This window comes from Primulina tabacum, chromosome 14, assembly GCF_025594145.1.
Source record: "Primulina tabacum isolate GXHZ01 chromosome 14, ASM2559414v2, whole genome shotgun sequence".
NCBI lineage: Eukaryota > Viridiplantae > Streptophyta > Magnoliopsida > Lamiales > Gesneriaceae > Primulina > Primulina tabacum.
The window spans coordinates 1,049,412-1,121,500 of NC_134563.1; the positions used below are offsets into that span (position 1 = coordinate 1,049,412).

At 34.0% G+C, this 72,089-nt stretch overlaps 2 protein-coding genes, 1 long non-coding RNA gene, 1 other non-coding gene and 2 pseudogenes across 11 annotated transcripts; 4 read left to right on the forward strand and 2 right to left on the reverse strand.

Annotated features, from left to right (window-relative positions):
* The first annotated feature begins 2,621 nt into the window (after positions 1 to 2,621).
* TRNAK-UUU (transfer RNA lysine (anticodon UUU)) lies at positions 2,622 to 2,694 on the forward strand. The gene has a single exon. It is a non-coding gene; the product is annotated as a tRNA-Lys (tRNA).
* Positions 2,695 to 3,262: 568 nt separating this feature from the next.
* On the forward strand, positions 3,263 to 7,486 carry LOC142524487 (uncharacterized). 6 transcript variants are annotated; one of them, XM_075628506.1, is made up of 8 exons: positions 3,263 to 3,473; positions 4,426 to 4,551; positions 5,420 to 6,267; positions 6,330 to 6,429; positions 6,515 to 6,574; positions 6,785 to 6,871; positions 6,986 to 7,093; positions 7,170 to 7,337. In XM_075628506.1, the coding sequence occupies exons 1-8, from the start codon at positions 3,405 to 3,407 to the stop codon at positions 7,179 to 7,181; spliced, it is 1,410 nt and encodes a 469-aa protein (XP_075484621.1). In that variant the 5' UTR covers positions 3,263 to 3,404; the 3' UTR covers positions 7,182 to 7,337. The 6 variants fall into 6 exon arrangements, with proteins under 6 accessions (XP_075484621.1, XP_075484620.1, XP_075484619.1 ...); XM_075628504.1 differs by having other exon boundaries at positions 3,264 to 3,473; positions 7,178 to 7,486; XM_075628503.1 differs by having other exon boundaries at positions 3,264 to 3,473; positions 5,420 to 5,750; positions 5,844 to 6,267; positions 6,785 to 7,093; positions 7,178 to 7,486.
* LOC142524488 (uncharacterized) lies at positions 4,333 to 6,660 on the reverse strand. Of its 3 annotated transcripts, none has more exons than XR_012814901.1 (3): positions 6,370 to 6,660; positions 6,023 to 6,275; positions 4,333 to 4,555 (listed from the first exon to the last, which is right to left on the reverse strand). It is a non-coding gene; the product is annotated as an uncharacterized LOC142524488 (long non-coding RNA). The 3 variants fall into 3 exon arrangements; XR_012814902.1 differs by lacking the exon at positions 4,333 to 4,555 and adding an exon at positions 5,503 to 5,641; XR_012814903.1 differs by lacking the exon at positions 4,333 to 4,555 and adding an exon at positions 5,545 to 5,678.
* Positions 7,487 to 8,090: 604 nt separating the features above from the next.
* Positions 8,091 to 23,287, reverse strand: LOC142524486 (AP3-complex subunit beta-A). The gene is given in 12 exon segments (XM_075628499.1): positions 8,091 to 8,448; positions 12,612 to 12,881; positions 13,458 to 14,446; positions 14,845 to 15,045; positions 17,300 to 17,409; positions 17,518 to 17,644; positions 18,084 to 18,257; positions 19,075 to 19,689; positions 22,367 to 22,616; positions 22,737 to 22,813; positions 22,944 to 22,957; positions 22,960 to 23,287. Coding segments are annotated over 12 exon segments (3,384 nt in total). The 5' UTR covers positions 23,159 to 23,287.
* A 26,124-nt stretch (positions 23,288 to 49,411) lies between these two features.
* On the forward strand, positions 49,412 to 55,465 carry LOC142524233 (telomere repeat-binding protein 4-like; annotated as a pseudogene).
* Positions 55,466 to 56,830: 1,365 nt separating this feature from the next.
* LOC142524292 (scarecrow-like protein 14) lies at positions 56,831 to 60,107 on the forward strand (annotated as a pseudogene).
* Positions 60,108 to 72,089: the final 11,982 nt, after the last annotated feature.

Consider the following 72,089-nt stretch of genomic DNA (forward strand, 5'->3'; position numbering starts at 1 on the left):
CCTAGTCCACATTGCCTCAAATCAAAACAGTCTGGTTTTGGGAAACATTTGTAGCTGATCCAACCGATTAGGAAAGCCAAGGTTAATGAGGATTGGGCGATGATCTGAACGGTTTACATCTATATGTCGGGTACAACATTCTCCATTCAAATGAGCTTGCATATCTATCAAGTCTCTCGAAAATCAATCCATTGATGTGGCGCCAGTTTACCCAAGCGAATAACTCTTCCTCACAATTTAGGTTTTTCATATTATATTCATACAACACATTCTGAAAGGCTGCTGTCTAGCTAGTTGGACGCAGATTGCTTCCAATTTTCTCACTATCATAGATTATCTCATTAAAATCACCCCCAATAATCCAGAGGATATCCCTAAATTCATGAAGTCATGTCAATCTTCTAATAAGATTCCAAGAAGCATGCCTAAGGCTTATTTCCAGATTTCGATAGAACCTAGTAAAGCGTCTGTCTTTATCAACATGTTTCACCAAGCAATCAATGTGTCCTGTCAAAAGAAGTGATTTTTACAACGAATAGATCCTTAAAAAATAAATATAAACCACCACAACGCCCTCGAATGTCCACTGCAAAACATCCTTTAAATCCAAGCATAGACAAATACTGAGAGTTATTGATATCTCTTTTTTCGTGTTTCACAAAAGAATAAGATAGAGGCCTGCTTGTCTGGGATTAGTCATTTCTATACCTGGAATGCTCATTGGTTCCCAAGCCCATGAACATTCCAAACAATACAACTCATTGTTGTTAGTGGGATTGCAGAGCAATCCTTGCCATTGTTGGTAGATTAGGTGAACCCTCCATACGAAGATTAGCATGTCTCTTCTTCCAATCTTAACATTGTATCAGAGCTCAGGTTCTACAGTTGTGTGTTGGATTGCCCATAGTTGGGACACTCGTTCTGCTCATAATTGGGTCATTTGTAAACTTCACGCTCCAGATGTTCATTCATGGGTGTGAGAGGGGTGTGTTAGTTATCTCACATGGGTTAGATAAAATCCATGAGAGTTGCATATATGGATTTGGACAATCATCCCCTCTTGAGCTAGCTTTTGGGGTTGAGTTAGGTCAAAGTTCCAATATTAACAATTTTTCCATTATAGCCGTCATCCAAGCACCAAATTCTAACTTGGAACTATCTGACGTCACCCCACAATCACGAAACGAGAGACCAATGACTCCACTCTTATAGCAGAAATCAGGAAGTCGTTCATAAGATAGTATTATGATAACATTGTCTTCCCCGCCATCAACGCCCCGCTAACGAATTTTTTCAATGATTGTGTAATATTTATGTAGATTCTAATTCAAACAAAGTACGATTCAATCTCTCCTTCATCCACTTCATCAACCACTCCAATCTGATTGCCAATTTCCTCGAGGATGATTTTGTCCAGGAAAGTGATCGGAACATTATGGCACTATGTCCGAATCGAAATCTCATCATACAATATGGATCGTGGATTTTACAATCCATGGGTTCTTATATCACAGTCAAGTCTCGAAAGAAGCTCCAAGGGCCTTCCATGAGTGCTCTTTTCAGGTCGACTTTAGAGGTAAAATCCATTATGAATATCTATCTCCAACGAACTCGATATCAACTTTCCGCTTTAGTTGCATGATACGTGGAATATGCACACGAAATATCTCTCTATTCACAACCTTAGAGGAAATAAGGTGAGTTACCAAACAATTGGCTACTTGTGATTCCCCTATATCAATTCCTCCGCGTTTAGGGTAAGTTTGTGATCATCTGCACTAGATTTTTTATTTCATTGACGAGCCTAGCAATAGCATCCGGATCCATGATGAAGACATTGAATACGTTGCTCCCAGATCAAAACAGAAGGTTGATCGCACAAGAAAACCTACAACAACGTAGGAGTAGTACTTGCGCTAGGGTTCCGACAGAAACCCTAGAAGAGAATTTTTATTATGATAACATCTCTACTTTCTATATTACAAAGAATGGAGGTCTTAAAATAATTATTTCTGGTGTTATGTTACATTTTTTAAGTACCAAAAATTCTTTGATCATCAAATTACAAAATACTCAATTTTTATTTAATAAAAATATATTTAGTAAAATAGTAAATTATATATTACTAACATATTTTATCTCCATTAAAAAAATCTTTTAAATTTCTAAGAATTTTTATTTATATTTATCTCTATCATGATTTTCTAGATGACTAGCTATCACTTAATGAAAAATCATTAATTTGAAAATAACAAATTATCATGTTAGAATTATTCCAACAATATAAATAATGATGTAAATGAACACTAGTATAGATTAGCCTCTGGATTAGGAAATCAGAAAGGTTATAAATCTGTTATGACAAATCCTGTTACTTTTTGTTTCTGATACTAAGGTGCTCAGTTATAGGTTCGGTCGACCCTATCCCTGCGGGCACTGCCTGCAGGGGTCGATCCAACGGCTCGGATTTTTTCGAGCCAATTTTTTTTTTTTTTTTTACAGGGAGGTGGGCCCGGATCACTCATGTGGAGTGATCCGGGCCGTTCATTGCCTGCACGGGTAGGTTGAAACAAACCCTTAGTTATAGATATAAATATTATAAGGACGCGTGGAGTCAACATGCCGTCTTAGCTCAGCTGGTAGAGCGCGTGGCTTTTAACCACGTGGTCGTGGGTTCGATTCCCACAGACGGCGCAACTTATTTGTTTTTGGTATCATATCATCATCAAGAATTTAACCGGGTTACCGCACCGGGACTAAGGGAGCCGAGTTGATTGGTCAATTTTTTTTTCCTTTGTTGTTAGTGCAGACAATTATTTAAGCAAGTTGCATCCTAAAATTTTGTTTTTATCACAAAATAACATTGTACAAACTCTCACATTTTACACCCTTAGCTTCTTCTCTTGCTTTTACAGATTTACACAGTCAATGTTTTGAATTAACTGTTATATTCAAACAAATAACAATTAGAAAAGTTTTTAGGATATGAATTTTTTCGGTGTGTATTTTCTAGTAAACTTCTTATTAATGGGTGTTTTTAGATATTTATTTGTATTTCTTTTCAGAACTATTTACCAATGAAAAATGAAATCCGTGACAAATTTTTTAAAAAAATAAAAAAAGAGAAAAAAGTTGGTTGACCGTTGTTTTTATTCCACAAAACGGTTGAATGAATGCTTGTATGTATTGATGGAGTTCACGTCTTACCACCTCTCCTTGGTCATTCATTCATTTGTGTTCAATTTAAAGGTGTGAACTCACGTTCACTCCATATATACATACATATATACACACACATATATACACACACACACACATATATTAAAACCAAAAAACCCTACAGAGCTGATCTTGATGTGGGTTTCCACGAATTCACAAGGGTTGAGTTTGGAGTACTTCCAATTATGAAATTCGAAGATTTTTTGATGCAGCCTGGTGAAGATAAACAAACGAAGCACCAACTCCAAGAGGAGGTGGGGGTTTTCACTTCTCTCTCTTCTTCTTTTTTATCGTTTTTTCTCGAATTCGTTATGAAGCTCGGAATATCCATGGATGATATGAGAGATTATATGGACAAAAATAACAGTATTTAATCTTTTGTTTAATCTCAGCATTTTTTGTAATCGTGAATAGAAAAAGGTAGGAATATGTAAGGTGGTGAAATCTTGAACTATCTATGTTGAAGTTTTCTTTCTTCTTCGTTTATATGTAGCTATGGATATATGTTATGCATGCATAAGTAATCTTATATATATACTTCTTATAAGTTATATATGTGTGTGTTTTATTGTTCTGGGATAATCAAAAGATCAGTTGTTTTTGTACTTTTAGACCGACAATTCGATTCAATTTGGGAGTTAATTAAGAGCACTAAAAAACTAAAAGCAGGTCTAGACGGTCTCACGAATCATTATCTGTGAGACGGGTCAACTTCTACCGATATTCACAATAAAAAATAATACTCTTAGCATAAAAATTAATATTTTTTCATGGATGACTCAAATAAGATATATGTTTCACAAAATACGACCTATGAGACCGTCTCACACAAGTTTTTGTCAAAAACTAAAGAGAACAAAAAGTACTTTCTTGGTCATTGAATAACGAACGAGCAAAAACATTTCATCCACAAAGCAATTATTTATATCCTTTCCTTTTAAACAGAGATTAAATTATTTTCTGTTTTATACGTTTTGTAGTCAAAGGTATTTAATACGATGACTTGTCACCAAATACAATTTAATGTGGAGGATAAAAGAATTGTAGTTTGAATTCTACAATAATTGAAGTAAAAAGTTATTCTTTTTATCTACATATCTTTCAATTTATTATCCTCGATCTATACATTCTTCATTTTCTCCCCCGACGTAACCTAAATCTACCAATTTACAAGTCAAATGTTTATGATTTTCTCAACTCTGGCAGGTGGAGAAATTGCACCAAGAGTTGGATGGAGAGTTGCAACTGAACAGGGTTTTGCAATGCGCTGTGCAAGGAACAATTGCCTGGTGTGAATCACGTTCCTGCCAATCCTCACTACTCCCCTTCCAGGTTCCTTCATTAATTTAATTATATCCATTATTATTTTTTCTCGACGAAAGACGATTTTGTTATAATTAAATCTTATCCCACCTCAAGGTTTGAGACCTGATTTTAGATAAGTTACAAGCTATCGTCATTATATCCACTAATTTAATTAAACCCTTGTCTATCATACTTGCCTCTCCATTTTTAAATTTATATTTTCGCCCCGTAGTGCAATTAGAAAAAACTGCTAGAGAGTTTATCATGTAATATAAAATAAATGGAAAATATGGTATTTTATTTTATTCAATTTAAAGAAACCAAATAATGCTTCCTCTTTTTTTTTTTAACAAAATTAAGTAATGTTCTTATGTAGGCAAAAATTTGTGTGAGACGGTCTCACGGATTGTATTTTATGAGACAGATATCTTATTTGGGTTATCAATGAAAAATATTACTTTTTATGCTAAGAGTAATACTTTTTATCGTGAATATCAGTATGATTGACCCGTCTCACAGATAAAGATTCGTGAGATCGTCTCACAAGAGACCTACTCTTATATGTAAGATGATAAACTGTTCATGGTGGGCGTTATCTGTGTTTCATGTTTGTAGATGATAAATATATTTCCGAATTTTTTTTTTTTTAAAGAATTATAACATACAAAAAAGTTCATTTATATTTACTCAAAATATAAAGTTAACATCATCTTGACGTAGAAAATCGAGAAAGCAATATTATCGTGTAATTCTGATGGTGAAAAACTTGTGCTTCATGATCCCATATGAGAATTAAAAAAAGTAACAATTATTTGAAAACAATGACCAAAATATTTTTTTGCAATATCAATCAATCGGATGCATGTCTAGTGCACTTAACATCGAGTCTGTGCAGGTTCAAGTTCTGCTGACAGAACTAGGAGTGGTAGAAGAAGAGATCGATTGGCTCGAAAGAAAGATTAGCGAACTCAAGTTGGATATCTTCCATGAGAAGGTGCAGATTAAAGAACGTCAAGTACTGAAGTTAAAAGAATTACAACGGCAACCCGAGCAACGACAATTAAAGAAGTTGCCTTCTAGAAGACCGAACCAGATAGATAACAGGAATTGTGAAACCCTAGCAACATCACAGAATGATTATAGAAGAAACAGAACTGCAAGAGAAAGAAGAGCCTCTTTAGGTTCCTCTACGGAACTTCAAAGTTTAACTTTCCGAGGAACGAACGGTGAAAAAATTGATACTTCGTCATTTTGTTCAAAACAAGTGTTTATACATAGACATAATTTTGAGAAAATGTTTGGTATTTTAGCCGTTGCAGCAACAGAGGAGGAATATGGGAATTCAGCACACTCAAAAAGTCGTACAGTGAACAACCGACAAGACACAGAGAGTGAAATTGAAAACCCGACTAAGTTATCAGTAGAACTGGTCAAGTGTTTGATAGGAATATTTCTCAATCTAAATAAAGCAACATTGAGGAGAAAAGGATCAGCTAACCTTCCGAAGAATTCTGTGACCTGTGTAAACTCGAAAGCGCTGGTGTCAAAAGCCACATTCAGCTGCAGCACAAACGTGTTTCCATTCAGCCCCAATGTATCTCATCTTGATCCTTATGAGGTATTGCATGAACCTGATTTCGTAATCAGAGATGTTGGACCATATAAGAATTTCATTCAAATCACAAAACGTTCAGTGGATCCAAGTCGACTTTCTGAATGTCTTCCAGCCATGAGAAGACTCAGGTAAGTACCTGTAATCAACAAATCGCTTATCAAAGAGCCTTTCTAAGCGTTTACCTTTGCAGGATTTTGATGCAAAAACTCGGCAAAGTAAACATAACTTACTTAACCCACAAGCAGAAGCTGGCATTCTGGATTAATGTTTATAACGTCTGCGTAATGCATGTAGTACTGCGACACATTTTAAGTCATTTTTTTCTCTATGTCAACGAACCGCAACTTTCTAAATGATTTTTTTACCCTGTTTCAGGCATTTTTGCAACACGGACTTCCTTCAACACAGGAGAAGCTACTAGCACTGATAAATGAGGTAAATCAGCCAAGATTTGGCTTCTTGTTCCACTGGTATTCAGTTATTGAAGACGGCCGATAGAGCAGAAAAGTCTAGGTGGTAGGTTTGAATCTATAGTAACCATATACACAAACTCAAGTATAAAAAATTCATTAACATGTCGAATTTAGATGGAATCTTCAAAATTATTTTTGCAAAATCAATATGGTGATGATATGTTCTCATCAGGCTGCAATTAATGTCGGTGGTTTGGTACTTCATGCTTTCACTATTGAACATTTCATCCTCCGGCGGCAAGCAGAAACCACCAAACATGTGAGTAAAGTAAAAACGAAAACTAAGTTTCAGGCTTTCAGCTCAGTCTTTGAACAATCCAATCAATATCGGAGACAAGATCTCGGTTCATATGACAATCGTATTGTACTTCAGGAGCTAACAGATGAGAAAGCAATGCTTCTAAGGCATGCCTGTGGCCTTGCTTATCCAGAACCTAACATCACATTTGCTCTCTGCCAAGGCAGCTGGTCATCGCCAGCAGTAAGCCCAATATCACAGCATTAAGTTTTCGCATTTACCAAGTTTCAGTAACCATAACCATACAACTAACATTTAGGTTTGCAGTTAAGGTTTTATACACCAGACGAAGTCATGAATGAGCTAGAGAAAGCAAAAATAGAGTATTTGGAGGCTTCAGTTGGAATTACAAGCAAGAAAAAGATTTCAGTGCCAAAGCTCTTGCACTGGCAAATGAAAGACTTTGCTGATGACATGGAATCACTTCTAGAATGGATCTACAGCCAACTACCGCAGACAAGCTCATTGAAACGACAGATAATGGAGAGTCTAGATGGAGAAACGCAATCTCCAACACAAAAACTAACAGAAATTCAACCTTATGTCTCTGAATTCCGCTACTTGCTCCCAGTATAGCAAACTATCACATCATGTATAACTTCTCAGAAGTTTAAATATGAATATACATTATATTATATTATATTATGTATGTATATGTGTACGAATGTTTGCACCCATATATCTGTAAATTAAGATATAAACATCCAACAAATTAAGACAATGAAACATTCAAAATTCTTAAGTGTCATTTCGTAATGAAAATTTTTGTGGCAAAAAACATTTGATTTTTCTGAGAGGAGGTAATGAGCTCCAACAAGTTTAATTCTCTGACATAGGAACAACATTATAATGATAAACAAAAATGGATTTAAAGAATAGCAAACCGTCAAGGAGTAAAATGATGTTTTTTCCTTCATCCTATTTCTCATAAAAAAAGATGGGTGACAAATGGAGAAACCAAAAAAACTATATGCCATTGAGGGAGACAAACTCCAGTCGTGATTTCTGATTGCTCTATAACGGTTATCACAAAATAATTTTCTGCAAAATTTCACACAAAACTGAACTAATGTTGAAGAACACCATCAGCATTACAAAAAGAAAAACAAACTATAGAAAGAAAAGTTTTGAGGACAAACACCCATGGCTTACTACAATAAACTTTCTCCACGAGAAATCTTCACGAAGTGGGATCAGCTAAAAAATTTACAATCCTGTTTAGAAGATTTAAACCAAATACAGTTTCCTCACAGTTTATTTTCACTGACACTTCAAGTGGTTCAGAGCAAGTACCTTTGATGGTGAGTGTGATTAAACAGGGAATCAAGTTGCTTAGGATCTCGCCACTAAATCGTAAGCATAAACCAGACAAGTCATCGAGGTTAGTGGCAACTGGCATGTCCACGGTTACAAGAAATAAATTTGCATTGCTAAGCATCTTAAAAGCTATTTTTTCACATACAGTAAGAACTTTGTCTTTCATAAATGAGGGATCATCTTTGTCATTCAGCTGGCCAATGTGATCAGCGAAGTTACACCTGTAGCATACAGAAGAAAAAGAGAAATGGGAGATTACTGCACAATTGTAAGATTGATTCAACAATTCTAAGTTCCATCATGTAAAAGTTACTCCCTGTACAACCTAGTTCCCAATATCTAAGGCTGTAAGTGAGAAAACTCTTGGAGCGACAGCACCAAAGAGAAAAAATAATGCAAAATAGTTATACTACATAAATCTACTACGCTATTCTTGTAAAATGGATTTAAGGTGCTTATTTACGTAAATCTAGGAGAAGAATTTCCCTTTCAGATTCTGAAAGCCAACTTCCATTCATAACAGACAGGAGATGAAATCAGAAGGAACTTTCTCAATTTTGAAGAACACAACTTCAGGAAGGGAGGTCCTCAGCACTAAATTCAGGTAATAAAAATAGACAAAACACTTTCACTTCTTTACTGGTAAATAGGTAAACCTGGAACTCATTGACAAGCTTGACTAACTATTACCTCACAAGAAACTTATCAATTTTTTGGATGGACTGGCCATTGGAACCTTAAGGACAATAAGAAATAAGCAAAACAAAAACTATTACTTGAACCCAAAGATCACAAAATAAGCCAACTAAAAACTGACTTTTTGATAATATTAAAATATGTCATCTACAATCTTCCAAAAAAATCTTTGAATATTATTTTATTGCCAAAAACAAATTTATTCATGTACAATGTTCAGAAGAATTTCCCTTTCAGATTCTGAAAAGCCAACTCCCAGTCATAACAGACTGAAGTCAGAAGGAATCTTTCTCAATTTTAAAGAACACAACTTCAGGAAGGGAGGTCCTCAATACTAAATTCAGGTAATAAAAATAGACAAAACACTTTCACTTCTTTACTGGTAAATGGTGAACATGAAACTCATTGACAAGCTCGACAAACTATTACCTCACAAGAAACTTATCAATTTCTTGGATAGACTGGCCACTAAAACCTTAAAGACAACAAGAAATAAGTGAACCAAAAACTATTACTTGAACCTAAAGACAACACAAAATAAGCCAACTAAAAACTGACTTTTTGATAATATCAAGATGTGTCATCTACAATCTTAAAACAAATCTTTGATTAATATTTTATTGCTAAAAACAATTTTTCATGAGACTAAAACTGTCGTCATTTACAATGTTCAGAAAAATCTCCAGGAATGGTTTAATTGTAAGGATGTTATCCCACATTAGAGTTTTGCAACACAATATTTTTTTCTCTCAAAGCCTTACTGGCACAACAATCTATCTCCGTCATATACCAGAGCATAAAAAACAGCCCATTGTGTTAAAATCATAGACTCATAGTAATAGCCACAAGCTGAACAAAGGCCAACGCTGACATTTTGAAAATAACATCGGTATGCCAGCAGACATCCAACAACAACAAAATACATCAAATAATTAACTAATAGAGCATGTTTGACTTTGTTCATCAATACAACTATGTAGGCTTTCATACATGATGCAGGTGGAAATAGGATAATAACATTGTTGCCTTTTGGCATAAAGTTAGGCCCCCAAGACCAACCAAAGATGATGCCTAAATCTTCTTTTAGAGAGAGAATGGAGGCAGTCCATAACTCCTTGAAGGATCTCAACCACTTTAGGAACATCTTTTGTTTAACAGGTTCTTTTATGTACGGCGATGTCAAAATGTTCGAGCTTTTCAATTTCTAATCGAATGTTCAAGCTTTTCAATTTCTAATCGAATGAAAGCATCGATAAATGTTTTGGTCAACAGATTTTGCTTGCTTCTCACTAAAATAAGCAACATAAAGCTAAAAACTATAAGCAACTTCTATTAAGATTTTCCAGCAATCATTTAGATTACAGTATCCCAACTGAAGCATCTGAAATACATTAATCATAATTTTGATGAACCAAACACTATATCTTAGATGACAAGACACCAAAAAAGACCAAAAATAGTTATTTTAATATTCCCCCCTTGAGATAACATTACACATATCTGATGAGTGACAATCAAAACTCATAAAAACTATATTTGATGGCAAAAATTCACTCGGAGCTTATATATCTATGATGGCAACATTCCAGGCACAAAGACTTGACTCCAAATGAGGGTAATTGTTGCCTCATCCTCGTAAACATAATCACATGACAAACCTAGAAGATATATCAATATCAGCTTCTTTTAGCAATTTGAGCAAATAATCTCAAGTCTAATGACACCAGTTTTCTAGATTCAACTTGAATGCATGTGTAATCCAATCTCCACATGTTAGATTTTAGCATACACCAGACTCCATGCCATTCCTTCAACATGAGGCACTAAGATCCAATATTTTTTATCAAGAAATTATAGGATGGTTAATAGGTTTCAAAATCTCCCATAGTCATCCAGTTGGTTTTTTATCCTAGCAATAGCACACTCATTGAGACTTGATGTAGTGGAACAGACAACCTAAATTATTACCATCATATGCTGTTGACAATGTGATCCGTATTCACGTTATCAGCTGAATTAAGACATGTACAACATATCAATAAATTAAAGAAAATAGCCCACAATGATTTGCTGTAGGTTTCAGTTTCTCCAGAGGTGGAGAATATTATGATTCCCATGATTTATCAAGCACCTGGGCTATGGTTACTAGCCTTGAGAAGACCCCCACTTAAAAGGCTAGTATTTTGGGCTAGACTCTCATGTTGGGTTCATGACCTACATGAGCCCTCACTACTTCAATGAGGGCCAGTGTTCCAAAATGCAGCCTAGGCGCTAGGCGGAGGGCCTCCGATAAGGGGGCAGGCGACCAATTTGGGCGCTAGGCGGGCCTGGGCGCACCTAGGCGGGCCTATTTAAAAAAATTGGGCTTTTTAAAATTTTAAGATCCGTTAACAAGCCCATTTTAACTAGGTCTGCTTGCTGGCTTTCTTTCGTTCATTTTTTTCTATCTCTCGTTCGTTCCAGAGACTCTTTCCGTCTCTCGTTCGTTCCGCGATCCTTCTCCTCAGTTCTGCAATCATTCCAATCTGAAGTTCACGCCATTCCTACAGCGTTCAGGTCCATCTCTATTTTTAAGCTTTTTGGTTGAAGTTCAAGCGATTTCCTTCTCACGCCTTCTCAGAAAATGTGTGCGCTTGGGGCGTTAGTCATTCATCAATCTCGCAATAGATGTTGGATGATGATCTGTTGCTCGTGAAAGTGTTTTGCGTGAGTGTTAAGCTATTAGGTAAACTACGGCACTGCAACATGTGGATTACGTGTCTTCCAAAGTGAAAACTAGGTAGGGCAGTGTAAGAATGAGGCATGTGAAGGACATGATATATTTGCATTACTGCTGGAAGGATTTCTGATTTAGAATCCGATTAGTGGCGCCTAGTCCCCCGTGCCCGACTAACGCCTAGTGAATTTTAGAACCTTGAGGGCAATGGTTCGCCATAGGTTTCAGTTTCTCAACAGGTGGAGAATATTATGATTCCCACGATTTACCAAGCACATGAACTATTGTTACTATCCTTGAAAAGATCCCCACTTAAAAGGCTAGAATTTTGGGCTAGACTCTCATGTTTGGTTCGTGACCTACATGAGCCCTCATTATTTTAATGTATTTGCAGATTGTTTGATAACAGTAAAGGGGCCATATGTTTCATGGGCTAAAATCTACCATAGAGATTGATCTAACCCTGAAGCATATCAGTCTTGGAAATCCAATTCCTGTAGTTATAGAGAATTGTTTTTGCTCTTCTCAAAATTGTTGTGCCTATTCGCATAGGCATGACTCATCTGTGTTCTCATTTTTTTAGCATGTATTGTCACACAAGTGGTCTACATTCGAACAATGCAACTTATATTATTTTCTAGAGCTAAGACCAATCACCCTCTATGTTCTTGTGCTTCAGTTAGATTTACAAGTCGGGGTCTAGCATAACTCCAAGTTGTAGCTAAGTGGTTTTCCGAAAAAGGAAAAACTCAAAGTAAACAAAAAATGCACAAGAGAGGTGATGCAGGTTACTCTTTCATAACGTTATTTTCATGCTCTAGTTATCCGTATAGATATGTAATATAAAATCTACAACCGCCCTCTCCTCTCTAAATAGGAGTTCTATGATGAAATCTTGAGGAGCGAAAAAAAACGAACAGGAAAGAAAGACCAAGAATCCCATAAAGATAATTAAATGTTCAAGGAACTAACCCTTTAATGTATTCGAACATCCCACGAAGTTGTGATTCCTTGATTAAAAAAGCTTCAATGTCCATTGGAAGAGGTTTAATGAAGTTACCAATATTTGGTCGTAACTTCACCAGGTGCTTTTCACCATTGCACAATAAAACCAACTTCACAGGCACCAGGTGATGTCTGAAGCAAACCTGGAGGGCTCTGTTTGTTGTCTGACAGGGTTCAAGAGTAACTATTTCTTCCATAGGGAGCAGAGTTGGTACTTCAACACGAGACACCAAGGATCTGTAGATTAAGATTAACAATTAAATAATTGCAGTAGAGACCAATACAACATGAGAGGTGAAAATAGGCAAAGATGTGATACTTGATGCAAAAATTAAAGGTAAATGACATTAATCTAAACCAATTAGAAACATGTATTTAAGAGCAAAGTCCTCCAAATGCAGACATAGAATCAAACTATGTCGGCATTTAGAGTATGCATCTCCAGTTAAATGAAAGAGAGAAGATAGCAAGAAATTATAAAAAAGATATGGTGATATTGAGACTTGACCATAGAAGGATAGATCAGGATAACAGCGGAAAGGGACAGTGGAAAGTCCTATGAATTATGGATTGTGATAATCAAGAACAAGAAAGATCCACGGGTAGGTATTTGAACATCGATTTGTGCTTTCTCAATAAAATACAGGGGGTTTGTCGATTGGGCTCTTTACAGAATTATTTCACGGGAATTCATCTTTGCTTCCAATGACTCGGAAATATGTGCACATCAAACACAAACAGCTTAACAGCAGGCCACAAAACAATCAAATAAGGTAAAATCCTAGTCAAAATTAAAGGACTGGCTCAAACCACCTTTCACTTTCAGACATTGGGGGGTCTAAAGAATCTAGACTTTTATCAGATTCCTCTTCAGAAAGTAATATATTTGACATAGGTTCTGTTGAATAGTTCCTGAAGGAGACCTGCAAACATACAAGTTGTGGAGATGTACTTGACACCTCAGATGAAAATACGTAATCCACACTTAATCCACTTCCATTAGCAGGATCTAGAAGTGTGTATGTCTTGGGTTTGATCAGGTGACCGATATCCTTGATTGAGATTCTAGCAAATGATCTCTGAACCAGACTTAGATTAGGCTTCTCGTTCTGGCTCAAACTAGGCTTTTCATTCAACCATGATTCAAGATCCCTTTTGGACATTAATTCACCAAAGTCACTCAAGCCAGATGCATGAATCTTTTCCGAGCCCTCAATCTGATCTCTACTAGTTATAGTACCATCCGAAACATGAATTAGTGGGTCAGCTTCTTCGCTATCATTGCCAACAGATGTATTATCATAGTTACCATCACCATCGCTTGAACAAGGGACAGAAACTTGAGAACTGTAATCAGATGTGTTTTCTTCATCTAGAGACCCTAATTCAGTATCAGAATTATAGATATCATTGGGTTCAATACCAGCAGTACCCATTCCTGTGGTGTTTGTTGCTTGCACCTGATTATCCATTAAACTACACGGCTTGGGGAGAGGTTCATATCCTGGAGCTGCATGCAGGACAATCTGTGAAAGAGATCCAGGAAGATAAAACCGATAGTTTAATGGTTCTGGATAAAGCAGTTTTGTTTGTCTCCCAAACACGCATTCAGCAATAAATTGAAACCTCTGCTCCTTTACTTCTTCCATATTAGGAAATCCCATACTGGATGATAGAAATCTCTTCACAACACGAGCACGATCTCGAACATCATAATTCAAGTCAAATTTGGATAGCTCCAGTATATATTCTACAGTACTTCTTAGAGCAGTTATATCTTCTCCTTTGGCATGTAATATGACCTAGAAAAAAGTGACAGAATAGTTATTAATGAATCATGAAAATTCAGTGATATGCACCACAATTCATCAATTTTAGAACCTGAGCAATCATAATCCACTGTTTCCAACAAAGTATAAAGACGAATATAAGAAAATAACAGATACAAGCATTTCAATATTTTGTTAGGTGAAGAAAATCATTTCTGAAGTTTACCTTGCCTGATTTAAGCAATATGGTGCTTATCCAAGAAATATTGCTGAGCCTTTCAAATTATGTCAACTATGGTTATCTTTTATTAAACCAAAAGAGCAACTAAGAATATATTTCTTCCACAAATGAAGGAGCTTAACTTATATCTAACTCGTACACAGGTTACTTGCAACAAGATCAAGAAAAAAGAACTACTATTATTAACTACCTTAATGCAAGAATTAATAATCTGGAGCTTTGGTTCAACCTCTTCCAACTTAAAACGCCAAGCAAGATACTTGTAAACTGTTGGCACCATCTTTGAAATATGGCTCCCAATGTTGTTGTACTCACCCAACATCCATATAACCATTGCACGTGCAGCTGGTGCCCATATTGAATCCAAGCTTCGCACCAAATTGACAATCACCTTCAAAACAATGGTGAGTTTTATTATTCCATAACTAGGTATTTACTTAGGAGTGCAGGTAATAAAGATCATGTTCTTTCAAAGGAATACGAGAATACAAGGTAGATACAGTATGATCATGAAGTAGGGCGCAAATAATGTTGTGGTAGGATTAACCGAACAAATTTGAAATATATATATATGTGTGTGTGTGTGTGTGTGTGTGTGTGTGTGTGTGTGTATATCATTCTGTTACCAAAAAACCACAAGGAGTTATTCTGTGTAGAATTTTCAATTGAATCGAATGGGCCGCCTGTGGAATAGAAGTGGTACCATCAGATACCTCTGGAATTTTTTTCCTTTTCTTATTCTTTTTATTTTAAAACTTAACATAATATGTGTGTATGTCAAGTATTAAAGAAGGATACAAAGTTATCGTACTATTAATGTTAAATAAATAAAATTTTATACATTTCATTTATTAATCCCCACAGACCACATTAGGAGTGCAAATGAGTCAAGCTAATTGTGAGTAGCTCGTGAGCGGCTCAATCAAAACTCGACTCGAGCTTGATTTGACCGAGTTCGAGCTCGAATAGCGCGCACTCAAGTCGAATTCGAGTTTTAATTGTTTCTACTCGAGTAGCTCGCTATATATTATTATTTTGTAATATTTTTTTAAATTTAAGGGTATTTTAGTCTGTATAAATACAAAATTTAAATCCTAAAATTATGCTACAAACACTATTGAGCTTTTCGAGCAAGAGTAACTCGATATTTTTACTAGTCGAGCTCGAGCTTGAAAAATGAATACTCGATAGAGTTCGAGTCAAGCTTGAGCTTACAAAATTTAAATCGAGTCGAGCGTTCACAGCCCCAGGCCACAGTAGCAGACATGAATAGTAAGTAAAATTGTCTACCAAACTACCACCATGGCTTCTTAAACACATTTTCATATTTTTTTAAATGAATCTTTCTTTATTTTGAAATAATTTTTGGAAGAGGTCACATCTAGGAAACAAGTGGACACATTATAAAATTTTACTTAAAAGGAATTTAAAAATCGGATAGGCAGATAAAATTTCAATTTTAAATTCCAATATATCTAAGTCACATTTCAAACTGAATATCAAATCATTTGAATTGAAAATAATCAGTGATAAAGCTGAAATTGGAAACTTTTTAAATTGAAAGAAAGCCAAAAAAAATTACACCAAATCAGCAATTGATGTTAAACACTGTTCAAACTAGACACTCTTGTATGTTGTGTATGACATTTATCAGAGAAGAGCTTCATTATTTGATGATAATACGATTATTCATTATTCATTATCCAACTCCCTAACTAACCAAATTTACAGTATTGAGTATCGTATTACATTGTGCAATAAAATGGCAGGCTGGAGGCTCTATGGGTCCTTGGCCAAAAAGACCAGTTGATGTGAAAGAGGGATTGTTTAAATTAGGAAAACTAGATAAAAGAAATTATGAGCATTCTCTGAAATGTATCGCAGGTACTCCCCTAATAGCAGATTTAGTTGACACAGCAGCTGGGCTCTTTCCTAACTAGTAATGGCACCAACACGTTTGAAATCCTGGATTCAGGTGAGATATGTAAACACTGTGGATATTTTCATCTTTTAAAGCACTATGAAGCAATTCTAAGCCAGACCACAAGTTATCTCAACAGTCATCTTGATCATTGGATGAGAATAAAGTGGATGATTCCAATGCACCCACATGCTACGCATCCTTTACGTCTTTAATTAGAAGGCTTGTGCATCATACAACAGATATAAACAGGGTTTTATGCTCCAAAGCTCTGGCCCAAGACCAAGTTCAAGAAAGTTACATGGTAAAATCAACATAACTGACTGAAGTTATGAAGCTGATGTAAGAGTTGTTTTGGTGTCTGACAAATAAATAGATTGAATTTTCTATGGAGAAGATTCCAAAGTCAAAGAACTGGAGAGAAGGATAAGCAAATCTGAGAAGTGTTCATAATACTGAGAATCAGGTACATAAGACAAATATAACATGATTAGGACACTGCATAAGATCTCCCAAATACATGTTCCTCATATCCTTCTTTAAACCCAAAATCTTTCCTTTTTTGATGAATTAAACTTACTCAAAAAGTTCCCTGTGGAACAAAGCTCAGAATCCAATTATTTTACCACTGAAGCAGACAAACAGAATTTAAATCCTAACAAGATAACAACAAGAAAATACAGGTATGAAAAGACCAAAACAGCAAAATAATCAACAAGCTTACCTTCTCATGAGTGGGAGGATCTTGTTTTATGATTAATCTGATAGACTTGATAGCTTGAACTAATACAATATCGTCTTCACCAAATGATGCATCCTCCCTATGTGAAGATTCTGAAATTATAATATCAAGTCAAAAATTTTCTAACAGAGAGAAAAGAAGAGAGAACCAACAGAAAGTAAATAGCTGTATTAATTCTATAGCAAAAGAACAGCAGTTACCAGATAATGCCAGAGTCAACAGGCCTTCCAAACATGTGGTTGCAACATCCGGGAGTTTTAGTGTACATACACCAATTGCAGCCACAGCATCAGCAGCAAACCTCCTGTTTGGGTCTCTAACATATTCCTGACATTTAATGAAATGATATGCAACATTTACACAAAACATACTTTGTAATAATAAATCAGGTGAATGGTTTGTGGTTTAAAAATCTATTAACCTATATCATAAATGTGTATTTTATTTGCGTAAAGTATATAATCGTCCAACTTTCACCAGGAAGACGCTGCCCTATGCATGAATCATCACTACACGTTTACAAATTAACTAGTGGTTTCTTACCGGCAGTTATACAAGCTGGATAAGTTTTTTGTTTGAAAACTTAATCATGACCAGCCCATAAAGCAGTCAATATGGTGGTCCAGGCGGTTCAAAATACCTGGTGGTCCTGTCTGGACTTTGAAACACTCAGCAGTTGCACAGCTGAGAAGCGCCTTTATTTGGTGCCCAGGCAATGAAATCGTCTATGTTTAGAGATTGCTACACAAACTAAAAAAGAAATTACCTGAAACTCGAGAAATATAGTGGAAATTGATGAATCTGTGGCTATAGAAGAGAGTATTTCAAGCTTCAGAGTTTTTATTTGATATGAATCTGAGGAGCTGATGAAAAAATCTTCAAAATGTGGAGCAAATAAAGATGGCGTTACTTTGGCAAAGACCTGAATGTTGCACAAGACCTGCATAGAAAAATGAAAACATCAAACATCAAACAAGGAAAGATTCTCCTGTTGGAACATTTGAAACAGATGAAACATATACCTACAATAATCTGAAATAAAGGTCAGGCCACAACTTTAAAATGACGCATTTTCCAGCTACTATAAACAATAGTTACAGTCAAATACTTAAATGGATGGAGAAACTATTTCAAGAAAGAGTGTCAGGGTATTGAACCACCAACATATAATAAAAAAAGGAGATTATCAAGAATGCTATAATAGTCAACTTAGCACACAAAGGATGAAGCATTACTGGCAGGCCAGAGGATATTTATTTGTAAAGCGGTATCTCCCTTCTCTACGAAGGAACAGTTTATTTATCTATTATCGATATTCAAACTGAGCTATTTAAAAGTAGATTCTACACTGTAGTTAGCATTGATCTGGAAAAGGTAACTATCAAAAACTTGAATATCAAACCCAGCATGAAATACAAGTTCAAAACCATAGAGAATATTATATATCAGCCTAAATGTAACATCCTCGAGTCAAATGTTAGATTTATTACATCCAGTCATCTAGAATAGACCATACCATTGTTTTGGCGTATTCACAAGTTTTTTTCCATACCACAAAGGGTTGCTGCTCAGCAAAGGTGTAAAAACATGTATTATATGACAGACACTAACAGTCACCTTCTGAAGTCTTATCAGATTAAGTTTCTAACATAATCACTGCAAAATACCAAAACTGTAGATGGGGGACGCAAATCAATTAATGAAGTACCATTAGAGCAAGAGTACATGAGCAAGAGTACATGATAAAGGGCCAATACCACATATTTTGAGGAGATAGATGACCTAAGCAGAAATAGCAAGGGTTTAACAATCTTTGGAATGTCCTGTTTTGGTGCCATAATCCAGAGAACCCCGGCTGAAGCCAGAACTACAGCACTATTATAACTCCATAATAAAGGTGATGTACACTGCAAGAAGATCTTCAAATCATCATTGCTTTGGGCAGATGTACCACGTCCCTCGTCTAAGTCCATAGAATCTTGATTTATATCTCTCAACTTGGATAAATACTTATCAGGTCCTTCGAGGTAACTCCTGGAGAGTATATCTGCCATTTCTACAATAGTGTCACAACCAAATTTCCTTATTGCAAGATGAGGCTCCATTTCCTCCGTATCTATATTATGATTCACAGGTCCATTAGAAGACAACATTATGGATTCATGAACAAGCCCGTGTTTCGCTATTACATATCTGAGAAGAATCCCAATCAACACAACCTGGCCCCATTCTTCTACATCAGGAAGAGTTTCACACAATCTTCTGTAATTTACTTCAATCAGAGTTAAATTATTGGGGCATATAGAAGCAAAAGCAGCGGCAGCGGCTCCAACTACACCAGGAGAGTTGTCCTTCAGCAACAATCCAACAATCTGCATAATGTTGTGAATCAATTGGTGGCACACATAAGCAAAAGATAAATTTTAAAAAAGAAGGGCAACAGACAGAAGCAAGAATTAGGAAAATATATCCAGCTTTATCAAAGCCATCTATATAGTTGTAAATCAATTGGGGGCACGCAAATGCAAAATATCATTTTAAAAAAGAAGGGTAAATAGACAAAAGCAAGAATTAGGAAAATGTATCCAGCTTTGTCATAGCCATCTTCTAGAAAGCAGTGCTCAGACATGTGACACATAAAATGCCTTCACATCGTGTGAATACCAGTTTTCTCATATCTAATACAAAAAATAAGCCTCAATTGGAAAACTCTTGAGCTCCATAAACGTGAACTATGAACAAGAACAAGTTTAAGAAATTTTAGATTGGACATCCTTCTCTTAGCTATTTAGTATTTACCAATATTTTGGATATTTTAAATTTTTACCCTAGCGTATGGTGGTCATGACAGATTTTCACATTTATCCTAGGTAGTAGGGCATTGGTGGTCGTGCCCTCCAATCCATTCATCTCAACTCCCCTCATTTGCAGACAACAAGACCGGAGGTTGGAGGAAATTGCCAATAATGTTCAAAAAACCCACCGTCATTGTTCCTTTCATTCATTATCCTTCTATTTAACTTAACCCACAGTTTTAATGTTTGCATACTTCTGCATGTAAAATTCAATTATTTGTTTATAAATTGCCTCCATTCTTCAATAAGTTATATAGCACAACTTTATGAAGAACCGCGTCAACAGAAAGTAGAATAAAACAATCCACATATTGGAAATTCTTCTCTTGAAAAAAAATCGAAGGAAATAGAGATTCTATAAAAGGAGACTATACGGATAAGCAGAATCTCACGTCAGCCTGCAATGAGAGAGATTACTATCAAGTGTCAGTTCCCCAAGAATTTCAAAACCTTCTACCATAGAAGAACAAAATTTATCGGTTAGGTACGAGTCAAATCAATGAAATCCTTTCAGCCTCGCTTTTGAAATGCAATCGATAACTTGTGAAGGATTTTCTCACTTTTTGACAGCAAGATGATGTAAGACTACTATTGAACACGCATTCCTATATTACACCATTTGAAGGCTTTTCTCAACATTTATCATGTCTTATACATCTTTTGGCTTCAAAGTCAAAAAGGTGCCACACGCCCACATTCATAGTCTGCACCTTCCATTCATGAAAATTCGAACACAGAGTTGGACTTTACGATATCTGGTAACTTCACCAAGATAAAATTTGAACTTATCACTTAAGAGATTTAAAGGTCCTACCTTCAGTGACAGTAGCTAATGGCTATAACCCACCTTCTCTAGGAAAGATACTAGAAATTGAAGCCAGATTCATTGAATAACCCTCACTCCACGAGTCACAGATTCAATATCAATCTATGATGACATTCCAGATAGGTTAAGTCTATTTCTAACAAACATTCAACATTTGATCCTCTTTGCTTTCTTTAAATTTTTTATGTTTTTGGTTATTTTCTTTTCTTTTTTTTTTTTTGGAGTGGCAACACTTGAACAACGCATTTGTTGTGATTGACACATTCTTTCCTTCTGGTGTTACATGCTAGCATTGAAGCTCATATTTCAGCCTGTATCTTTCCTATGATGTGCTTTGGTATGTTCACTTACTCTCATCTTTCATGCAATGAAAGACAACCATATCAATTTGGTGCCTTCTCATTGTTTAAGTCGCTAAATTTTGATAGGGGAATTCAGTTTGGGGTAAAATCACGGCCAACTTCTTCATATTATCTTTAATCTATAAGCAAACACAATGGGCTGATCGGTAGAGACTCTGAACCATCGTTCGGTTTGTCAATTAAGTTAAATGGCTGGTTGGGTTCATCCATTAAGTGCTTAAGCCGTTCCAAAAACATGCTTTTTGTAAAGCTTAGACCTTTAGTTGGCAAACAATCTGTTCCTATTTTCTAGATAAGTAAAACTCCACACAGCGCTATCATTTACCAACATCTTTAGCAGAGAAAATTAATCTTAGTCAACAGAACACCCTTTTTACGATGCATACATTATTTCTTCACCTAAAGGTAAAAAGGTCCCTCTTGATCTCCACATAAATGTCAAGGTCTCGTAAATCCAACCAGTCCAGGATACTAAATTGATTAATTTGTATCAACAGAAAGGAAAGTAATTTGAGGCCACATTACCAAACAACAAACACATTCAGTAAAGAGTTAAGTATTACACTTCGAATTTTGGAGCCACATCGGATCCACAAGGCTCTATAAAAGATCTAAGAACACTTGGAAAGTGAAAGGATTAAGTAGAAATGCAGGTGAGGAGCAATGATTATTCATAAATTAGTAACACTGATTGGAAACTTTTTCAAGTCTACATCAACAGTTTTCAGAAAGTCTGAAGACCACCTTTTTATGACAAGCTTTATATCATGCACGTCTCATAAAAATTATCAGAGGAAGGCAACCATCGGGTATACTCAAAGATTCAATTTCCAGAGCATATTTGATAAAATGAGTGTTTTTGCATCAACAAAATACTGGAGAAAGACAAATATGCCAAAAAAATAAAACTTACAACGCCCATTTCAGTCTTTCGCCACTTGTATAAATATTTTTTCCCCAAAAAAAATTTGTGGGAGTGAGAAAGAAATGTAAGTTACTAACTGACCTCTTCAATTGAAGTTGTGTGTTCCTCCAAGCGCAAATCATGCAATTTAGGAAGTGCAGTAGCAGCACATTTTCTAACATAAACAGATGGATCTCGAGCACATTTCCCCACTGCAGCAATAACAATTGGCGCAATCACATGTAAACGAATCCCTGCCATGGTGCGGAGAGCCCACGCTCTCACCAATGGGTTTGGATGCCCTATATCCTTCTGAAAATAATTTATTGACAGCAATGTTTCATTTGGCCGCCTACCACGCAAAATTCATATCATTCTTGTCATACATTTCAACAGGTACATTTTCACAAAAATAACTAGAAAACGAAAAGACAAACTCAATCGCAAAAAAAATACTGTTTCCGCTTCATACTTCTCAGCATAATGCAGCAAATACAAGTACACCAGCTTCTTAACTTCCAGTGACTGTGACGCAACATTTTTAACCACCTGTAACTCACACGCAGCAAAGAAAACAGTCCATAAGAATAAAATCGAATCCACTGACAAAACAGACTATGCAATTCAGTTAAATCAAAAATCCAAAGCAGCTCAATTCGAGGAACAAACTGGAGAGGACCTGAGGAAAATATAAATCACGTCAATTCCCTGGGCAATGAGAGCGAGCAGCCGCTTGAGTGCTTCACACTTCTCGGAGTCGAATTTGCTGTCGAGGAGAGGCACGATGCTGACGTCGTCGGGATCGTCGTACAGATGCGCGTCGCTTCCGATTCGGAAAACCATCGCCGAGGCCTTGCTCAGTGACTCCGCCGCCACCCCAAATTGCGTAAACATTATAAGGAAATCTGATCGGAGAAAGACAACGGAGGGTTCATGTAAAAGAAAAAATTACGATCTGGACTCCCAGTCCGTCATTTTATTGCATTTTTATGGGAAAAAATCTATCATTCGATACACACGACGATTACACTTGATCGTTTTTATTTAATATTGTTGGAATATATAAAGAGAGATAAATGGTACATAGAGAGCTACTTAAGAATTTCACATAAATTGTTAATATTTTATGTTCTTTCAGTTAGCCAAAAACTATAAATTTTTCTTCAAGCTAACTTCTTTTCCACAAAAACTTCTATGAATTTGTCACAAATGTTAATTTTGTGAGAGTCTCGTATGCCATTTGACTCGTAAAAAATATTAATTTTTTTCCAAAATTTTTAGAATAAATTTTCTAGCTAAATTGGACTATTAAAATTATTTTATACTACATATAAAATCGAACACTTACTATTTCATGGAAATCTATAGATTATGTGCATCAATTGTAAATAAAAGTGAAATGTAATCAATCCTATAATATTATATTATGACATATGTATATTGTAAGAGTCGGTTTGGTTAGGTGAATAAAGGATGGATTAATAACTAATCATTCATCATCCTGCGTTTGGTTGGAATATTGTATGTTCTTAGTTATCCTATTGGCCCTCATTGGGGCCCGCACTGTACTGACAAAGTGTGTGATGCATTATCACTCTTTGGAGGTGTGATTCTTTGTTCATGTTTATGATTAGAATAGTTTATTACCATTATAACCTGACGTAATTGTTTATAGTTTTTCAACAACTCGTTAATTTTTGAGATAAAATGTGAAATTAAGGTTGAAAGGAAAAAATGATAAATTAATTACAAAAGAAAATGGTTTTCAAAATACTAAAAATAGATATTTTTTAAGCTTAAAAAAATAGATATTTTACTTCACAATATATCACAAAATGTACACATTTTTAAAAAGGTTTAATAATATAACAGTAAGAAAAAATAATAACATATTAAAAATTACAATAATACTAATAAAAATAATATATACGTGATAAGAATAGTAATAAATAATAATAATTTAATAACTATCATATTATTTTAAGAATATATATTTATTAATACTTGAGGCATTTTGGTCATTACAATAAATTTACAAAATTAATCCATCATTTTAAAATCATACCAAACACCATGTTATTTATCCCACCATACTATTAATCCATAACTCTCATTTTTTAATCACTCTAATTATTAATCATTTACTTATCTAATCACACATATCAAACGGAGCCTAAGATATTGTAATTGAAGCAATATTAAAGCATAAAAGTGTCAAACCAACTCTCACAACTTTTGGGATTGTATCATTGTGTCTCTTGGTTGAATCATTGATTCCAAATGCATCTATATCGATTATTTACTAAAAGTTGCATTGTTAATGGACACATTCATTCATGTAAAGACACATTGATTCATGAAATGACACAACTCTCAATTGCAATTCTTGTCTATTTATAAATATATGTTCTCCAATAAAATATGCTTGTTACATTATTGTATTGAAGGGTTTGTTGTATCTTGGGGGTAATTTGCTACCAAAACTCATTAGCAAACTTTGAGAAGTGAGAGCAAATAAAACCTTAAAGGAAAATATTCTTAATACACCTCAAACCCGAGTTTTTCCCTATATTACTTCTTTATTATCTACTTCATATTGTTTTCTCTATATTCACCAACAATCTTTAAGGTTTTATATTAATTTTTGCAATGGTAACCGAAAAGAACAACATGACTTCTTTTCTCAATCCAAATGTTCAACTCGATCGATTCGATGGCACCAACTTCACTCGCTGGAAAGGAAAATTATTTTTTCTACTTACTGTTCTCAAGATTGCATATGTTCTTGATCCAAAGTTGGAGCCACTTCCTGAACCGAAGGATGATGATACTGAAGCAGTCAAGGCTGCACGAAAAAAGTGCGAAGAGGACATGGTGATATGATGTGGTCAAATTCTCATCACACTATCTGACAGACTCTATGATCTCTACAACTCAATTGAATCTCCTGTGAAAATTTGGAATGCACTCGAGTACAAATACAAAACTGAGAAGGAAGGTACCGACAAATTTCTCATCTTAAAATATCTTGAATTTGTCATGACCGATACAAAGTCCGTTCTTGATCAAATACATGAATTGCAACTTATTGTTACCAAGCTTCTTGAGTTAAAAGTAATCATTTCTGAATCATTTCAGGTTGGGACTATTATTGCTAAATTACCCCAAAGTTGGAATGGTTATAGAAAGAAACTTCTGCATAGCAAAGATGACATACCTTTGGAGGATTTGCAAAAGCATTTGAAGATCGAAGAGGAGACTAGATCTCGTGATCCTAAGGGAAATATCCATGAATTATTTAAAGTTAATGTTGCTGAAGCAAGTAAGTTCAAAAAGAATTTCAAAGTAAACAATGATAAAAAGTTCAAGAAGTCGGGAAATGGCCAGAAAAAGTTCTTTGGAAAATATTTTAATTGTGGAAAGAAAAGCCAATGTTGTTGACAATCAACATGAAGATATTTGTGCTATGATCTCGGAAATAGAAATTGACAGTCCAATGATTGGTGGATTGATTCTGGTGCTACCATTCATGTCTGCAACAATAAGAAATTATTATCATCTTATCAAATTGAAAATCAAGAGCAAACAGTTCTCATGGGGAATAATAATACAGCAGTGGTTGCTGGAAAAGGAACGGTGCAAATTATATTTTCATCCGGAAAGAAAATGACTTTAAACAATGTCTATCATGTTCCTGACATTAGAAAAAAATTTTGTATCTGCTAGCCTCATGTGTAAGCATGGATTGAAGGTTGTATTTGAGGGCAACACATGAATCATATCTAAAAATGGGTCTTTTGTAGGAAAAGGTTACCTATGTGATGGAATGTATAAGCTTAGTATCAATGATATTAATAAAACTATTAATTCTGTTTATCTCGTTAACTCTTTTGATGTTTGGCATGCTCGTTTAGCACACTTAAATTTTAGATCTTTGAAATATATGTCTAAACATGGTTTAATTAATTCTAAAGATACAAAATTTGATAACTGTGAAATTTGTATACAAGCAAAAATGACTAAGAAACCATTTCCAAATGCTGAACGAAACACACAAATATTATATATCATTCATACTGATATTTGTGAATACAATGGCATTTTAACTAGAGGAGGACAAATATATTTTATCACTTTCATTGATGATTGTTCTAAGTATGCCTATGTATACTTGATTAGAACAAAAGATGAAGCATTTGATAAGTTTAAACTATTCAAGGCTGAAGTTGAAAATCAAAAGGACAAAAAGATTAAAATTGTTCGAAGTGATAGAGGTGGTGAATATTTTTCAAATGAGTTTGATGTTTTTTTGTGAAAAGCATGGTATTATTCACCAAAAGACCGCATCATATACTCCTCAACAAAATGGTTTGACCGAAAGAAAAATAGAATTTATACGGATATGATTAATTTCATGCTTCTTAATGCTAACTTGCCAAAGAATTTATGGGGAGAGGCCTTACTTACTGCATGTCATGTTCACGATAGAATTACTTCTATAAAAACACATGTTTCTCCTTATGAAATATGGAAAGGAAGAAAACCAAACTTGATGTATTTACGTGTATGGGGTTGTTTGGCCTTTTATAAAATACATGAGGCTAGATCATCAAAGTTAGGTGCAAGAGGAATTAAAAATGTGTTTGTGGGCTATGTTGAAAATTACAGAGCATATAGATTGTTGAACCTTGATTCTAATGTAATTGTGGAATCAATGGATGTTGAATTTATAGAAATTAAATCCAGCTTTCATTCTACCGATGGCTTGGAATTTATTAATCATCAACCATATGAAAATACTCATGGTACATCTACTCACAATAAAAGGAAAGAGTCTATGACATCTTTCGAACCAAGGAGAAGTTAACGTGAAAAGAAAGAAGGAATCTAGGGTCAGAATTTATTTCATCTCAAGCTTTAACTTTTTTTGTTGAATGAGATAGAAATAATGTACTTAATAAACTTCCTTCATTGCTTAATATCGAAGAAGATCCAAAGACACTTACTGAAGTCATATCATCAAGAGATGCCTCCTTTTGGAGAGAGACAATAAATGATGAAATGGATTCAATAATGTCTAAACAAACTTGGATTTTGGTTGACCTTTCTTTGGGATCTAAACCAATAAGCAATAAATGGGTATTTAAGAGAAAGTACAATTCTGACGGGTCTATACAAACCTTCAAGGCTAGATTGGTAGCTAAGGGTTTTAAAAAAATACGTGGTATAGACTATTTCAATACATATGCTCATGTAGCTATATTAACATCCATAAGAGTATTGTTTGTCATAGCTTCTATTTATAAGTTGCATATACATCAAATGGATGTGAATACAGCCTTTCTAAATGATAATTTAAATGAAAAAATATATATGGAGCAACCTGAAGGGTTTATATTACCAGGAAATGAAAAGAAGTTTTGCAAGTTAGTCAAGTCGCTTTATGGATTAAAACAAGCTCCAAAACAGCATGAGAAATTTGATTCCATTATTTTATCTCATGGTTTTAGACACAATAATGCCGATAAATGCATATATTCAAAATTTACATGTGATTTTGAAGTTAGTTTATGTTTATATGTTGATGACTTGCTTATCTTTGGAACTAATATGCAAGGGGTAAAAGATACTAAGAAGTATTTGATTTCACAATTCAAAATGAAAAATCTTGGTGAGATAGATACTATCTTAGGTATAAAAGTGAAAAAAAATAGTGGGGGTTACTCGTTATGTCAATCTCATTATGTTGAGAAGATGCTTCTTAAATTCAATCATTTAAAATTTAAAGAAGCTAATACCCCGTATGATACTAGTATGAAATTACTAGAGAATTCAGGCCGAGCAGTAGCACAACTAGAATATGCTAGTGTGATTGGTAGCTTGACGTACGCTACACATTGTACGAGGCCAGACATAGCATTTCCAGCATGCAAAATGTCAAGATTCACGAGTAACCCAAGTCTTGACCATTGTAATGCAATTGGTAGAATAATTGGTTATCTTAAAAGAACTATAAATTTGAGTTTGCATTATAATGATTATCATACGGTACCAGAAGGATACACGGATGCCAGTTGGATAAATAATGTTGGCGAAAATAAATCCACAACTGGCTGGATTTTTATAATTTCAGGAGGTGCGGTATCTTAGGCTTCCAAGAAACAAACATGTATAACTCACTCAACAATGGAAAGTGAGTTTATGGCACTAGCTGCTGCAGGAAAAGAACCAGAATGGCTGAGAAATCTGTCATACGATATTGAGTTTTTGGCCACAACCGATGCCATCTATTTCTTTATATTGTGATAGTGAAGCTACATTGTCTAGAGCTTATAACAAAGTCTATAACGGAAAGTCTAGAAATATTAGCTCGAGACATGAATATGTGAAACAATTGATAACAGATGGTGTTATCAATGTGGTTTATGTTAGGACCAATAAGAATCTAGCATATCCCTTGACAAAAGGTCTTTCGAGAGACTTAGTCAAGGAAACATCTAATGGAATGAGATTGAAACCTTTTGAAAGAATCACCGGTGATGGTAACCCGACTATGTAATAGTTATACCGCTATTCCATAGTTAAATGGGTAAGAACAAGTCACTGTTATGTGATCGATTGACACCGAGAAATTTATTAGTCCCTTCTAGGATGCTTGGTGTAAATAGTTATGTGGTTGAGGTTGAGTACATGGTATTCTTAATGAAGTTCAATTAAGACATAATTTGAAACTTCACCTATGAACATAAGAAATGGTGTCGTTTCTAACAAGAGAGTGGTTTAGTATTGTAAATGTTCATGAATCCAAGATCGAGCACAATGCCATCAGTAGTGCTAAATGTTTTGAACATATTTGAAATCTGAGATAGTTCATATGTGGTGTATTTCCGGTATTTTCTCATGAGACGAAGTTTAAAGCAAATGCTCACTATCAACTTGCAAAATACTTTGAAGTAATTCACTAATTGAAGGTTAAAATCGAGAGATTCCTTCTTGTATGTGTGAATCTATCAGAATTAATATGGAGAAAATATTACAATCTAGTGGGGGATTGTAAGAGATTGTAATTGAAGCAACATTAAAGCATAAAAGTGTCAAATCAACTCTCACAACTTTTGGGTTGTAATCATTGTGTCTCTTGGTTGTATCATTGATTCCAAAAGCATCTATATCAATTATTTACTAAAAATTGCATTGTTAATGGACACATTCATTCATGGAAAGACACAACTCTCCATTGCAATTCTTGTCTATCTATAAATATATGTTCTCCAATACAATATGCTTGCTAGATTATTGTATTGAAGGGTTTGTTGTATCTTGGGGGTAATTTGCTACCAAAACTCATCAGCAAACTTTGAGAAGTGAGAGCAAATAAAACCTTAAAAGAAAGTATTTCTAATACGTCTCAAACCCGAGTTTTTCCCTACACTACTTCTTTATTCTCTATTGCATACTGTTTTCTCTATATTCACCAACATATATTATATAAACTTAGAGTATACCCAAAAATAATTCGTAATTATTTAACTATTTCAATATCCCTATGAATTAGGGACAACTTATTGAGTTAACTTGTCCTCTTTTGAAAATGTGAATTTTTTTTGGAAAAATTCATTCAAAATAGAAAAACTAATTATTGGCTAAAAGCAACTGCTAATGGTAAATTGGTTAAAAAGCTCAATCAAAATTTTCACTAGTCCCACGATTTTAATTTCATTAATATTTTGTTTTTCTTTTTTATTTTTTTCTATGTCAGTTCTTGATAATATGAAACATATGATTAAGTACTTAATCAATGTAGTGCTAGAGATCTCATATCAATATTTGGAGTTGAACATAATCTAAGAATTATTTTAGCAGAATATTTTAACATGTGAAAATAACTTTTTTTGGTCTATTAAATTGCATATCTTGGGTTGTTGTCTACTAAATTTTCAAATTTTTGGTTTTTGTGCACTAGTTTTTAAGTTTTTTAGTTGTGAGCCATATTTTTTTGTTGAATGTTTACGTGTCACAAAAAAATAAAGCACCAAAAAATTATGATATACACCAAAAAATACTGACATGACATTGAAAATTGCTTGCTTTTTCAATGTCAAATCAACAATTGGATCAAAATAACCTAAAATTTAAATTTAGTATACCAAAATCAAATTTTGAAAATTTAATAAACCAAATCTCCAAAATTAGACAAGTAAATCATTTTACCTTCTAATATTTGATATTTTTGTTCCTCTCTTAAACATGCATGCATTTTCTGGTTTCAACAATATTAGACATATGTCACAACAAAGAGGAAGATGGACCCACCTTTTCTGGTTATAAATATAGTGTTTGTGAAAATAGTAGTATCTCACACAGCGTTCAGTGACTTTTTACAATATCAAAAATCATAAAGCAAAATCAAAAACATCCGTAAGAAAGTTGATAACCATAGTAGATGTTTTTGTATACCCATGATTTGCGCATATAGGATGTTGGTCTAACGTGCGACAATCTGAGATAATTAACATGAAAATAAATAATAAATTAGATACTGAGATTTACGTGTAAAACTCCTAAAAATTATTAAGGTAAAAACCATGGACAAAATGAAAATAATTATATTATAATATTTTACGGTGTACAACCACTCACTGTGTTTCCAAAGAGAATACACGCTCTCTTAATACAGGAGAACAAAACACATCACAAATGTTATAGAACTAAGCACTCAAATGCTATACGATGAGAGAAAACTCGAAGAATGGATGATTTCAGAATGAGTAGAGGGAGCTCTAGAAAACACTCAATGCATTTCAGAATGAGGGGAGAGAAAACGCATAAAAAGCGTGCCTTCCGTCTTCAAATTCTGTTGCAGCTCGTTTTGTCAAATTCTAGCCAACTATTGTTGAATGCTACCATCAAATAAATGCATGTGTCAATAAATGCATTTTCTGTACATTTCTTTGCCTACTTTTGTTGACTAAAATAACCAACTACGTTTGCCGACATAGGATATTTCAACTGACGCGGGAACTTGGTCACTGCTTCGATGGTGAAACAGTTGAATGGATCCTAGTCCTACGCTAAGCAGAGCATTCAATTATGCAGCCACCGGAACTCCCGCCCTTCTCGCAAAAACTACATGTTCTTCATCTGGAGTACTCCCACCGAATAGTGAAGCAGTCTCCATACTAATGCCTGAAACAACTAAGGCGGCCGACTCGATGGAGGTCATGCATGGTCGGGACAAGCTCATGTTGACCCCGAACCGTGGATTGTCACTATCGTCACTAGTGGAAGCCCCTCCAAGTGGATAACTCTGTATGGATTTTGTTGTATAATTTAAATTTTGGATATTCAAAATAAGGAAACTGATTAAATAATATTTATTAAAAATCAAGCCGAATTGAATTAAAAAAATTGATTATTCATGAGTTAATGTATCCCGAACTAAACTGATTGTCAAAGTAAAACTGATCTTATTAATACTAACTGATGTCAAGAATAATTGTTGGAAGATAGCTGATTCAAGGGTCACTAGTTGAAGGAAAAATGATGACCCTACTTAACTGAATCTGTCAGGCTTTGTAATGGACATTCTCTTAAGCTTTCTAAATCATTCTTTAAGAATATGAGTCCAACCAATAGATCAAATAATATCGTATAACAGTTTTATCAGTCCATTAGAATGTCAGAGTTCATATGCACTACCTAAAGTATACTATATGTCAGAAAGAACAATGAATGACACAACGACCTCTCGATTTGAGAACAACTATCATATTCAAAAATATCGACCATTGGAATCGAAGCCTATAAATAGATCGGTTGGATGAACTTTCAAGCTTTCCCAACTTTTTGAATCATCAAGTATTATCAAAATTTTTGAGAGCCTAATTGATCGAGCAAAAATTCACCACATATCTTATTATATATGATCATTTAAAAAAAATTTGTGATTAATATTTTGTTGAGAAATAATTGTAATTGACAATAAAATTCTTACTAATCATTTTGTTTAAGTTTGTGAATATACTAAGGGTTTTAGTTAGACATTGTTAAGTCCTGTTAAAGTGGGCATTTGCAAACTGTTGTAATTGTCAAAGTCTTTTAGTAAAAAGACTTAAGCAAAGAAGAAGGGATGGCGTATGAGTTATTCAAATTTCCGACATCCAGAAACAAATCTTTATATTTACATTTTATTTACCTTTTTTTTAGCTTTCATTTGACAACCAAATTGTTATTTACTTCAGCAATTTATGTGTTCAAATCGTGTCAATGAGCTTCTTTCAGCTAGAATCGAGGATGTTTATTAACCAAGTCATATGCTGTAAAGAGTTGCTGAAAAGATTCGGAATAGAAACTTGCTCTGATATAGCAATCCATATGAGTTTATCAGTTAAGCTTGATAAATACGAATGGGTAATAGATGTCGAAGTAACAATGTATCGAAGTTTAATAGGTTCTTTATTATTCCTAACTGTCTAAGATGCGTTGTGCTTTCATCTTTTATATTTTTGTCGAAATCGGCCTAGCGCATGTGCATTATGGGTAGTGCGGGTGCGCTTGAAAGGCAGAGCAGTTGAGCTATACTTTCTACTCGTCTTCATGATTTTTCCGACAATAAGCACGGGTGTGCTTGCTTTTCTGCCCAAGACCATAAATTTTCTCCTCCTTCACTTCGTGCTCTTATTTTCTATGTTCTTGTCCTCTTTTAGCCCTTAAAATATTACAACAACTGATCGTTGCTTTAATTCCTGCAAACGACATAACAAACAGAAAGAAGCATAACAGAGATTCAAAACTAACATAATTCCTGTTAATTGTTATCATAATATAAGTGCAAAAATCGCATTTATCAATCACTATTTTCAAATTTGTTTCACTTGAAATCTTTAAAAAAATGTTATTTGTTTTCTCCGTTAACACACTTTTTTTTTTTTATCTAAAATGAATAAAAAGTTAAATAATTGGCATAATATATATTGTGGTCATCTATATCACAATTCACAATAATTTCTTTCAATATCTTTTGTATCTTACAGCATAATATGTTCCAAATTTAAAACTTCACTCTCCAAACTTATCAAAGATGTTTTGTTCCATAATTTATATCTTATTATTTGAATAAAATTGTGAGAGGCCAAATAATTGGGATAATTACTCAGGCATTATTATCAAAATATCATTTATATATTAACTAATAGTTCTTTTTTCTTGATAAACTTCTTGAATATGTAGACTTATTCAAAATATATATAGCATATTTTCAATAATTAATTTTCAAAGTGAAAATTCTAAAATAGTTGTACAAATATTCAAATATATATTATTATTTTAACAAATATGTTCAGATGTCTCTCATTATCTCTAAAAAAAGATATGATATTTTATAATTTTTGTCATATCTTAATAATGTAGTTTTTTTATTTTTAAAGAGTCATCTAGGTCAATTTGTCAGCCTTTTTTTAAAATATATACAATAAAAAACAAATTGACAATTCATAATGAAAACTTTATCAATCCCTACACTTTCATATTTTGTATAATATAATAAATATATTTTACTATTTATTATTGTATAAAATTTATCTAATAGATGACTTGACATGAAATATTATTTTTATTTTAAATAATATAAATTATATTTTAATACATTTATAATTTCTACTCCAAATTACCATATATTTATTTTTAACTTTTTAGAATTCTAATGCGATGCACGATACGATTAAATACAAATTTTATTATTTTAAAATAAATATGTATTATGTTTAATTTTAATCATTACATAAACCTATCTAGCAGACGTTCACTTAGAATTGGACTCTTTTTTATAAACATTAGACATATGTATTATGTTTTCCTATTTTTTCCCTTATCGTAGTAATTTAGTTTAGAAAAACATCATCACCTATTTTTTAAGATTCGTTTGAAATATATATAAATTAAGGACAAAGTTGATAATTTACACTGTAAAAATTTCTTCATGGTCCACAAAACTCATTTGTTCCTTGGCCATGATGCATATAAGTATGCTATTGTCCTTGTTCACTCTTAGGTCCAAAAAAAATATGAATTTTTGGATATACATTTAAGGAAATGACCTGAGCAGAGGCGGAGGTACATGCAATGATACAGGGGCTTTTGCTAGGGTGGCCCAATTTTTTTTAAAAAATTATATGTAAATTTTGTATAATTTTGAAATAATATGATATTAGCTCGGGTAAATCAATTTAAAATATTACAAGATTCTAGAGTTTAAAATTCTAGCTCGGTCAGTACCATATTTTTGGCTCCGCCACTGGCCCTGAGAGAAGGTTGAACTCAACCGTCAACGACCCATCTTTCCCTTCCGATTCATGCTTTCATAAGGGTAATATCAGATATTAATTATTGTTGCCTATAGTCCTTTGAAAAAATATATGAACCTCATATAGGGTATTATCTTAAGGTTACATCCAACGATCTTTATTTATTCTTAGGTCCACAAAAAATATGGAATGTGGGATATACATTTAGGGCAATGCTCTAAGGGTGAGTTGAACTCAATCGTCAACGACTCATCTCTCTCTTCTGGTTCATGTTACCAAAAGGGCAGTACCCGATATTACATCCAATGATCCAAAATTATTGTTGCATATGGAATCAACTGATGAAAAAAGATATGAACCACATATATATATATATATATATATATAAAATAATTATGGACAATTGGATATGTAATGTGACCTCGTTACCTCTTCCTTTACCATGTTTTTATCCATTATTAATTTCTCTTTTCCCTTGTTTTTTGCGTTTTCTTTTTTAGATTAATATCCATTGCTAGCTATGACCAAGTGATTTTCTTCTTTAATTTTCATTACGTCTTACAAGTTCCGTGAGTTTAATTTGCCGAAGCCATCCATAAAAATTTATTAAATGCACTTTCAATGAAAATAACAATTAATTTGAGAAGGATTGAATTGAAACTAATGAAAACCCTAAAAATTATTTCTTGCAAATTGAAGATTTAAGTTTGAAATACTTCGTCATGCAATTCTCGGATTGTAAAGAGCATCCATAAACTTCTAGCGGAGAGAGCACCCTGATTTCTTTGACTTTTTTTAAACTTTTTAAAATAAAATAATTATTAATATATATATATATATATATATATATATATTGTATAATATTCAATGGTAAAGAGACGATCAATTATTTAATTCAAATTTATTGTCTTTATTAATATTACTTTTTAACTTTAATAAAAAGCAAAATCGCAGTTTTAAATGTTGTAAACTACACCTCTCCCTGAGAAAAAATAATAAATTCGACCCTTTTCTTCTTTCTGTGTTCTTTAGAATTCAAATTCCTTCTTTAATTTGTTTTAGGGATCGGAGAATTTATAGATTTTATTGTTTATAAATTACGTTTCTTTTAACATTCAAATTTCTTCTAATCCATTTTGAATGTATGATATCATTTCACAACGAAGACCAAAGGATACCCCATACGTCCGACCCGACCAGGATACAATCCGAACCGATCAAGATCCGAGTCCATTTACAGAAGTTGATAATCCCATATTCAACATATATATTTAGACCACAGGGTAAGGACTCAAGATCTTATACGAGAGCCGATTTGTTCTCTGCTCAGGAAAAAGGACACAAGATGAAAATGCCCGAGCAACGGAGCTCGGAGCATGATCGTGCAAGCGGAGCTCAATCAAATAATTATGACGGTAAATACACAGCTTTATCTATGCAAAATACCTGGTCAAACCTCATTGTAAAGAAAATTTTCTCACGATATCGTGATACATTTAAAATTCATAATATGCTAAAGATAAAGATTGATCGGTACAAATCTTGCTATGAATATGGTTTGTCACCGACTTGTCTTAGTAAGAGTTTTTATCCTACAAGATATTTAGCTCATCTTAACTCTATAAATATTAGGTACTTTCCAAGGGTTTATACATTCACTCATTGTTTTCACTAGCTCTATTTTTCTATCGCACTTAAGTTTTTGGTCTCAGTACTGACTTAAGTATATATCGAAAAGATAATGCCCAAAACACTTCCGGTTACCCTTTCGATGTCCTCTAACTTTTGTCCGTCCGTGCAGATTCGAGTTGAACAGTACGTCGTTCGAAGAGCTGAACTCGAAGAAGTATTGAACTCACCAGACCAAACTCAATATATGTTTTTTTGATATCATCTATATCATTTCACAACGAAGACCAAATGGTAGGGAAGTTGCGTCCATGGTGGCTTGTGTTAGAAAAATTGCTAAAACAACAGTAACGTAGAAACGAACTTGTACGTAGAGATAAAGCAATAACCAAGAAAAGTGTGATGTTCACAGTATGACTATTGTGTAAAAGAAAGCAAAACCAAACCTGAGGCCTATAGCGTGTACAGTTTCCTTAAAACAGATTCGCCCTCTCCGATATGTGTTTCGAGGTTTCAGCGGACGTCTGTTTCCCAGGATACAACGGAACAACCAGTAGTGACTTAGCACGAGACACTATTACGGCGAACTGAAAACGTACATTTACTTTATCACCGAGATTTAATGGAGGCCAAATGGAAAGATAACAATATGTAATGCAAGAGAGTGCTTGAAGGAGATAAAATTTTCATGTGTATGAAATGAGAAAATGAACACACTATTTGTAAGCCTCAAAATGCACACCAAGAGTCATGCAAGATTAATTAACTCAATTAATCTTCTCATTAACTCAAGAATATGAAGAGCCAAAACTCTTCAATTAACTCAAGAATGTGTAGAGCCAAAAGACACTCCCACATTCATGAGACATAATTTTTTATTCAACCTCTAAATTTTATTAAAATTTTCAACAATCTCCCACATGAATGAAAATTGATACGAATCTTGGTGACAAAGTTCTACAGTTGAATCATGCATAGGATAGGTAGGTGTTACCCTTTGAACCTTCCTTTATGGAATATATTTGCTTTACTAGCTGACCAGTAGACATGATGTCCTTGAACTGATCTGCCGTTTATGTAAATTATGATATACTTCACACAAGACTCTCCCTGATACTATTCAGTTCTCATGGTTGTGTTCGTTTTGGGCATGAACACATGCCTGGTCCTAGCGAGATGGTCTAGAATTGAGCCTTACAATTCCTTCGAAGCGGCCCCACTTCTCTCTCACATAGGTGATTCTATATTGCTTCTTATCAGAATCATTAAAAGTCGTAAGCTTATCCTCAACATTCACTGTTTCATAATAGGAATGGACTAGGAATAACCCCCACAGTGATATATCAAATCAGTGCGATTAGGTTGTCCTATTGAACCTAGTTCTTGGGATCTCCAGTCAGCGTAGGTTGGGTTTTCCTTCACACCAATTTATTCTATAGGCTTGAGCCACATTCTCCTTGACATTTTCGCAACTAACTCTCTGTGTAATCCCTTGGTTAGCGGATCCGCTATATTATCATTTGACTTTACATAGTCAACAGAGATAACTCCAGTTGAGAGTAGTTGTCTAATGGTATTGTGTCTACGACGTATATGCCTAGACTTACCATTATACATTTTATTTTGTGTCCTTCCAATTGCAGATTGGCTATCGCAATGTATGCATATAGCCGGCACTGATTTTTCCCATCCTGGAACATCTTCTAAGAAGTGACGCAGCCATTCAGCCTCTTCAGCACACTTATCAAGAGCTATAAACTCAGATTCCATCGTGGATCTGGCTATTACAGTTTGTTTAGAAGATTTCACGCAATTGATGCACCTGCTAAAGTGAATACAAATCCACTTGCATATTTTGAGTCTTTCATATCAGATATCCAATTTGCATCGCTGCATCCTTCAATAACAGCAGGATATCTGGTATAGTACAGCCCATGATTACGAGTGTACCTTAAGTATCTTAGCAATCTGATAATTGCTTTCCAGTGTTCAATTCATGGATACTCGTAAATCTACTCAATTTACTTACTGCATAAGCTATGTCTGGTCTTGTACAACTCATTAAGTACATCAGACTTCCAATGAATCGAGAATATTCTAATTGAGACATACTCTCACCTCGATTCTTTGATAGATGCTGACTGATATCTATCGAGGTTCTAGCCAATGCAGAGTCATCCTTATTGAATTTCTCAAATATTTTGTCAACATAATGTGACTGACTTAGAACTAGCCCTTCTGATGTTCTATGAATTTTAATTCCAAGGATTACATCAGCTAAGCCCAAATCTTTCATGTCAAATCTTGAGTTCAATAACTTCTTGGTGGATTTGATCATCTTATCATTACTACCAATGATAAGTATGTCATCTACGTAAAGACATAAAATGACATATCCATTTTCAGTGGTTTTTATGTATACACATTTGTCACATTCACTGAATTTAAATCCACATTCCTTTGGCGCTTGTTTTAAGTCATACAGAGACTTCACCAGTTTACAAACCTTGTTTTCTTGCCCAGTCGCAGAAAATCCTTCAGGTTGTTCCATGTAAATTTTCTCTTCTAAATCTCCATTTAGAAAAGCTGTCTTTACGTCCATTTGGTGTACTTCCAGATTCCGCAAGGCGGCAATCGCAAGTATCACACGAATAAAGGTTATTCTCGATACAGGAGAATATGTGTCAAAGTAATCAAGCCCTTCACGTTGATGGTAACCTTTAATTATCAATCTGGCTTTATACTTATCTATGGTTCCATCTGATTTCATTTTCCTTTTGAAAACCCATTTACATCCTAGTGGTTTGCTTCTCGGAGGAAGATTTACTAATTCCCAATGTATGGTTTTGTAAAATGTATTCCATTTCGGAATTAATAGCCTCTTTCCATATAGGTCCATCAGATGAACTGATTGCTTCATTGAAGCTTTGAGGTTCACTTTCCATCATGAAAGTGATGAAATCCGGACTAAAGGATTTCTCAGTCCTAGCTCTCTTACTACGTCTAGGTTCAATATCTTGATCAAGCTCTTGTTCTTTATCAATTGTCTCGTACAATCTTTTGGATGAACTTGGTTCTTCCTTAGATTTGTATGGAAACATGTGTTCAAAGAACGAAGCATTTCTTGAATCCATTATCGTATTCTTGTGAATATCAGGTATTTGAGATTCATGTACAAGAAAACGATACGCGGTACTGTTTTGAGCATATCCAATGAAAATGCAATCAACAGTTTTGGGTCCTATCTTTACTTTCTTTGGAATGGGTACTGTTACCTTAGCAAGACACCCCCACACTCGCAAGTATTGGTAGGAAGGACTTCTACCTTCCCATGAATCGTATGGACTTTTATCTTTCTTCTTTCGGGGCACCTTATTTAAAAGGTAATTTTCTATTAGAACAGCTTCTCCCCACATGTTCTGTGGTAAACCAGAACTTGATAACAACGCATTCATCATTTCTTTCAAGGTGCGATTCTTTCTCTCTGCAATGCCATTTTGCTAATGAGAATAAGGTGCAGTTTTTTCATGTTTGATACCGTGTTGAGCACAAAACTCAGCAAATGGTGATTCATATTCACCTCCACGATCAATTCTTAGCACCTTAATTTTCTTGTTAAGTTGGTTTTCAACTTCACTTTTGTAGTGGACAAAATTTTCAATTGCTTCATCCTTACTTTTAAGAAGATACACATAACAAAACTTTGTGCTATCGTCAACAAAAGTAATGAAGTATTTATTTTCACCACGTGTTTGCACACCTTTTAAATCACATATATCACCGTGAATTAGATCAAGTGGTTCACTATTTATTTTTATTTTTTTTGGAAGGAGAAAATTTCTCCTTTTCGAGCTTTGACCATGCTCGACAACATTTGCCTTGGCAGCAACTGGAGAAAACAATCGTCTTTCAGAACTCTTGTTGTCTTCCTCAATACGAAGTCGAACAATGAGTTCTTCAACATTCATCTCCTTTCGTTTGTATTTTAAATAGATTTCGAAATCCTTCCAGGCTGGTGGTAGCTTTTCAACAATAGCAACCACTTGGAATGATTCGCTCAAAGTCATCCCCTCACCGTGAATCTCGTGAAGAATCACTTGGAGTTCTTGAACTTGACTGATAACCGGCTTTGAATCCACCATATTAAAGTCCAGAAAGCGGCCAACAAGAAACTTCTTGGCCCCGGCATCCTCGATTTTGTACTTTCTGTCAAGGGATTCCCACAACTCTTTAGTCGTTTTCTTTTCGCAAAACACGTTGTAGAGCGAATCGGCCCATCCGTTTAGTACATAGTTTCGGCATAAGAAATCGGAATGATTCCATGCCTCCACAGCACTAACAGATTCAACATCTCCCTCACCCTCCTCGAGTTTAGGAGCATCCTCAGACAGGAATCTGGCCAGGTTCAGCATCGTCAAGTAGAACAACATCTTCTGCTGCCACCTTTTGAAGTCCACACCAGTGAACTTTTCAGGTTTTTCGCCATGACTGGCTGGGACCGCAACCACAGCAGCACGTGGGGTAACATGAGAGACAACTTGTGCCACAGTAGGGACAACATAACCAGTTTCCTTTTGCACGCTGGTTTCAGTAGTCATATCTGAAACAAACCACGTAATGAGTAATCTGTTTTAAGTTTGTTAGAAAAATTGCTAAAACAATAGTAGCGTAGAAACGAACTTGTAGAGATAAAGCAATAACCAAAAAAAGTGTGATGTTCACAGTATGACTATTGTGTAAAAGAAAGCAAAACTAAACCGAGGCCTGTAGCGTGTACAGTTTCCTTAAAACAGATTCGCCCTCTCCGGTATGTACTTCGAGGTTTCAGCGGACGTCTGTTTCCTAGGATACAAAAGAATAACCAGCAGTGACTTAGCACGAGACACTACTACGGCGAACTGAAAACGTACCTTTACTTTATCATCGAGATTTAACGGAGGCCAAATGGAAAGATAACAATATGTAATGCATGAGAGTGCTTGAAGAAGATAAAATTTTCATGTGTATGAAATGAGGAAATGAACACACTATTTATAAGCTCCAAAATGCATACCAAGAGTCATGCAAGATTAATTAACTCAATTGATTTTCTCATTAACTCAAGAATATGAAGAGCCAAAACTCTTCAATTAACTCAAGAATGTGGAGAGCCAAAAGACACTCCCACATTCATGAGACATAATTTTTTATTCAACCTCTAAATTTTATTAAAATTTCCAACAGCTTGAAGTATCTGGCAGAATAGGAATGAAATGGTTTGGAATAAGAAAAGCAAGCCTGCAGATTTAATTGTTTGAAACGATGGATTTCTTAAAACAATGGCAGACCACAAACAATGAACGAGGCGATTATATTTTCTAACTCTTTCCATGCAAGGTTTTGGATGCATCCTTAGAGAGTCACAACTCACAGGGCTCGTTGATTTCATGCATGGAAGCATCATTTTGTGAAACATTAACTATATTGTATGCTTTTTAATAAATAATTGGCATAAATAAATAATCTATTTTTTCTACGAAAAAAATAAAAGATCTACTTTGAAATCTTATAAATAACAAGTTTATTTGAAATTATAAAAAGAGTAGGTCTTTTGTGAGACGGTTTCATGAATCTTTATATGTGAGACAGGTCAACCATACCGATATTCGCAATCAAAAGTAACACTTTTATCATAAAAAAGTAATAATTTTTCATGGATGGCCGAATAAGATATCTGTCTCACAAAATACGATCCGTGAGACAGTCTCACACAAGTTTTTGCCTTAAAAAAATGAGGGTGCCTGCCGATATTTCTATCCAATTTAATATCACACTTCATATTTCCCATTTTAATGTCATATTTGCTATATTATTGGTCGCGATTTTAAATTTTATGACCAATTAAGTTAATTTAAAAATTAGTCAGAATAGACAAGTGCAGGTTGAAAAGAGGACATGTGACTCTAATAAGGACACGACTCGTTGGTTTCACCGGAAGCGCCGGTGGCAGAGGAAACCTTTTTTTTGGTTCTTTCCGACACAACCACCCATTTCGATATCTTCAAGCCAACGCATCTGCTAACTCACTCATGTCGGCAATAGGTGGTAGGGCCAAAGTGGCAGACTCTATTGAATTGAATTGGCAAAAGAAACGTGGGCTGTTTGATTGAATAATTCAGAAGACGGAAGCGCGTATAAAACGCGTTTTCACACGGTCAAGGAGAATTGCTTGGCGGCTATTGGCGATAGACCGGTGGAGATTGCGGATGATGGAAAGTGGAACGAGATGAATGATAACGATGTTGCCAATTTACACTTGGCTATAGCTGACGAAGTTTTGTCAAGTATCTCTGAGATAAAAACAGCCAAAGTTATCTGGGATACTCTGACAAAGATGTACGAGGTCAAGTCGCTACACAACATGATTTTCCTAAAGAGAATGCTTTATACTCTTCGGATGGCAGAATCTTCATCGATGACCGACCATATCAACACACTAAATATTCTATTTGCCCAACTCACTTCCATGGGGCATAAAATAGGGGTGCGGAGCTTCTACTTCAAAGTCTACCAGATTCATATGATCAACTTATCATCAACATAACCAACAATATTCTTATGGGCTTTCTAAAATTCGACGATGTCTTGACTGCGGTTCTCGGAGAAAAAAGCCGGCGCAAGAATAAGAAAGACATGTTGGTAATTTCGAAGCAGGCAGAGGCTTTGCCGATGATAAGAGGAAGATTCATGGACCGTGACTCCAGTGGGAGCCAAAGGCGAGGTAGATCAAAGTCGAGAAGTAAGAAGAAAAATATTTACTGCTTTAAATATGGCGGTAAAGGGCACTTCAAGAGAGAGTGTACGAGTATCGATAAAAGGTCTCAAGGAACTGTGGCCAGTACTTCAGGCAGTGGTGAAATATTATTCAGCGAAGCAGTGACAGTTGCAGAAGGCAGGCACAAATTCTGTGACACATGGATTATGGATTCAGGAGCGACGTGGCACATGACGTCTCGGAGAGAATGGTTTGATCATTATGAACCAGTCTCAGGAGGATCTGTATTCATGGGAAATGATCATGCCTTGGAAATCGCTGGGGTCGGTACTATCAAAATTAAAATGTTTGATGGCATCATTCGCACCATTCAGGAGGTACGACATGTGAAAGGACTGACAAAAAATCTTTTGTCCTTGGGGCAATTGGATGATATCGGGTGCAAAACTCGGATCGAGAACAGGATCATGAAAATTGTGAAGGGAGCGCTTGTGGTTATGAAGGCGGAAAAGGTTGCTGCAAATTTGTATGTACTTTTGGGGAAAACACACAAAGAGGCAGAACTAACTGTTGCATCAATTGTTTCAGGAGAAGAATTAACAGTGTTATGGCATAGAAAGCTCGGGCATATGTCAGAACGAGGGTTGAAAATTCTCTCAGAACGGAAGCTGCTGCCGGGACTTACAAAAGTGTCACTACCCTTTTGTGAACACTGTGTTACCAGTAAACAACACAGATTAAAGTTTGGCACTTCTACTGCCAGGAGCAAAAGCATATTGGAGCTGATTCATTCGGATGTTTGGCAAGCACCGGTTGTATCCCTAGGAGGAGCGAGACACTTTGTCTCGTTCATTGATGATTTCTCTAGGAGATGTTGGGTGTATCCAATCAAGATGAAATCAGATGTTTTTCAAGTCTTCAAAGATTTCAAAGCGCGGGTTGAACTTGATTTTGAAAAGAAAATCAAGTGTCTGAGGACTGACAATGGAGGAGAATATACCAGTGACGAGTTTGATGCATTTTGTCAACATGAGGGCATCAAGAGACAGTTCACGGCGGCTTACACACCTCAACAGAATGGAGTGGCGGAGCGGATGAACAGGACCTTGTTGGACAAAACAAGAGCTATTTTGAGGACTGCAGGTCTAGAAAAGTCATTTTGGACAGAACCAGTCAAAACCGCATGTTATATTATCAATCGTTCTCTTTCAGTGGCGATTGATCTGAAGACTCCGATGGAGATGTGGACCGGGAAGCCGACAGATTATTCTCATTTGCATACATTTGGAAGTCCGGTGTACGTTCTGTACAATGAACAAGAAAGATCAAAGTTGGATTCGAAATCCAGAAAATGTATCTTCTTGGGTTATGCTGATGAAGTAAAGGGGTTTCGCTTGTGGGATCCTACTGTTCACAAGCTTGTCATCAGCAGGGATGTTATCTTCGAGGAAGATAAAGTAAAGGGAGACAAATGCACACCGAATTCAGAAACTACTATTTTTCAGGTGGAAAATAAGACGGACGAAGGTCAAGTTTCTTGTGAAGCAGTACCAGAGCACGAAGAACAAGAACATGTTAGAGTCTGAGGTTTCTAATGTGAGGCATTCAACTCGAGACAGAAGACCACCAGGTTGGCTTTCAGATTATGTCACTGAAAGCAACATTGCATATTGTCTATTATCAGAGGATGGTGAGCCATCGAGTTTCCACGAGGCTACTCAAAGCTCGGATGTATCTTTGTGGATGATAGCAATGCAAGAAGAATTGGAGGCATTAGACAGGAATAAAACTTGGGATCTTGTTACACTACCACGAGGGAGGAAAGCCATCGGTAACAGATGGGTCTATAAGATCAAGCGAGATGGCAATAACCAAGTGGAGCGGTATCATGTTAGATTGGTGGTAAAAGGGTATGCTCAGAAAGAAGGCATTGACTTCAATGAGATATTTTTCCATGTGGTTCGGCTTACAACAGTCAGAGTGGTGTTGGCATTGTGTGCGGTGTTTGACCTATATCTAGAACAGCTAGATGTGAAAACGGCGTTTCTTCATGGAGTTCTTGAAGAAGAAATCTATATGCTCCAGCCAGAAGGTTTTACGGAAAAAGGCAAAGAGAACTTGGTTTGCAGGTTGAAGAAATCTTTGTACGGTCTCAAACAGGCGCCGAGGTGTTGGTACAAGAGATTTGATTCCTATATCATGAGCCTTGGATACAACAGATTGAGTGCAGACTCTTGTACGTATTTCAAGAGGTCTGGTGATGATTATATCATTTTGCTGTTGTATGTGGACGACATGTTGGTAGCAGGCCCCAACAAAGATCAGGTCCAAGGATTGAAGGCACAGTTGGCTAGGGAATTTGATATGAAGGACTTGGGACCAGCAAACAAGATTCTAGGGATGCAAGTTCACCGAGATAGAAGTAACAGAAAGATTTGGCTTTCCTAAAAAAATTATTTGAAGAAAATCTTGCAACGCTTCAACATGCAAGATAGTAAGCCAATTTAGACCCCTCTTCCTGTTAACTTCAAGTTATCCTCCAAGATGTGTCCTAGCAGTGAAGCAGAGAGGATGGAGATGTCTCGAGTACCATATGCATCAGCAGTGGGAAGTTTGATGTTCGCCATGATATGTACAAGACCGGACATTGCTCAAGCAGTGGGAGCAGTAAGTCGGTATATGGCGAATCCTGGACGAGAGCATTGGAGCACTGTTAAGAGGATCCTTAAATACATTAAGGGTACCTCGAATGCTGCATTATGTTATGGAGGATCAGATTTTACACTCAGGGGATATGTCGATTCAGATTATGCAGGTGATCCTGATAAGAGGAAATCTACTACTGGTTATGTGTTTACACTTGCAGGAGGAGCAATAAGCTGGGTTTCAAAACTGCAGACAGTTGTGGCGTTATCTACAACAGAGGCAGAATACATAGCAGCTACTCAAGGTTGCAAGGAGGCAACATGGATCAAAGGTTATTGGAGAAGATCGGGCACAAACAAGAAAATGTTTCTTTGTTTTGTGATAGTCAGAATGCCTTGCACATCGCAAGGAATCCAGCCTTTCATTCCAGGACGAAACACATTATAGTACAATTTCATTTTGTGCGAGAAGTAGTAGAAGAAGGAAGTGTGGATATGCAGAAGATCCATACGAAGGATAACATAGCTGATTTTCTGACCAAGCCAGTGAACACTGATAAGTTTGAGTGGTGTAGATCCTCAAGTGGCCTAGCGAAAACGTAAGCAGCAGGGAATGACAAGATTGAAAGAATGTGTGGAGATGCGTTTGATTCTCAATCAAATCTCCAAGTGGGAGAAATGTCGGCAATATGTGGTAGGGCCAAAGTGGCATACTCTATTGAATTGAATTGGCAAAAGAAACGTGGGCTGTTTGATTGAATAATTCAGAAGACGGAAGCGCGTATAAAACGCGTTTTCACACGGTCAAAAGGCTCTATAAATAGAGCTCCCCCATTCATTCTGAAATCATCCCTTCTTCGAGTTTTCTCTCATCTTATAAGCATTTGAGTGCTTAGTTCTATAATATTTGTGAGTTGTTTTGTTCTCCTGTATTAAGAGAGTGTGTGTTCTCTTTGGAAACACAGTGAGTGAGTTGTACACCACAAAATATTATAGTGGAATTCTTTTTATCTTGCCCGTGGTTTTTACCCTAATAATTTTTAGGGGTTTTCCACGTAAATCTCGGTGTCCAATTTATTCTTTATTTTCGGGTTTTATTATCTCAAATTCCTAACGTGGGACCAACAACTCACTCTTTATCCCTTTTTATATTTATATGTTATATATATAGAATTTATAACAATTTATTATTGTTTTACATAGGCAACTAGAGGTTTATTACATGTGCAAACGATTATGAAAATATAGAGTTATTTGTGTTTATATTTTAAAAAAATTAAAAATTTGTAGCATAACAGAGCTCGAACGCGACCTCAAGTTTGAAAAATAAGATTGAACGGTTTGCCATTACATAATCGCATCAATATAAGTCAATATATAATTACTCGAGTAGCGCGTGAGATCTTCAAGTAAAAACAATTAAAACTCGAATTTGATTAATTAGTGAAGAGACGTGATACTCAAACTTGACTTGAACTTGATTAAATCAAGCTCGAGTGAAGTTTTAACCGAGTCGCTCACGAGCTACGTACTCACGAATAATTTGACTCACTTGTATCTCTAAATAAAAAATAATGTGTAAACAAACTGAATTGAACTCAATATTAAGAAAGTTTAATATTTGAGTTTGTAAGCTTCGGTCAATTTGATTATTAAATAATTAAATATTTTATAGCTCTATTGAAATATTCGAGCATGTTTTCAACCTATTCGAACTATTACTTGAAAATAAAACGTCGAAAGGTAAAAATAAATTTATTTAATATATAATTATATTATAGTAATAAAATATAAATTTTTACCAAATTATAACAAATTATTTTATTAGAATAAAATAATTTGTATTCAAATTCGGCTTGAAATATAATCGATCGAGTTCGACTCACATAATCGATCGAGTTCGACTCAAGTTCAAATAATTTGTATTAGAATAAAATAATTTGTATTCAAATAATCCAAATATAATCGATCGAGTACGACTCACATCGATAATTTCAAATGCAAGTCTGATAATTTTTATGCTAGCAAGATAGCTTTATACCCCAAATTGAGATAACACGAAGAAAAAAGGTTATTTAGTTCAGATAGGGATAAATTTCAATTTCTTGGGTGAAAATTACAGAAAAATGGATTTTATTTAAAAAATTAGCTTGCTATCCAACTTTATAAAAGCGTTTCTCCTTTGAAAGTTATTTTTAGGTTCTTTGCATTTACTCTCCCTATGTTTAATTTATTTGATATTATCTTTTTTATTAAATGTAAAAATTATAGGATTCAAAAAACGTAAATGTTGAATACATTAATTACATGAGATATGAATACAAAAAACCCGTTATTTTTATATAAATTTTTATATGCATGCATGTTAAAGAAACTCGGGCACAAGTAACAATGTTGCACAATTTTGTAATTATAGGAAAAATCAACTTAATTAAGCCAAAATTCTTTTCAAACATAACATTCAATAGAAATTAATGATATTTTAAAACCCAATATTCATAAAACTTAGATGTAAAACCCTTGCAAATAAGACAAATATGTTTTTTTTTAAAAAAAAAAGGTGATATACACACACACACACACACACACACACACACACACACACACACACACAATGGAATAAAATTTCAAGAAGATCAAAGGTGATCATTGAAAGAAGTTCATATATAAAAAAAAATCTGGAAGAATTCAAGAGTGATTTTAGAGAACACAAGGATTGTTTACCAACATCGTTTAAGGATGTACAAAGTTTTCATATCACCACGTATGCCTATTTTCGCAAGCAGAGTAACATTTATTTATTGCTCACACATATAGTCTAATTAGCTCATTCCGGTTGAACATTGAGCACCATAGCACCATTTTAATGTTTTATTAGATCATCAAAGATTATTAGTGCTCAAGATACCTCAACCTTCTAACAAGTTCAATCTCTCTTAGGGAGATAATTGATAGTAGAAGTTAAAGGAGATCATCAGGCTTGTCGTCTGGATGATTGGTTGTAAACCGACTCTGGCTTGTCGTCAAACACATAAACAAATGTCATGTTTTATTTATCTGCTTTACACAATTAGTTTTGCATACACTTTTCATTGGTTTACAAGCTTTACAAAATCATTAGTTTTGTTAAATATTCGTCGAGCCTGCTCGCACATCTTTCACAACCTATAATCAATCTAACTTGTTCAACAGATAGTATGTGATCGAGAATAACTTCATTGGCTGCTAACCTAACCATGAGACACACACCCGACGAATCCTAACACCTCTCCGTGTGTTTTTATCTTTTTGGGTCTTATTAAGCAAAAAATTGGGAAAATCATTTCATCCATATTTTTTAGGCTTAACTCGGTTCAATCCATCTTAGCTTTTGCCGTATTAAGTAGGGTATGGGAACATTCAAACCTGTCTGAGATTAAGTAGGGCCGGTTACAGGAGGTAAGCCTTGTAACATTAATCCAAAAACCAATTGCCATTAGTTTCTACAAATTTTTTTCGCCCTCTCTTCAGGACAAAAAAAACCATTTTTCCCAACGTTGTATACCTAGTAACAATAACATAATATCATGTAATATACTTGGATCAATTTGCCAAATGGTACGGATTATTTTAATATGCAAAAAAAGATGGAGTGAATCGGGTAAACGCGGGGACAAAAATTCAAGTAGCCTAATTCCTACCCGTAATATAATCCATAAATGAGGCAAAATCTCCCCCACATTGGAGAACTTTTACCGGACAATTTTGCCCCTAATACCGGGTAGTCCGGTTCTATGGCTGCTATTTACAAAAGACACTACCCGGAAATGGGTTTTAGAACCGTTTTTCATCTTTGTTGGTTGCTTCTCCCAAACCCAGAGGTTTATTATATTGTATGAAATAAAATATAATTAATACTCCTTCATTTTTTTTAATTATTAATTAATTTACCAATAAAATTCTTATCTTGATGGATGATTTCGCGGTGTAACCTTGAAATTAGCGCTTGAATCTTTGTAGAAACTGCTTGCGAATCGGATCAATCGTGAGGTAATTATTCATCCTGTTGAAGCTGCATCAAATTTTTTTTTTTTGGTTTATGCTTTATTTCTTTTCTCTATGTCTTGATTTGGATTTATGGTGTCGGATCATATTTGAATTTTGTTGGTTTCTTCTGAATTCGGTTTAGAATTGGGACCCTCAATGGTGTGTTTGAGATTATTTGAGTTGATCTACAAGAGGAATTATTTAAATCTGGCGTTTTGTTTATTGTAATCAGGTCGAGGAATTGGAGTCGATCCTGTGGAGATATCATCAAAATTTGCTTAATTGTTAGTTTTTGCTCGACTTTCTTTATATATATAAAAAGAAGCTTTTATGTGAAAATTGGTAAATTTTGTTAAAACGATGTAGTGGATTTAGAATATGTAGGTTTTGACATTTTTAAAGAAAATCTATGAAACTGACAGTAAACGGTGTAACTTTCATTTATTTCATATTTCTAAGCGGTTTTGGCGTCAGTTGATGAAGCTGCAAAAGTAATTATCGGATCTGATGATTTTGAATGTTTTTTCTCCCCAACATTTTGTCTTGTCATTGCATGGAGTTTATGTGGTGTTCAAAAATTTTGCGCTCGCATCTTATGGTTTTTAATTTTCTTTTATCAAGTAATAAATATATTGCTTTCGCAAGGGAACACTCAGGAATTCTGATTATGATAGTGATAATTGATGGTTACGATCTCCATTCTCCGGCTCTTTTATGTAAAACTTGTGTGTTCTTGATGAAGATGATTGTGGTGAAAATGTCTCTAGCTCAAAACTTTGTATTGAATTTTACACAGGTATTACTGCCGATGGCTTATAGCCTATCCAGTATTAACTATTAAGGTCATGAGTTTGGACGAGGTCTTGGGTTCAAGACCAAATTTTAACAAACCTCTCCCTAGCTCAAACAATTTTATAAAAAAGGTATTTCTGCACTAAATGAAAAATCATTAACCCATGTATTTCAAACTTTTCCCTAGGAACAATGTTTATAAGGATATTCCTTATCAAGTTGGTAATATATTTATTAATTATATTATTTTTAACAAGGTGTTTTTAAATCATATTATAGCATATAAGTTTAATTTTATATAAATATTAATATCATTATATTCTAAAAAATAACATTGTAATGAAATTATTTTTTTCTAAATAACATTAGTTGAAATAATCTAAAATAAATATATATTGAACTATATTTCAAATTAAAGTTATTTTTAAAATAATTAAAAAAGAAATAAATAAAACTACACCAATGTGTGGTGTCCTGTTGGAGTAGAAATAAGGCGCAGGTTTGCTTGGCGCACACTTGGAGATACCTGTATAATTCTTAACATGGATCATTCGTGAACACGAAAAGAACTGCGGAGATGCTGTTTTCATGATGGGAATAGCTGCAGTTTTTGGATCTTGATTCTTGATTCAGTTTTAATTTTTCTTTATTTTCGCAGACTGCATTCAACCTTGAAATTATTGGAACATCTGAGGCCTTAGAATCGGGTTTTGTGCAACTAAATTTAATATAGATGTTGAAAGCTCAGATATTTAGAGTTCTATTTGTACTGAGGCAAAAATATATCTTACCTTTGTTTATCATAATTTAGGACTCAACAATTTGTGAAGTAATCATATTGAGAGAGATTGTTCATCTTTTGGTTTACCACAAGTCCTCAAGTAGCTTTTAGTTATTCTCAAAACCTTCTATGATTTTTTTTTTTTGGTGCTGATTGATAACTAGTTGATTGTTACTTAGATCATGGTTGATGTTACAGCACTGTGTTGCTGAATTTGATGATCTTAGAGTGGCATGCTGGCTAAGATATGGCGCCAAAGAAGAGGTTGGAGTTCGGATTCAATGGCTACCAAACTCCTGCTATTCCTAGAGCTCCCAGATCAATAAGGGTAATCATATTTTTGAGAATTAAATTTTTTTTAGTTCACAATTTTCTAAATGTGCACTTGTCTTTGTTTGTCTTGATAGAAGAGAGGCCCGCGTAACAGGTCGGTGGAAGGCAACAAATTTTATGCCTTTGAACTACTTGCCGCTATAGCTGGGCAGTTATTACAAGAGAGTGAAGGCTCCATTTCCGGTAATGTTACTGAAGGGAAAGCCCATTTTGGCACTGGAAAAAATGGAAATCAAAAGGAACAGTCTAAAGATGATAAAGCTTTGAAATTAGAGAATTATGACCATAGAAGTTGGGCTGAGAGTGCCTTTATTCCAGAAATTTCTCTTCAGGAGCGTGGTCTCTTTTCTAACTTTGAGGGACTAACACGAGATGAAAATGGTTCTGTGGTGGAACACTCTTCTGTTGAAAGTTCTGATTCCCCAAACAAAGTTGATTCTGATGTAAAATTAGTTATTTCCGAGGAGAAGAATATTGATGGTGTCATTACAAGTGAAATATTTAATAAAAAAGTAGGAGTTAAACCAGAAAAAAAGGTAGAGAATGACACAAATAAAATTGCAGACTTATATACACCTAACAGATCCACTGTAAAGGATCCAAACAGAGAATTTGTGAATGCTGACATATCATTTAACTCAGAGAGTAGTGTACATTTGTCCTTGTACAGGGATCCCATTCATGGTGCTTTATTCAGAAAGCGCTGTAACAGTGTAAATTTAGGAATTAGAGATGACGACGAAAATTCTTTCAGGTGCAATAACTTTCGCACCAAGTTTAGGTCCTTCCAGCCACATTCATATACTGAACATCATAGAATAAGGAATATGCTGAAATCTAAATACTGGAAAGTTGCTCCAAAAGTGAAGGATTATGACCTTTATGGTACTAGTAAGTTGAGCTCGTACTTCTACATAATTTTATAAACTTAAATAGTTTGATTCTTGAATATCCAATGCATATGCAATGGATTATCTTTCTTGCACTAAATGATGTTGGTTTCCAGGAGAGAGAATGAGAACCTTTTGCCGATACAGGAAAGTTGCTTATGCACAAAAAATATGTCAACGGGTACCTTTTAAGAAGAAGAAGAAGAAGTCAAATAACAGCTTTGCGGTTGCTTATAATCAGGATTGCAGCAGTGATAGCATCTTCCCCATAAAGGGGGCAAGGGGAGATGAATGTAGCTCATCTATGATCTTGCATGGAGGTCTATATTATTTTGTAATTTTAAGTCAAATTATTTGGTTTATATTTGAATAATCATCTTGATGTCTTACAGCAAGTGGAGCATCTATTAACATGAAAGGTCATCAAAAAGCTAAGGATCCTTATGGTACCAATTTTTTCTTGCACGAAATTCACTTCCCATATAGACTCATCCACAGTATTTGTACGTGAATCATTTCTCACATGTGCTATTTTTTTTCTCAGTGAGATTTAGTATAAAATCCTTTACCGTGCCAGAACTTCATATCGAGGTCCCTGAAACTGCGACTATTGGTTCACTAAAGGTTTGGTGTTAGCTCATTTTTCCAGTTTCTAAACAGAAAATTTGGACACAATTGTGGTATATATAATGGGACATAACTGTTGGAGCTGTTAAAACGGGTCAGGCCCCTCGGACCGGCCCGTTACATAAAATAGGTGGGTTGGGTTGGCAATATCCCGGTCTGTCCATCCAAATTCAATACAATATCGGCTAGGCCCGCCATTCACATAAAATAGGAGGGTTGAGTTGGTATTTTTCCACCCACTAAAATGACGGGTTATGGTCGGCCTGCCCCATTGGCCCGTTTTGGCAGTGCTAATAATTGTAGCTTAAACTGATTTCGGGAACATTTGTAGCAAATCTGATTAGCTAATTATAAGTTATCTGGTTATCTTTATGTTGTTTTCTCAGAGAAATGTGATGGAGACTGTTACTTCTATTCTTCGAGGTGGAATACGAATTGGGGTTGTTCTTCAGGGGAAGAAGGTGAGAGACAACAATATAACTTTGGAGCAGGCTTGTATTTCTCAGAGTTGCAATCTCAATAACTTAGATTTTACTTTGGAGCCGAATTATACACGCGTCCTCGAAACCAGAAATCCTGAGAAGCCCCCCCTTGTATTTCCATGTGATACAAACCAGCAATTACGAAGGTATGGTTATCGTTTTAGATTTTTTTGCTTGCGTCAATTTTCAACAGATAATTTGCTTCAATTTTTTTTGCCACGTGTATTCACCTCTCATATTTGGCTTATTAATTTGATGAAAAATATAGCAAGTTGTAGGTTATATTGCTATTATGATGCATTTGGATGGAAGATTTCATGTCAAAGGATTTAAAATCCATCACAATCAATTGGAAACTCTTGCCATCCATGGATTTGAAATCCCTCATTTTACATTTTTTAACTTGTTTATGAACTAATGTAATAGATTTCAAATTTCTACAATATGGAGTCATTTGAAAACTTCCCTCAATTTTTTTTTCCAAATTCAAATGCAACCTTATAGAATTTATACTTTTAGATCGTAATAATTACCCACATCATATATATTTCTTGATGTCAAGGAATGATGATGTTGCAATTGTTTCAGCAGGATATATTTGAATTTTTATGTGGACTCCTTAATCATGTAACATATTCCACAGGCCACCTGCTACTCCGGGGACTGATTCTTGTATTACACACGCCTCAGATGATCATTCTCTTGCTAATAAGCTGGACAATTTAGTTGTTAATAATGAAATTATCTCATCCCCGATAATGCCTCCTGATGTGCAAATGGACGTAACAGTGTTCCGACTCAAAGGCTTTGGTTTGTGTACCTCCGATGAATATGGAGGCACTTCCAGCGGCCACAACTAACCCAAAACACAAACATAGTGAACTTTCACAGCGTAGAACTAGACGACCATTCTCCGTACAAGAAGTTGAAGCACTGGTTGAAGCCGTTGAAAAACTGGGGACTGGGAGGTATAAATATAGAACACCATTTTGATGTCGAGTACATGTTTGGGTTGTTAGTGGTCTTCATTTGGATTCAAATTCCATTTTCCACAGGTGGCGTGACATTAAAATGCGTGCTTTCGAGAATGCAGATCATAGGACATATGTCGACTTAAAGGTGAGAAATATGCACTATCTATTGTTTAAGTAGCATCAAACCATTAGTTGGTTGAAAAATTAATGTCGTACTTTCTTGGTTGAAAAATTAATGTCTACAATCGCTCATGCTATCATGCATACATATAATATTGCTAAGTCTTAAGATTGCTTTTATTGCATGTGAAGACTTAAGAATGACTAGCACGTGCTGTTTCTTCAAGTTGGACTCTTCGGGTGTTGAATAGTATGTCCCTTCAGATGTAAAACTATCAAAAATACGTTGTGTAATTTTCTAGATGCGGAACTTTTATGTTCCAGAATATATTTAGAAAATTCATGAGACTGCCCATTCAACGGGCATCGATTCCCAGAATTCTATCCATATGTCATGGTCTCTTTTTTTGAGCAAGTATGTCATGGTTTTTAGTTATGCAGGATAAATGGAAGACTCTAGTCCACACTGGAAGCATATCCCCTCAACAAAGAAGAGGGGAGCCTGTGCCACAGGAGCTGTTGGATCGAGTTCTTGCTGCTCACTCGTATTGGTCGCAGAATCAGGCGAAACAAGGAAAGCAGCTGGTCGAGCCTCCAAAAATAATAGTTGCTGAGGTGGGAGCTGAAGGAGCTTGAAGGATGACGACTTACGCTTGTTGACAGTGTAAAATAGTAAATGATATTTAACACGTGGATTTGTAAAAAGAAATTGTCATTTTATGTTTGATGTTTATGCGTAGCGTTTTCACAATCAAGGATTTGTTTGTTACCTCTGACTTGACTTTGTATAGACAGGAATTTGTGAAAAGGATTAATGGTCAAATATATTTATATATTTAACATAAATCACTCTACAATTTGAATGTTTTGCACATATTGTGTTCACATTTTTTCGACTTCCACAAAGTATCGAGTTAAATGAGACACCAAATTTCGTTCCAACTTTGCACCTAAAACACCTATTAATCCTCTAGCCAGGGACATTGCCGTAAAGATCCAAATTAACTTCTCGTTTGTCCTTAAATTGAAATTTTCCTTCTTCCCCTAACTTCTTCCAGTCTACCTTTCACATGCTTCTATTTAAGTCATCAACGGGTGTTAAAGAGGATAGAACTTCCACTTAGATTCAATGAGACTTGACTCTTTGAATAATGGAAAATGCCTATGAATATATAGAATAATCCAATCTCATCAAATGAATATATATAAAATGATCCAATCCAATCAAATGAACCAAACACAAGAACAAAATAATATAAAGATGATTGTTTTGGAACCGTACAAAAAAAAAAAAGGCTCACAAAAAAATATGTTGGTCACATTTAATCCATGAAAATGTTTCTTATTAGCTCGTCTCATATATCTATATTTGTGATATTTGTGGACTCGGTCCATATCTGCAATAAAAAACAATACTTTTAACATAAAATTATTTTTTCATTAATTGAGTTAATCCAGATCTATCTCACAAAATTAACTCGTCAAATAATCTTAAAACAGTTTTCGTTGAATCCATCTATGTAGGTAAAGGTGTTCCTTTTGTGCGACTGGGGTGGGTTTCATTTGATTTGATCTCTATCCGATATTTGTGGTTATCAGATATTGTAACTCATACCGTTCCAAGAAATAAACACATGCGCTGGTTTATGCAATTTTTTTATACATAGTGTGCAAATTTGCTAGTATATCATTCATAGTATATAAATCAAATTTACAATAATAAAAATGATATTTAATCGACATATTATCATATATGATTAAATGCTATGAATTATTAAACAACAAAGAATTAAAGTAATATATGCTACAACACCACCTATCCCCATCAATCATTCTAGATTTGTTCCAAGAAAGTAATATAAGAAACTTTTAACAAATCTAATGCAAAACTCTTTTAACAACTATGACTTTTTCAGGTTGTAGAATGACAATGTATTGTTTCATTTTGTGTCAAAATTTTATACACTCAACATACCATAATTATTCTGTCTAATCATAATTCACAAAATAATTACATACGAAAATAACTCCAAAAACATTTTGAAAACGATGGGTTCACCAAAAATCGATTGTCCAGATAGTTACGTGTACAACGAACAACTAGTATTGTGTTTGTGAAAGTGGAATGGGAAAACATTGATTAGAAAAAGTAAATGCGTGGAAAAGGGTTGGATCGAGTATTTTTCTTTTATACAGTGAAAAAATCTCGTCTTTTTGAGCTTTCCATTTATTACAAGATGATCGGCTCAAACATAAATCAAGAAATGTTATTCTATAAAGTAAAAATCAGTAGTTGACTCTGCCATGACCAAGCGTTCACACCACAGCCTTTGGATATGGAATATACAATGGCCAAGATTTGTCACCTCCTCTCAATTTTACCAGCAATCATAGCTCTTTTGCATAAAATTGCTAGATGCCCGTACGCGCACCCATTTTGACACATTCTGTCTGTTAATCTCGCTCTATTTGAAGGGTTTTTTTTAACGTCTTTCTGTGGTCTTAATTGATCGTTCAGCACGAGTATTGGTTTCAACTCAAGTGTGCTGGGCTACACTTGTGTAAAGTGAATCTGAGGTATGGTTTTTTGTTTTCTTGGTGAATGGGATTTTTGAGGTTTAGTGGTTGATGATATTTCTGAGTATGTATGTTGGTTTTTCAGGAGTTTTAATAATCAGTTACGTTTTTTTGTGCTTTTGTCTTGGCTTTGTTTGTTGTCCAGATTTGATCTTCATGAGTCCCAACTCCTATGGTTCTTTTTCTTTGATGAGTTTCTTGTTTTATGCATCTTTTTGTGCTTGTTTCGGGGTTTCTTTATCTGCTTAGAGCTTTGATCTTTATAAGCTTGTAATATTGGGAAAAATATGGGTTTTGTTGCTAGGCTTGAAGTTGAGAAGAAAGTTTGATTCTTGTACGAGGGTTATTTTGTTGGGTACACTTTCTGCCTTGAGAAGCTTTTGCAAACTAGATGCCATGGATCAGAATTATCGGGGACATAGAGGGCCAACTTCTGGAATTAAATTGAATAACCAAGCTGTTCCGATATTTTCGGATCCAATTAAAGTGAATAACCTAGCTGTTCCGGTGTTTTCAGATCCAAATCTGATCAATGATTCGAGACTTAGTGGTCGGTGTTTTGATTGGAATGCGGATAATGTCCTGGTTTCTTGTTCTTCGAATTTTGATGTGAAAGACCAGTTGTCCGAATGTGATTCTCAGGAGGATTGCGATTTTAGTGATGTGGTCCTAAAGTACATCAACCATATCCTAATGGAAGAGGATGTGGAGGAGAAATCCTGCATGTTTCAAGAATCTGCTGCTCTTCAAGCTGCAGAGAAATCATTTTACGACGTTCTTGGCAAGCAGTGTCCTGCTTCTACCGAGTATCAACAGGAGTTAACTTTACATCAGGATAGACAGAAACATAGCTTGGAAGAGGGTAGATTTTCTCGTGCTGCCGATGGCAGTATGAGTATATTATGTCCCGATTGGTGTTTCGAGTCCAACATAAATGGCTTTGACAAACATCCTGTTACCGTTAATCCTGTGTCACAGGCATTTTCTCAGTCTTGTTATAGTTCATCAAGTAGCAGTGGCACTGTTATTGATAGTCAGGTGGATTCACCTATTAGTACACTTGGAATTCCTGATATTTTTACTGATAGCCAGTCGATTAGGCAATTTAAAAGAGGGTTTGAAGAAGCGAGTAAATTTCTTCCTGATGAGGGTAATTTGATTGTTGATTTGAATTATGATGAACCATTTCAGAAGGAGCATAAAGAAGTTGCGGTTAGTGGTCGGGCTGTCAAAGTGGAAAAAAATTTGCATATCGTAGAGTCTGCTGATGTGTCAAGGGGGAAAAAGAACTCTTTTAATGACAACATGGGAGTGGAGGAGGAAAGGAGCAACAAGCAATCAGCAGTATATACTGTAATCAACCGTTAGTTCGGAAATGTTTGACAAGGTGCTACTTTGCAGTGAAGGGAAAAATCTATCTGATCTTCGTAAAGCATTGGATGAAATATCTAAAAAAAATACCTCGGATGGACAATCTAAGGGATCCAACGGTGGGAAAATTCAGGGCAAGAAATCAGGGGGTAAGAGGAAAGTGGTTGATATGAGAACCCTTTTGACCCTTTGTGCACAAGCCGTTGCAGCTGATGATCGTAGGACAGCGAATGAGTTTCTAAAACAGATTCGAGAGCATGCCACTCCAACCGGCGATGGAATGCAGAGACTTGCTCATTATTTCGCTGATGGTCTAGAGGCACGTATGGCTGGGTCAGGGACTCAGATATATAAATCCCTTCTCAATATTCCGACATCTGCTGCTGATATTTTGAAAGCATACCATATATACCTTGCTGCCTGTCCGTTTAGGAAGATTTCTAATTTCTTCGCAAATAAGACGATCATGAATGTGGCTGAGAAAGTCACGAAGCTCCACATTATTGATTTTGGTATTCTATATGGTTTCCAGTGGCCTTGCTTTCTGCAACGCCTCTCTACTAGACCCGGTGGACCCCCGAAGCTTCGGATTACTGGTATTGATTTTCCATGTCCAGGTTTCCGACCATCGGAAAGGGTTGAAGAGACTGGGAGGCGCTTGGAAAATTATGCTAGGACTTTTAACATTCCATTCGAGTTCAATGCCATAGCCCAGAAATGGGAAACGATCAAACTCGAAGATCTTAAGATCAAGAAGGATGAGGCTCTTGTGGTGAACACTCTTTATAGGCTTAGGAATCTGCTGGACGAAACCGTTATTGTGAACAGTCCTAGAAATACTGTTCTAAACCTTATCCGGAATATGAACCCAACTGTTTTTGTGCAGGGGATCATGAATGGTGCTTTCAATGCCCCATTTTTCATCACAAGATTCCGCGAGGCGCTGTTTCATTATTCTTCTTTTTTCGATATGCTTGATTCGAATATCCCCCGAGAATGTCACGAGAGAATGCTGCTTGAGAAAATCGTTTTTGGCCGGGAGGCAATGAATGTTATTGCATGCGAAGCAGCTGAGAGGATCGAGAGACCAGAGACGTACAAGCAATGGCAGGCTCGATGCATGAGGGCTGGGTTCGAGCAGGTTCCTTTGGACAAGGAAATCAAGAAAATGGTGAAAGATAGGGTTGAATCGTTCTACAATAAAGATTTCGTGATAGATGAAGATGGCCATTGGATGTTGCAAGGTTGGAAGGGACGAATCGTATATGCTCTTACTTCTTGGAAGCCCACACATTGAATAAATTTTGCCTCCATAACAACATTCAGAGACCAGCAAAAACGAGTGCCGTCGATCGTACCATATGTCCTTTTCGGTCTTTAACAAATGGTTAGTTGTGACACTATTTCGAAAGAGAGCTATGAATACTTACTAATTTTATCGAATAACATTTCAAGAAATGTCTATTCAGTTCTTATAAGGACATGGAATTTGTTTATTTGATGTGTGGAAATATTATGCATTTGGTGGGATTTGTTTCTATGTATCTCTATCTGTTAGGATGAAGTAAAACGTAATTTTAAACAATCATTAGATTCAATGTTTGCTCATGGGAGGTTTAAGGAATGATCAAACTTATGGGCACGCAACGAACCCACCCTGCTGAAAGCTTTTCGAGACGATAATCGTGGTAAATCTTCGTTGTCGAAGATGCGTTGCATTGCCACAGCAGCAGTCGTATATCATCTATGGAATGCAATGAATAGGTGTTTGTTCGATCAAGAGAAACAATGCATTGAAGATATTCTTGGGAAATACAAATATCTATATAGCGAGCAATGAATTGGTGGTATGTAGTTGAATGTTCTTGTATGAATATATTAGGGCAAACTTGTATATTTAACTCTCTTTTTACCATTAACTATATGTATAAAATAGAATAAAATCATCATATTCATTAGAGTAGCATGAATTATGGCATGGTGTGCAAGAATTACGTTTACGCTTTGTGAAATTTTAGAAGCTATAAAGGTGGCTTCTGTGCAAATAAATATGTATACGAATAGGTTACGTTTTCTGGTGTCATATCAACATTCTGATAAAAAATAACCAAAATCAAAATAAAATGCAAATTAATGAATGAACTGATTATATAAACAATGTTTTTTTTTAAAAAAAAAAAACATTGAAGTTATAGAATCAAAATATAATTTTTCCTTATACTAAAAAATTATATAATTTTCATTGATACGATGTGTGAAAAACGAAGTTTTATTGTATGTTGGAATATTTTTAAAAGATATTAAAAGTCTCGTCCATGCTTATATTAAATTATTTTTTGGTACGATGTGGTGGAGCATTAAGCATCTGTTATTGGGGTTTGAAGTGGGAATGTTGGGTCTTGAAATATATATCGGTATATATATATATATAATATAATATAATATGAATATTAATATTAATAGTAAATAAACAATTCAACTTCACGGACTACGTGTTTGATGGAGGCCTTCCAAGATGTGAATGCATGCCATATTCTCAAGATAAAAGACAACAGAAACTTCGCCAATACGCACCAGTTATTTACAATAATTGCTCCGCACACACAATGCATGTGTGTACAGATTTTTTATCATTATCGATGGAGTAAAGTGAAATTTGATAAATTATAGAGGGAATAAATTGATATTTGAATTGTTGAAAAAATAAAAAAAAAATGTGTGTTGAAATTTAAAAAAACAAAAAAAAACAAGTGTAATATTTGTATCATATAAGGGTAAAGTTGGAAGAAAAAGTTAGTGTTCTTCCTAAGTAATTACTATCATGACCTCAAATTTAATAAAATAGAATAGATTGTACAATTTTTTTAATTAATTTTATTATATTTAAAAAATAAATAAAATTGTAAAAACCAACGAGAAGGTCATGCTTCAATTTATAACGATAAAATGAAAATGTTAATGTAATGATAAAATGAAAATGTAAACTTAACGAGACATATTACAATTTCAAATTATAAAATGAAAAAGTAAGTAATAAACAAAAAAAACTAAGAATACTTATTTTCAACCCCCTAAACCATTTCGTCGATATTAAATTTGTCTCTATTATTCAGGATTCTTAATATAATAATATGTTTTTTTGATGCAATAAATTCTTGTTTTTTGCATTCATTTAGTTGTAAAAGTGAATAACCATATTGAGTGAAGATCGAGATATAAAGAGTGCTTTTTTGGCTAAGTTAAATTAAACTTACCGTATTCTCCGCATAGAGAGTAAAACAATAATTTAATATATATGATAATCTATTTATCCATTATGGGGAATTTTCGCCTACTTTTTTTTAAAAAAAATATCAACATGATTTGAGTACATATTGTTTCTCCGAATTCCATATCCTTGATTTCATAAAAAGTTCTAAAAATTATAAACAAAATCATTTTTTTATCTTTATTGTAATGAGCCGAGTCGAACCATATAATTTATTTGGGCTCAAATTCAACTCGAAAACAAATTCGAAACCTAGCTCGAATTCGATAATCATTAATATTTGCAAACAAAGCTCTTAAAAGTATGAAGCATGACGAAACGTCACGATCAACCTTCACAATCTTAAGCGAGTTTCGAACGAGATTAAACAGTTAAAAAATATTTTTAGCTTTTAGTATGTTTGTAATTATATTAAGTTCATTAATATATTAAATAACATGTAAACATACAAATTTTAATAATAAATATTTAAATTTTCAAATTATATAAAATATAAGCTTCAAAATAAAAAAATAGCGTGGAAATAGTACATGGTAAGTTTTATTTAGATGTCTTTAAGGTTTTTTTGTTTAAAAAAAAATATATTATTAAATCATTTTTTTATCGTTTTTCGCGTCTATTCACGCTTTTTTACACGATTAATATGATTAACCACAAGTTGCTCGTTTTTTCCACGTTTTTGTCTAAAAGAAGTTGTTACTTCACGTTAACACTTAATCGTGCGATTAAACTGCGATTTTTCACGTTTTTTAGAACACTGCTCGCGAATAGAATTTCTTTACCCGATTTAATTTGAAAAACTTATCAGCCAGTTCGATCCATTTATCCACTAGCTTTGTCTATGTTACCCCTTATACCGTAGAAAAAGTTAGATGATGTAAATTCCTAGTAGAAAATTTCAAAATTACTAAAATATTTTGGGTTAGCTCAAACTCAAAAATGCTAGATTTTATATAAAAAAAGATATTTAATCATTTTAAATCAAGCTGGAACTCACATTATTTATTTATTCGAGCTCGAACTTTTTTTTTATTTAAATATTCGGACAATTAGTTCAGATCCTTAAACTCAAATAAACAAATACGAAACCTACACCTGGTGAAGCTGCAATATGGTAGAAGCCTCCACCGAATCGCACCCCCCCTTATCTGGTTGAGAGTCGGCCACGTTTTTTCCTGCAGATGGCAGCTTCCACCACACGATTGGATAACACTCAAATCCTGCACGTACACACAGCTTCCATCACAAGCCAAAATCTACTTCGAGAATTCAACACGCTTTTCAGTTCATCTGTTGCATGAAAACAGGATTGGAAAAAGTGCCAATCCACCTCTATATATTCGTGTGAAGTGGTCACGCAATCTTCCTGTCCTTCTATCTGTACCTTTCAGTGCGACAATCAGTGGAAAAGTTCTTAAGAAAAGTCGATTGTGTAGCTGAAATATATGGAGGGAAAGGTGGCACAAGTGGAGGAGGACGTGTGCAGAACTCCCCGGCACGAGCGGTGCAGGATACCGGCGCCTTCAGCGTGTCCGGCGGCGCCGAGGAAGAAGTCCGCCGTGTATGGAGAACAGCGCGCAATTCCTCCGAAGGATGGGTATTATCAGTCTCCTGATCTCGAGGTTTTCTTTGCTGTTGCGTTGAGAAGATCAGATGCTGCTGCCTGTGTTTATTTCTGATGTTATCCAGAATTTTTTTTCCTTTTATATATTAAATTTGTAATATGCATTCATCGAGTTTTGATGCATAGTTTTGTTAATATATTACATAAATTTCGAAAATTTTATTTCTCAATGAGATTTAAATTTATTTCAAAGTCAAAAATGGATATTTCTGTGATTATCACTACGTACGAAGACTTTTGATTTGTAATACTATTGGTGTTGATCTGATCAAGAGTTTATGTAACAATATTTAGTTTTTATTCAAAAATTATGTGAAACTTAGGATTTAGTGTCAAAATTATACTTTGGTTTTGTAACAAACTATTAATAAATAAACATATCGATTCGATTTATATTGGAAGAGCGAAAGAAAAAAATTTGAATCAGAATAATACAATTTTATTAGTGAAATCAAATAAAAAATTTGTCTTCAAAAGTTGACTCTAAAAATGATGTAAAAAAGATTTTATTGTTATCATAACCGGAGTGACTTTGAAGAGTAGGTTTTTTGTGAGACAGTTTCATAAATTTTTATCTGTGAAACTAGTTAATTATACCGATATTTATAATAAAAGTAATACTCTTAGTATAAAAAGTAATATTTTTTCATGGATGATTCAAATAAAAAATTGTTTCAAAAAATATGATTCATGAGATCGTTTCATATAAGTTTTTACATTGTTTCAAATGGTATCTCATTTGTTTCGATGAAATAAAACTAAAAACATATCAATCTAACTTACTACGCTAAAATAAATTTCTGAATGAGTGATTAAATAGAAATAAAACAATAACAATCCAAAGTCAAAAGACTAAAATTAATTTTTTGCTATTCAGAGAATAATCTAGTACTCACGCACTATAACAACACCCTTAACGGAATATTCCTTTTTTTTTTTTTGAAATTAATCAAATCAAGGGAAAGACGAAGAATCATGCGTTTGGTTACGACACTGTTACTTGGCGTAACTGAATTGAAAAGTCTCGATTATATTTTTATTCAAACGTTTGGTTAAATTTGATTGTTTACCATAAATCATCACTATAATAACTTTTCATCGTGATGATTGAAAATGACCAATCTGTATAATTAAACAAAAACTCATTTAATACAGTCTCATGAATCAATTTTATGATACGAATTTTCTATTTGTGTCAATAATGGAAAAATATTTTTTTATGTCGAAATTTTTCTTATTATAAATCTGGACATGGTTAACTCGTCTCACGAATAAATATTCGTAAAATCATTTCACATGATATCTACTCTTAATTATATTATAATTCATGCATATAATATAAACTCAAAATGCAAAACTATAGTTTATCATATAATCTCATTTTTAAAACTTTAAATCAAACATATTATTATTTATAAGTTATTATTCCACATTCTATTTGGCTTAAGTATATATAAATTCGAGTAAAATGAAATTCACCATATTTATTGTCATAATAATATTTCTGTAATTGTTATGATAATCTATATACAAAGAATTTTGTTTTGTAATATTATTGGTGTTAAATTGATCAAGATTATGTAAAAAAAATTTAGTTATATATCATCCAAAAATTATGTGAAAATTTTGAATAAAAACTAATACATGGTGATTAAATACCACTCCTAAAAATTGTAAATCGAAAATAACAGATAAATGAACAAAATCCCATTTTAATTTGTTCCACTGGAATTGTAGAGGTTAAAAGGTGACTTATAAATGTTAATATGTCGATTGCCCTAGCGACGAGTTCTTTTTTTAATTATTTCAGTCTAAATATGATTAGACATACTTTTATGGAAAACTTTATATTATAAGAAAAATTATAATTTTAGTTATGTAACTTATCTATATTCTATTTTTAGTCGAAGTTTTAGTTTTTTTGTCTGAGCATTGACCTGATGTAGAAAAATGATTATGTAGTGCAAGAAATTGATGATGTGGGATATGAAATTGATGGCGTGACACCGAATATTGTAACATGTTTGATATCACGTCAATACTCAAATGAGAAATGTCTAGAAGTGGAAAAAAGTAATAAATTATAATGCTAAAACTGAAATTTGAAATATTTTAGGACTAAAATAGAAAAAGGATAAATTATAAGACTAAAATCATGATTTTCATTTATCTATACTACATATACTTCTATACTATATATACTATATCATAAAGATTTGACCCAAATATTTGTTCATGCCAAATTTTCTTTCCCAAATTATCCCTTGCCCATAATACCATTATTTTTCTAAAAAATATACAATAACTTATTAACTTCCATATTTTATCTACTTTTTCAATTTTTGAAATTACTAAAATATCTATTCATCTTGATCTAAACTTTTAAATTTTTAAATAAATCAATAAATCAAACCCCAGAGAAATACTAAATACACATCGACGATATTGATATTATGCAAATAATGTGATTAAATAAATACGTTTTCCCTTTATTTGTATAAAAAATACTTTATTTTTGTATTCAAATTAACCCTTTTTTTATTTTTTTTTTATTTTGTAGTCAAATTAAAAGAGAAGCCATTGGAGGGTCTTGATAAGTTGTTCACAAAACTGTGGAGAGCATCATGTTGTGGATTACGTCAAAACGATAGCGATCATGATGATAATATAGTACCAAAAATACGAAATAAAATAATCAACAAGAACACAAAGATTTACGTAGTTCACCCAATATAAGCTACATCCACGGAGCTACTGCAAATCTTTATTATAGAGGGAAAATATTATAAGTGTATACAACACTCAATATCTCACAATTTCAACCCTGAGTATAACCGAGAAAATATTTTTTCTAACTTACATAAGAATAACACTCGATTTTTTTCTTCTCACTTGAGTTGCTCTCTTGAACTAGGGATGCTTCAAAAGCTTGGATGAGATGTCTAGCAAATGAGTATATGAGCTCTATATATAGCAAATTTTTCAAATGTGAAAGCCAGATGTAAATTCAAAATTTGTTAGCCACCATTTGGATGGTAGTTGTGGACGTTCGCATTGGACGGCAATGTGAACATAGGCACAATTTTCTTGCTTATATGTTTGGTCAAAAAACACATGTCCAAATCTTAACACATCTCCGCTTATTTCGATGAGATAAATTCGAGCTTGCGATAATTGTGAAAATTTATCTGAAGAGAATGAAGTTGCCGATTTCACTTCCCATCTTAGACACGTTTGCAACCACTTAAAGTTTGGCATTAAAGGTTTTATAGTCACCACATAGATAATATATTATTGGGGTTGCGCTGGAGAATGGATTTGATTTTGAGAAAATGTTTTGATATGTAGAGGAATTTGAAAGCTGTATTTGAAATTCATTCAAATATAAATTCGTTAGAGTAGTCAAATAAATTATAGTCACCACACAAATAATAAATTATTTTTTGACACCCATTTTCAGTATTTTTTGACACAAAAACTATGTTGAAATTGTCTCACGAATATGTAGATCAATTTTTTGAGACGTATATCTTATCTGATTTGACTCATTGAGGATACGTCGTGGCCATGATGAAAAAGGGAAGGCCGTTTTGAAAACTTTGTATTTAGTTCATAATTGGGCATATTGTTTATATAAGAAAGTAAAATAAACAGAATTTAAAACGAAGATACCATTTTTTTAATATGAAAAAAAGACTTTGATTTAAATGGTTTTTTTAAAAAAATTATCATTATTCATAAATAATGCATTGGTACGACTGAAATTATATTATAACATTGTCTCGTTTGCCACATCAATTATAATACTTTCGTTCGCCATAATAATTAATATACTAACAAATCTAAAATATAATATCAATTGCAAGAGTAATATCACTATCAAATAAATAAGCATGGTATTGAGTAAATATATGTCTTAAAAGGAAATTTTGACCAATTTAATAATAAAATATATCTCGGGTACAATAATTTTTTATGTTGAGTAGAACAATCGACATATAGTGCTTGAGCTATTGTACGGTATTATATTTAGTACAATATGTATAATTTATAATATGAATTAAAAATAAAGCTATAGTTGGTAATTTTAATGGACATCCAAATTTAACCTTATTCATTTAAGATATTTAATAATTATGGTAAAAAAATAATTTTTAACTCAAAAACTTATCACATACTCTGTCCAAGATCCCATTCTCCTAACCACTATCTCATTATCCTAAAATGGAAGAAAAAATATAATTATATTCAAATTTACAAAAAATAAAAAATCATAATTAAATTCAAAAAATATTTTAACTTGAAATAATAATTATATTTTATGCACATACAACACACGTGCTCTGTGCACAATTATATATAATAGTTGAGCCCATCAAAGAGACACCAAAATTTTGGCAAATTTCCCTGTAGATATGTAAATTGGATTTTATGTATATATTAATAACTCTAAGTATTTCTTATCAAAATTTTCATATTTTTCTCAACTATTATAGATAGGTTAAATAACTTTTCGATTTATTTATATATTATTTTAGATGTAAAAATCATAATTCAATCAAGTATTTGAGGAAAAAAATTTGTATGAAAAATCATAACTAAACTAGTTATTTGAAAAATGAAATATATATTATGCAAAAACTTGTGTGAGACGGTCTCACGGGTCGTATTTTGTGATACAGGATCTCTTATTTAGGTTATCCATGAAAAAATATTACTTTTTATGCTAAGAGTATTACTTCTTATTCTGGATAATGGTAAGGTTGAGTGTCCCACAGATAAAGATTCGTGAGACCGTCTCACAAGAGACCTTCTCATATATTATTTATATATGACATAATACTAAATATGTTATATCATACACATGCGTAGCTTGGTGTGGTGATGCTAGTATAGATAATTAAAAACTAAATTAAGAATTGACAAGATACTTATATGCGACTGATTTTAAAAAGATTGAGGATCGGAAGCGTTGAGCTAAGAGAGCAAAGTATGAAGATGCTAAAGAGAGAAGAAGAGAGGAGATGGTTTGAAGAAGATAAAAGAAAAAAAAGTTGGTGATGACGGCGGCGGTTTTTAGTGCAAGTTTAAGAAGATATGTTTTTTGTAAGTGTAAAAAGATTTTATTTTATGCACTTGTATTATTGATATTTAATTTACTCAATGAAATACAATATTCTTATAAAATTCTATGTTACCCGACTATTTTTCTTTAACAATTGTAATTAGTCTTATAGCTTAGTTTTGTAATATATTACCCTAAGTTTTACATTTACATCAGCTGAAATTGGCGGAAACGTCATTTGAGCGGCGGCGATGCGTGCAGGATTTGCCATGATGACTAGCGATGATTCTGATCGGTGGAGCTGCTCCGCCGGAGATGGGAGATGATTCGAGTGAGGAGTTGTATCGTCGATATATATATATCATTTGTCATCAGAGTGGATCAAGTCTTTACTGCAGTACACATGTTTTAACAGTTAAACTCCAATCGTACTACAATCGGACAGATATTAGAAAAGGTTACTTACAAGTCAAGCCATTCAACAACAGCCAGATATAGAATGATAACACAATATCATATCAGCTCCTGAATGACTTAAAGTTGTCTATTTCGTCTATGACTTATAAACTTTTTCAGAAGCTAGGAGCCTAAAATCGCAAAAGCACAAGAAATATTAAATAAAAATTTAATGATGCATACAACGATTGAATGTGAAATGTTCATTCTGTCGGGTAATAGTACAAATGATAGTTGAAAAAAAAAATTCGACCGTTGAAACTTTTCAACTATATATGCGGATTTCGAAGTGAAGAATAAATTCAGTTGAGCAACAATTACAAGCCTACATCTTTTAAATCTGCATTCATTAAAGATTTTTGACCACACTTAATGTATCATGCTTCAAGATGCTCAACTAACACACTCATATCAGAACATATCAGGTCTTCAATGATCACTTTGCACTACCCCAACCAACTCAAGTAATTCAAGCTGGCCGTCAGGTTATATTGTGTTTTCTCTAAAGCGAGAGTTCTTAAACATCGAGAATTTGTTGAAGTAAATAATAAGAATTTCAACTTAAGCAATGATAAGTCTTAGTTGAACTGAGTTATTACAAAGAGTTGTATCAATCAAAGTATGTTAGTGAAATTCTTTCTCAACGGGAAAAATATGACATATGGGTATTTATTTCCGAACATCAATAAAATATTTGTCTTTTTATATTATGTGTATTTTACTATATGTTCATATCTATTCATTTCATCGTAACTGCATTTTGTATTATATATACTTTATCATTGCAAGTAGGATCGTTTCCACACTTGATCATTTTGATGGTCCAACTAAGCTATATGTACAAGAATTTCTCTTAAAAGCCTACAGACTATTAAGGACAACTCAAAGTATAGAAAAATTTTAAAATAGTTTATTTATCCACCTGTAAACTCTAATCTGATGTCAATGATAGTTCTAATTTTAATAGAAAATATAGAAGATACAACGTAAATCCAAGTGCCAACATATATCATCTATATCAAGACATCTAGAATAATTAACTTAAATGTCGTAGTGAAAATTTTAAAATGCCAACAATACCCTTTAAATTATAAAAATCTATTTTTATAAATTTGTGTATTATCTCATCAGTATCATATATTCATATCTACTTTCAAAAATTATAAAGCTAATAAAATATGTTTTTTAATCTATATCCAAACTTTTGAGTTTTTAAATAATTTATCATTTATAATATACAATTTATTATAAAAAACTACTAAATTAAAATAACAAAAAAAAAGGACAAAATCACATCTAATCTATTCTATTTTATAAAAGTCAAGTGCACAATAGAAACTATGAAGAAAAAATATCAAAATATGTATATTTATTTTTGTCCCTCCATTATAGACACAAATTCACCAAAATTGTTTTATATCAAAATTACAGTGTAATCCCTCACTATTTCTTATAAATATATTTTGATTATCATTTAAATATAAATCAAATAAATTATAAAAAATATTATAGAAATAAGTAACGTGTGCATATGGATGTATTAGTATATATAAAGATTTGACGTGTTACAAAAACAAGGTGAACACAAACGTGAGCGCGATGACATGACAGCTGAGCTGACATTTTTTCTCCTTTTTTGTTCTTTTGCATAATAAAATTTCAATTGGATTTTCTACGAAGAAGCGAGAAAGAAAGGAAGAAATTTATCGTCCCCGACAACTGCTCGCAGCTTTTCGCTGCCGCTCTGGTTACCAATTTGAAAGATGTAACCTGTATCCTCAGGACGGTGGCTTTGACTGTTGCTGAATGGTCAGGGCGGCAGCGGCGAGCAGATATCATTGGGTGAGAAATTGTATTATTTTGCTTCTCGCTTCTTTGTAAAATAATCCAATTACAATTTTATTATGTAAGAGACGAAAAAAAGAAGGGAAAAAATATATATCAAAGTATAATTTGAAAAATCATATCATGAACACTAAATATTGTTTCGTGCTCGAACCATTTCAATTCGGCATTCATTAATTTTCGACGATAAATTAATGTCGAGGACCAAACACGTCTAAAATTTCATAGATCGATGATATCAAAATGGATTTGACCTAAAAAAAAGTATTATTCAAAACTTAATTTTTGACAAGAATTGACATGGTTATGAGTATAACATCTTTGGACCAAAATTAAATAGGACAAGTACACACTTTTATAGGTAGCACTCCTTTCTATTTTTCATTTTGCACAAAGAAACAAATGTATGAGAAAGCTTAAAAAGACTACAAATTTCCCATTTGAGTAACCTAAAAACAGAAGCAAGAAAATACTTGGTATGTGTAGAATTGTACATGTCCTCTTATTTTGTGTGGCAGCCAAGTATGTGGGCTATTTCTTGTAAAATCATTTCATTGATGCTTAGGCTGTCCAAGCCTAAGGATGTATTAAGAGTTGAAGGATTCATATTCCTCAGCACTTTTTTTTTGGTTAAGTTTATATGTGACGATTAGTGATTATATGTATAGTTTGATTCGTGAGATGTGACAATCAAAAATAGATAATATAAGGATAATAAATCCATATATATAGATAAGATAATGATTTGAGTCTTGACTGTTTTTTTTAGAATTTGAGTCAAGCGTGAGATGAAACAATTATATGTAATCAATTAATGTCTTATTATTTGTACAAAATGACGCCTATAGTTTCCTTAGTATTATACATCTATATATACAAAATATGTATACGAAATACCATGTAATTAAAAACAGAGAAATTAAATTGACGGTGTAATATATACTTTTTTGAAGGAGAACTCATCCTGCTAACCATAAATAATTTCTTATTAAAATTAAATGCAAAAACGCCAGACTTTACAACCATAACTTGAGTCAAATAGAGAGATATGAAACCCCTTTGCAACAAAATGAATATTAGGTTTTTTTTAAAAAAAAAAAACTCACTTGCACCAAACAAGATTTTACGATCGATGGATTACCTTCAAATTCATTATTAGAGTCCGATACAAGGTCGAGCACCCATTGCCGGTCGTGGAGATCCGAGCAAAACGAAGTGGATATGAATTGGAACGACGACCCCCCGACGTCCTTGGTTATAACAT

What these genes read in the sequence shown, in the direction of transcription:
- LOC142524487 (XM_075628500.1), top strand. Translation starts at nt 3,405, where the DNA reads ATGAAATTCGAAGATTTTTTGATGCAGCCTGGTGAAGATAAACAAACG. An exon ending in TACTAGCACTGATAAATGAG is followed by an intron (nt 6,575 to 6,784) that starts GTAAATCAGCCA and finishes TGTTCTCATCAG; the next exon opens with GCTGCAATTAATGTCGGTGG. An exon ending in GCAGCTGGTCATCGCCAGCA is followed by an intron (nt 7,094 to 7,177) that starts GTAAGCCCAATA and finishes TTAGGTTTGCAG; the next exon opens with TTAAGGTTTTATACACCAGA.